Consider the following 71842-nt stretch of genomic DNA (forward strand, 5'->3'; position numbering starts at 1 on the left):
ACCCCCGGACTCTGGGTCCTGCTGTGGACCATAAACAAAAGAAATCCCCAAAACCCACAGACTTATTAAGTTAGAAATGTTGTCCCTTGTGTGAGGGAGTATTTGTTAGGTTCTGAGAACTGCCAAGGTTACAAACCCCAGACCTCCCACAGGGAGTTACGTAGACTGAGCAAGTTTTTCCTCCATCATAGTTTTACCAAGAAAGTATCAGCTGGTATTTTTAAGGAATACTGAGGATAGGAGAAACTAATCCCTTTTTATTTTTTAATTTATTTTGGGGTTATAGACTGATAAAAAAGCCATTGGATAAATTGGATGAATAACTGTATCATCTATATTTTTCCCTGTCTTCTTTAAAATGTCAATAAGAAGATGGGAGTTTTTTCCATGCCTCTTAGGAGAATATTTCACAGAGATTTTGTCCTGTTTCTTAGTTCAGACTTTCCTTTCTGTCATTTTTATCGTGCTCCCCTTAGCATTACATTTTTGTACACACAAAATAATTCTTTTCTGTCTGCCTGAACATGGTACCCATAACCCTAGTCATTACTCAGTGAAGCTGTATATATTTAGTTCATCATCTTTTCTCATAAATCAATCTTTTCAACCCCAAAATCATTTCAGCTGCTCTTTAAATTGTCTCCAGTTTGTCTGGTTTTTTTTCCTGCTAATGAGGTGGCCCAGAACTGAATGCTGTATTCAAGGCAGGCTGCCACCAAAGTAATGGGAACCAGGATGATTTCCATTATCTGCTGTTTGACACAAAACTTTATGTGAACATGTTGCAAGAAAAGGTCTGTTCTTGCAAATGTAAGAGTGCTGAAAACATACACAATCCTTATGCTGTGTGTTTAGTGCTGGGGCCTCCAAGCATCTGTATTTCCTGAATTGTGCTATTTTTCAGTCCTGTAAATTTTGCCCATAAAAAAACCTGGGGAATTTGGCTTTTTGGCTGATTCCAGATGCAGTGTCCAGGTAGCTGAGGACTGAAATATGGGACCTCAGCAAAACTGTATGCTTCTGGTGCAGTTACAGCTGCAATTTTTTTAGCAGCTTGATCCACTGTCTCCTCATTTGGAAGTATCAGGTCTACACCCTAAATGAATTGAGATGTTTTATTATTGATATGAATGAATGAATGAATGAATGAATGAATGAATGAATGAATGAAGCAAGTAAGAATAAAATCAGAGATTGATTTTCTTTAGTGTTCTCTCCAGCTCTCCTGAGCTGAGCATCACCAGGCAGATGACGCGTGGATCTCTCTATGTCTGTGCATGATTTTTGCCTAGGGATTCTTTTGTAAATTTTTTTAGAGGGATAAGAGTATCCAGGAGGGGTCCTGTGTCCCACCTCTGGGGGTACACAATCTATAGGTCTTCCTCAAAGACGATCCTCTTTTAGAATGACTCACTGAGAAAAACACCCCCTCTGCATTCAAACTTTTCCATTGTTGAGGGTCCCACCCCAGCCCTTGACCAAGTAGTACACAATTACTGACTAGTTTAGTTAAGAATGAACGTCTTCTGAGCTGGTAGGCTAAAGGCAGTAATAAGCCACAGAAGTGCATCAGGTCTTTCTTCTGGCTGTGCCTGGCCAGCAGGGAATGCACTGACCACAAATTAATCTTCTTGGTACAGCACAGTTTTCTGTAATTCAGGTTTACATAAAAGACAGGTTCCAAAGGCCCAAACCAGACGTAGTAGGGATGGATCTACCTCATGCTTTTCTCTCTACTCTGACATGGTGTTGCCACTGCTTGCAGAGCCAGGAAAGGCTGTTGGGTTGCAGTGAGGGGACAGGACTCACAGTTGCTACACTTGCCTGGAAGGATCGAGGTCTGGTTTTGCTTTTCTAGCCTGGCTTCTTCCTAGCTACACACGGGAAGATGCCATGGGGTCCTGGATCCTCCTCCTGGTACTACCCAAAGGTGCAGTTTCACATTACAGCTTCTGTAATGGTGGCTCTGGCTATGAGTGCCAGGGTCCAGTAGTTTACACCCTCTTTACTCCTTAAATCCTGCCCTGTGGCAAGTGACTGCCTCCTTGGTTGCACTGGGACATCCAGACAAGGCAGTGAGCTGGTACAGAGGAGAAGATGGGCTCCGACCAGCTCTGCTGCTGAAGGACTCGGTGTGTTGGCCTGTGCCTTAGGGATACCCTTTCAGCACCAACTGTCTTCCTGGAAACCGTAAGGTGAACTCATGCCCTGTTTTCTGCAGTGTGTTATCAGTAAGACTGAGAACAGCAGAGGACTGAAGTTGCAACATGCAAATGAAAAGCAAGCTCAAAACCACTGCGACTTTTCAAGCCTATCTTGGGCCCCTTCATGGAGGAAAAGCTGGACTGAGCCTTGCTCCTGACACCTTGCAGGTCTCAGGTTTTCTTTTGCATTATCCAGAAGCCTTGTTCCTCCTTGCCCTCCTGGAAATGCATCGTTCAGCTTCTGAAATCCTTCCTCAGCTCCAGCTCATGTCAGGTCACGGGACTCAGCTCAAGCCAAGCTCTCCGCTTGAAGCATTTACTGATCCATTTTTATGGTACAGCCGTCACATAAATACAGCACCAAGTTCTCCTTATGGCCATCTGGGGACTTGGTAGCTGGTCTAACAGCCCTGTTATTTTGATGTTAAATAGAGCAGTGAGAGTAGCACAAAAACAAAAATCAAAACCTTAACAAAACAAGGTCCCCCCACAGTTAACAGGATTTCTGGAAATTATTTCCTTCCATCCACGTGCCAGCATGACAACGGCCAGTCCCTGTTCCTTGCACCCATAATGGGAAAGAGCAAAAATCAATAGCAGGAAAGAAGGATCAATGCAAACAGAAATGGCAAGTTTTGTTTTAAAAGATTTTGGCAGAGGGGTTTTAAAAAACGATGCCATCTGTGGTATTTCTCTACATCGACAGCATGCACTGTGGATAATGCCAGTCCCACATCAATAACATCTGCTAGTGCCGCTTTCTGAGTGGTGTAATCAATCCTGCCCAGCAGGCCCCGGGGTAGAAAAGTAAGCTCACAAACGGTGCCTGCCATCTGCATCCCACCCGCCCTCACCCAAAATCTGGCAGCCCTCACCCCAAGTGCCTGACAAGGCCATTGCTCGTACTGGGCACTGAGGTGCTGGGCAGAACGAGACGGGGGGTAGGTTATCCTGCAATGATGCCAAAACTATTCCTTTATTTTTTTTGCAGCTTGTCAGTCTTGAATGTAACCAGCAGTTTCCCGAAGAGTCTTTGCACATCTGTCCCTGGTTGGGACAATGTGGGTCCTGTGCCATGGCAAACCCCACAGGCAGGGTCATCCCGGGACCCTGGCATATCACGGGGGCAGAGCTGGACTGTCACTGTGCTCTGGGAATGCACATGTGGGCTGCAGGTGCGTTATGGTTTGCCTGTGAAATATCTGAGGATGTGTTTTCAATACTCCCAGGGACAATGATGAAGGGATGCAGGGAACAGTTTAACCACTGCTCAGGGCACGCAGCCCTGTGACACCTCTTAGCTCTTATTCCAAGAAGAAAGTATGCTTGAGGTGGCTCTGGCAGAAAAGTTTTGCCTGTTCTTTCTACGTGAAGTATCTTGAAATCTGCTGAGATTCGAGGTACCACCCCAACTGTCAGCCTCACCCATTATAAAATACCCATCTTCCTGCTAGAACATGTTGTTTGCATTACCTTGGTCTGCGCTGGCTCCAGGCAGCAGGAGTGACGGCAGTGCAATGCCTGTCATGCTGAGCAGCACGCCCTACATCCCCCAACCTCCACCTAGTCTCTTCAAATACATTTGTATAACGCTGCAGTTACAGGGAGTTCCTTTGAATGCAAAGTTCATGGGGCAGTAGCAGAAAGGAGGTGGGACAGGAGCAGATGCATTTTCTCTTGGGGCTAGATGGGCTGGTAGCCTTCAGCATGCAGCCCTGAAAGCATCCATAAGGGCTCATGGAAGTGTAATAGAGAGTAGGATAAATCATGTTAAAGAAAAAGTGGTCAAAGCACACATATTTGATACAAAATCCCACTGTATGGAGGAACTGGTTTCCTACCAGTCTCATTTGATATCCATTTCTACAGAAACACTAGGCTGAGGTGCTGGGGGAGGAGGGAAGCATAAAGTCCTCACGTTGAAGGGAACATATTGGCTGGATTAAAAGGAGTGGCTTTTCCCCCCAAGTCTGAAATATGTTTGACAAATAGCATAATTTTTTTAAAAGGTTTTACTTGTTGTAGACATGATAACAGGGGTTTGACACCTATTTTTAGCCAGATTGTGAGCACTTATTGCTTTTTCTCCACATACAACAAATGCTCCCTTCAGAATTGTTTGCTTTCAATAGCACAGAGCCAAGCAGTTGTTTTAATTAGGTTTCCTATAGACAAGGACATTCATGTAATACTTTTCTTGCATCAAGACCAAACAGAATGGGAAACTTGGTGCAACAGCTGCTGAGAGTTATCCATGACAACAGGTACAGCCCAAAATAAAGCGAAACCTGGCCGGTACCTGATGCAGAGCCCAAGTGCCCAGCTGCTGCTGCTCATCAGCAGTATCATAAATGGAAACCTCTGCCCGTCCAGCAAGCAACTATGGGTTCACAATCTCACTGAGTCCCTCTGCATATCTCTTGTAGCAGAGTCACAGCAGTATTGGCAATGCGCAACCTGAACAGTCATGTTACTGCACTAGCACCAGTTTGACACTTGCAGGAATTTTGACAAAGGGAGCAAAAAAGGAGAAGGAGAATGATGTAGGGAACTTGGTTAGATAAAGTTTCACTTGTCAAAGAACCATTGAGGAAAAAGGCTGATGTATTCCAGCCTGTTATATGGTGTATTACAGAAGCAGTCTATTTTTGTTCTGCTATTATGCCATGGAGAATTCATCTCTCTGCAACCGCAGAAGCAATAAAGGAAAAAATTGGCCCTTTTCCTGTAAATTGACTCCAGTACTTTGGGGTGGGTTGTACTTGCTTTCCTTGCAGCTGAATGCAAACCTATGTATTCCCGAAGGAACCCCACAGTGAAAGCCAAGGCGCTCTTGAAGATCAAGTGCAAAACTCAATGACCCGGGACAAGAGAGCAAGTCTTGAAAATAATCAGCCTGAGCTGGCATCTGAACCTCAAAGTAAATCAAACACTTGGAGCTTTGAAAAGTTCAGAAGGCTTTAAGGAAGATAAAATCAGTTGCCACTAAACTTCTTATTTAAAGCCTTGTATTTGGTTTTGATTGTTTGGTGTTGGTTTTTTTTTTTAATAGAAAGAAATATTTCCAGGGAGCAGCTACAAACTCAGTGTCATTGGAACAAGAGAAGGCCAAACTTCACCTGAGAGGAGGACTGAATGTCTAGATCCTGGAGGACATGAAGCCTTTGATGACAGCCAAGAGGAGAGCATTTGATGCATCCCATATCAGAGGTGCTGCCATGCTCATTGAACATGTATCTCCTTGTCGTTATGCTTTATAAGAATCATCTTTATCCTGAAAGGTATGTACAGATGCACCTTCTGTTGGCCAGCAGCTGCAAGACGCATATAGAGGAATTATAGAGGAATGAAGATGGGGTAATTAACATTGATAATATACAGCTGTGGGCTTGCTTCAGGAGTGGTGGGTTGGCTGATGTGGATAAGGTGCAGCTGTGGCTGGCTCCTGCTAAGTAATTAAATAGCTCTAAGGGGTATGGAAGAGAAGGACCATATGAAGAGGAGTGCTGGATGAAGAGAGACCTGGAAGAAGCAGAGGGAGGAGAGAGTGTGCCCTGGATGTAGGAGAGATGAGGAGAGGACCCAGGAGAAGCAGGGGTCCCAGATGAGGAGAGGCTGGCTGGGAGAGGAGCCAGAGAAGGAAGAATCTAGATGCAGCAGAGGCGAGAAGCAAGTGGACTAGCCTGAAGAAGATGGAGAAACAGCACGGACAGTAGATGAACTTTTGAAACCTTGTGGGGGATCAGTGGCTGTGCTGGGGCAAGGTGTGGGAACTACTTATTGAAGTTAACCTGGTATGGGATGGTAAAAGCCTTGTTGCAGCCGGCTAGTTTGGATAGTGCTGTGACAGATACACACCCTGAACTTCAGGGAGACTTTAGGAATAGCTCCTTGCCAGGAAAAGCAAGGATGGACAGGCTGGGACTTTGCCAGGCTTGCAGATGCTGCTCTCCCTCATTGCTGGGAGCGACTCTCCCAGGGGACACCACAGGCTCAGACCTCCCAGGATAGCTTTCTGTCCTCCTTACTGCTAGCAAACAGAAAAACATTGCCTCTGCGCCAGAGGAAGAGAAGCAATAGCAGGTCAGCGTGGACTGACGGGCAGGGAAACCAAAACAAATGATAAAATAAAAAATATGGGGGGTTGGTAAGAGTGCAAAACAGCCGCATTGGCACCTCGGTTCTCAAAACATTTCAGGTTGCTGTAGGTGTGCAAGGCAGTATCTAAACAACAGAGCCCCTGCAGCCTCCAGAAGGTCAGCCAGACACCACCCCTGCACTGCCTCTGCGGCTGCGAGCAGCACGGGGGCCTTGGGGCTGGCCAGGCAAATCCCACCATGCTGGCCAGCGTGGCCCCCACTGCCTGGGAGGCAGGGATGGGCATTGCTGTGAGGATATTTGGGTTAGCCTGTGGCTTCGCAGATCACTGCAGAGCAGGGAAGCTTGTTTGAGGCAGGAGAGGTGCTTTCTCCAGCTCAGGACAGGAACCTGGCTACAGCTGGCCAAGAAATAGATGGGGAGGGTAGCCTGGGCTGCAGGGGGCTGTGCTGGGTGAGATGCTCTGGAGGCTCCAGAGGATGAGGTGCCCCTGCAAGGCTTTGGGAAGCTTTAATAGCACCCCCAAAAGACGGGGGGGGGGGGGGGGGGGGCGAGGAGAGAAAGAAATCTGAAGCAACCAGACCAAAAATAAAGGGCACAGACTATGAGAACAAAGCATGAGCTGCCTTTGTCTGTGCCCCTCTGGGAAGGAAGGGGAGTGGGGCAGCCGGAGGGCTGACGGGGGGTGAGCATGTGGGGGGAAAGTGTGGTGGGGAGGGAGCTGTGGCTGCTCGTCTTGCTGTGGGGACCTGCCACACATGTCTCCTGGGAGCTGCCCAGCTAGCAGCACACGGCAGCCTTGTTTCACTGAACGAAGAGGGGAAAGCAGCCAAATAGGGAGAAGCATGAAGGAGGGAGTGAGGCTCTAAAGCAACGAGCAGGGGTGAAGACCCACCAGTCCCTGTCTGGCTGTGGCTCTTCCCCAAGGCACCCAGAAAAGCCACACATGGGTTATGGCGATGTATCATTCAGGGAGCATTCTCTGTGGAAAAGGATGGTGCTGTTCACGTGATGTACAGCAAGCTAAGATTATTTATAATAATGAATAATGAATTCCTACACATGTTAACTGGAGCTGCAGCACAAACACGACACCCTCTAAGAGCAAAGGACTTGCTTCCACCCCATCTCCCCCTGTGTACCTTTACCCAGCATCACCCTGTCAGCACCTTTGTTCACGTTTAATATTTATGCAGCACAGGGTACCAGGAGACTGGTTGGACCAGGGCAGCAGGCTGTGCCCGGTGCACTGCAGCAGCCCATCGTGAGCCCTGCCTCCTGTGCCCCACTTATCTTGTTCTGCAAGGCATGCAAGCACCCTAGCAGCCTCCTTCCTGTAATTTTAATGATGTTTTTTATGTACTGGATGTTGTCAACTTGCTGGGTGCTGCAAAGGGGTCAAAATCAGTCTGACCCTGCTCCTCAGATGCTTGGCTGGATGGGCTGAGACAAGTGGGAGATACTTGGAAACGCCAAGCAGAGCAAACTGCCCTTTGGTCCTTCCCACAGGATGTTGAGGACCCCAGGGATGGCACAAGCTTTGAGTTCTCGCCAGCTGCCAAGGAGCATTGTGATGGTAGTGATGATGGTGATGGGCACGGCTCAGCTGCAGGTTCCACACCTTGAGTCATATAGACTGGGAGGAACTTCCCCAGGGAGCTGCAGCCCTCAGTCCCACATGAGGTGATTATTTATTGACTGTTGATAATTCAACTCTTGTGGGACCGAAGGGGAAAAACAATGAAAAAAACAAAGTGTTTGGAAGATACCCAGCTTCTCATGTTCTGGCCTTCCTGCTAACAGCCTGGGAGATGGTTTTGGTGATAGCTGGTGGAGGCTGAGGCTGTTTCTCAAATCTCAGATGTTTGTAAATATTTATCCAAGTTGACTGGGTTGCGGCATTCCAGTTTGCATTGCAGACATTTATACTTCTGCTCCATTATGTCCTTTTTTTGCTTGCAAACATTTTGTGGAACGAAAACAGGCGTTTTTGAGCAGCACTAATTTTTAATCTAATTTCAGGCAGGTTGGTAAGTTAAGGTCAGCATTCTGTCAATGACAAATTTAATGAAAATAAAGGTCCAGACACCAAATGTTATGGAACTGGATAAGGCTTTTTGACTGCTGTCATTACAATTGATAGTTCTATTCAGTCACTTGAAATTTTATTGATTTTTTTTTTCCAAGCACTCCACCTTAAACTTATTTTTCATTTCAAGAAATCAATACTATGGATCCTTTGACACAAGGCATGCAGCATTCTGCCACAATATGTATTTCATGATGGAAGAAGCTGGGTTTTTTTTTCTGCTCAACTCCTTCCATCATGAAAATAAACTGAAAATCTTGTTTACTTAAAAAAATACAAATCTGGGCAAAACTTCCTGCCCTTGATTCTCTGCACTAGATCACTTGTGTTGCTCTCTGCCGTGGAGATTTTTTCCGCCCAAAGCCTAGCTGCTGGTGGAAGGCAGAGTTATGAATGTGCGATGAGGTTCATCTAACAGCTCTGGTAAGTGGAAATTTTTTTTATTTTTCATCTGTCTGTTTTCCTCTTTTTTTTTTCCTCAATTCTGCTTTCCTGGGCACAGGTGGAAAATCTTATTTTGCAATTTCATCAATAAAACGAAAAAAACAGGTTTTGCATGGGCAGAGGCTCAGGGTTGGAGCTCTAGTTAATGTTGCTGCTGCAAAGGCAGTTGCACTCTGGGTCAGTGTACACAACGGGTAGAACACATGTGGGGTGATGAAGTACTAGCAGGGATAGGTCTCTCTGAAGCTGCCTGGTGAGATGGGTGAGACCAGGTGTGGGCGAGGGGCCTGGGCCCACTGGGGACACCAGGTTGTTGACTGTGGGGACCAGTCCACACCACTTCCCTCTCCAAACCCACACTTTCAAGCCCACATCCAGCGGCCCTGGGCTGGCTTTTCAACACGCGCCCAGCCATGCCCTACCGTGGGCATGGACAGGTTGCATCATGTGAGCTCAGGTGACTCAGCACCAAAAAATCTGTGGTTTTGGATAGTCAGCAGCAGCAGCAGGTGCTGCCCTGCATCACCAGCCTTGAGAGGCTCTGATGGTCACCTTCACTCTTCCCGTGTGATGAATGAGAGACAGGCATCCAGTTCCTAACCTTCACATCATGTCTCCATGCTATATTTTTTCCTATATTTTACTTTTTAAAACCTAATCTGTGCTTGAATAATGCCTGCTGCTTTCCTCTGCCAGGAAAGCTCGTGGGAACAGAAAGATCAAGGTCAAATCCCTTCTTAACCCAAAGGAGATGACCCTTCTGGGGTCCTTATAAACACCCTGTACTGTGGATCCAACCATCTTTCTGACTGATAAATAATTTAGTTCTGGGTGTTACGAATCCCTGGCTTTTTATGAGTATAGATATTTATTACAAGTACAGAAAGTCTCACCTTTATAAATTATTAAATTTGGTTACACACAATGGCATTAGTGAATGATCTGAAATTTCTGTGAAAAAATAGAGTATTGTCCCTCTTTTTCAGGAAAAAAAAAAAAAGAGGCAAGGGAGTGATAACAATGTAAGAGCATATAGGAGGGGTGAGTGGATTGTATCTTTTTTTTAAGTATCTCTCTAACCCAACAGATTTGTGACTACAGCTCTGTAATTTTGAGGTAAATGAATTCAATTCTGAGAGAAGCAGGAGAGGCGGAGGGAAGCCTGCTGTCAGCATTCGTATAGGCGCAACAGGTATAAAAAGACAATATTCAGCATCCATATCTTATTACATCCACCACTAAACCAGAATGCTATTAGCAGTCATGGCACAACAGAGAACGGGAGGGGAGATAAAGAAAGAAAAGAAATCAGGATTGATGTTCTCTTCCTGTATTTGTTATCTTACAGAAAACAGCAGCAGAATACAAATCAACCCACCACATGTACAAGAGGGTGTGATCCTTTGAGATTTTTGTTTTATGGATGAAATAAATTCAGTCATTGGGGGATGAAAGGCTCTATAAGTGTAAAGAAAACCTAACCTTTTGCACATTTTTTCCTCCAGTCAAGAGCTTTCAGAACAGAGAGTGGTGTGAAGGGAAATGCCAACAGTGGCTTGGCTAAGGATGGTCACAATTTTCCTCTTATCAGAAGAAATGTTCTGATAGAGTTCTTCCACTCCTTTCATGGCAAATCCTTCCTGGAGATGACAGAGAAATGCACATAAGGAATTGTTACTCATTGGGGAGGGGGAGAAAAAAAAAGAAAAAAAGCTTTTAAAAGGGAAATGAGCTAGCTAGGGAAAAGTATGTGGGCAAAAGTGGAAACAAATACGTTCTCATTCTTCAAGTTTCAGCAGAGACTGACAGTCTGCTTCTTTCCAGTTCACAGTTTTTGACCTGAAAACACAAGTTTATATGCACTACAGACTAAATCAGCATCTGTTACACTTGTGAAGGAGTCCGTATCTTCCCAAGAATGCAGAAACACAGCAAGCACCAGGCTAGTGAAGCGATCTCACCTCTGCCACCACCACCTCCTGTTCTGCACTGGTGACATTGCAAAGGTTTTTCCCACATTACAGTACACCTTGAAAAGCAAGAGAGATTTCACAGCTCTCTATATACTGGACACAGTAACAAGAGCTGAAATTGGACTGAAAAGCTACCTAAAATATTCCCTTTTTCATATCCCTTATAGATTAACATATTATGTGTATAACTTTTCAGGCTTGTACCCTTTGATAGAATATAGTGGTTTACAAGGTGGAGCCAAGAAATTGGTAGTTATGATATCACTCATAAGCATACAGCCCTTAAATTTCCAGCATAGCAAGTATCCCAGAGCATCTTGGATTCTCGGGTTTCCAAATACATTGTGCCCAGAAGGTGATTTCTCTGTGAAATCAAACTACATTCTAAACCAAAGGGCACTTTTCAGATTGGAGATGGAATTCTTAATTATGCAGCATCAACCACAGCAGTACTAGGGAGAAGCAAATTCACTTACAAATTATGCACATACATCAAAACCACCCTCTGTTTCAGAGATAAATGCCCAATCAATCCCATCTATTTTGCCATCTACAGCAGACGCTGCATCAGGCTATTTTATAACTATAAATTTTAATATGTCTTTCCTCGCTATAGTCCGTCAACTTGTGATTATCCAGACTTGGGGAGGGAGCTGAATAAAGTAAAGCACAGTCTAAAACCAGTGTAAATCAGATTGTGAGAATAAATGTTTTATTTTCTATATTAATCTTAGCAAAAACTGGAGTGATGATGTAGAGAAAGGTCAACAATGGGAATGAAAGTGTTTTATTTTTGGTATAACACGGTTAATCCGCAACTGGATAATCTGCCCATACATAATTAAAAGTTGACAGTGTCTGTATTGAGAGCTAGGTGAGAGATTCAGGGAAAAAGCAAAGTTGATTTTGTTTCAGTCTTTGCTAGGACTTTGCTGCTTTGTCCAGGTGATGGATTAAGATGGAGCTGGGATGCAATTTACAGCTCTGTCCCCTGGGCAGCCTTTCCGGAGAAAGGATAGCAGTGATGGAACAAGCGTAATCCTGATCGCTTGGCAAAATGTAACGTGCTTCCAAAACACAAGGGGCAGGGCCACAGACAAGGGTTTAAATAAAATCAGTTTGTGGAGAAAGATCTATTGCTAAGTGTAAGTTGAAGCTGCGGCCAGCGTCCAGCTGGGTAGAGAGGATGGACCAAAGGCAACGGTTTCATCAGGAGAAATGGATCGAAGCTCTTCTGGTGCTATGATGTGCACATATAGGAGAGGCAGATAATGCTTAGAAGAAATTCTCTACATTCAATAATCATCCTTTTCTGTACATTCAATAATTGTCCTTACAGACATTTGATTCCCTATTACATCTTTCTGAATCATATTAGAGGTAGCACACAGAATAAAGATTGGGCTCCCTCATTCTTTTATGCCTCTAAACCCAGCTGGAATGCTAGAAAACTAAAGCTCCTTTTCTCTCTCTTTTTTTCTTCTTTTTCCCCCTTCCCTTTACTTAAAGGAAAAGGTGTTAATAGTAGTTTTAAGATTAAGAAGGAAATGGGTATTTAAGAAAGAAACATATTCCTCTTGGGTCACTATGAAAAGCTGTTTCATTATTGCCTAGAACCAATGGAAATAAAGCCAGCATGTCATCAAACCCTTAATACAGCATTAGATTTAATTGAATCTTTTGCATCTATTTTTAATGAGCAGCTCATTTGTTTAATATGATGGCTACATAATTATGAGTTTGTTCTCTACTTGGGACATATTGGTTCTAATGCGATGATATTTAATTTCTATCTTTCAAGGAATTATAAGAAACAAGCTGCCAAGCTTGAAAATACAGTGAATGGTCCACAGGACTGAAGAGGCTGCAGCCCATTCACCTGTGTGGTGTCCCTGAGGGGACCGAGCCTTTCATCTGAGGTTCCTTCATCAGCATCTAGCGCTGGATCTCTGTACGGAAACCAGCCCGATGCTGACACATGCAGATGTATTACTGGGGGAGACTTCCCATAAAAAGAATTCAAAGCCTCATATTAAATGTGTAGTAGCTCAGTGCAGCAATAGTGAGCGATAGGAACAAGGACACAATCCAGCTGTTGAGACAGAAACAACAGCATGCATCGGGAATGCACATCTGTTTTCATAGAAGCAGCATCATCTGTTTTCCTTGCAGCCATATGACCCTATTTCTGTCTACTCCAGCACCCAGAAATGGCTTTAAGAAGCCACCAAGACGCCTGCTGGGAGCTGCCTGCCCGGTTTCTGTCCCCCAGGCCTGTGACTTAACGTGCTGTCCCTGCCACATGTCACCGCTCAGCACCCTCTCCTCTGCTCTGCTCTGGCAGCTGGGTATTGCCGAGAGAGCTGACAGGAGTGAAGGTGAGGGAATTATTGCCGGTAATAACGTCTGCAGCAAATCTAGCCTTCTTGCCACACTTTGTTTTAGCCAAACCTGCTCCGTACAAAGGGATCGATCACCTGTAAATTCTCCCCAGTGCTCAGGTTGAAGAGTGGCTCCCCAGACCTGCGTGCCTTTCTCACAGCTGCGCTTCAACCCCAGGTGCCTGTTCGCCAGTAAAATTAATAAAACCCCTTAAAGCTGCACGTAACAAACCTCTACCCTCAGTCCACCCCCACCTCATAAGGAACAGCCTATGGCCCTTGATTTGCCCTTTTTAACTACTATTGGTATTTATATTTTCAATAAAAATGGCTTTTCCAGTATTTTTGCAGAAGGGCTGTGTGCTGTGCCTTACCCTGCCAGCGAGCCCTGAGCACGAAGGGGTTACCCAGCCATAAGTGCTCCACACAGCGGGGCTGAATGCAGGTAATTTCTCAGCCAGCCAATTTGCCATTCTCTCTCTTTATGCCATTACTCTTCCCTTCGGTATAAGCCTCCCTCACACACGACCCCATCAATAACACTGAGCCAAACACAGAGCTTTGTTTAAAAAAAAAAAAAAAAAAAAAAAGGCTGTGGATCCTCACAGCTAATGCTTAGCCAGCTCTTGCTTAACCAGAACGACTGTTTGGGGGCTGGGGGCTGGAAGGGAACCCCTTCAAAAATGCATAGTTTTCTTTGATGACGTATCCTACCCACTCCATTCCTGGGCTACGGCAGTGGCACAAGTTAATTGCAGAGCCATTGGGGAATAACACCACTCCATTGACATGAATAACTGCAGAATTGCCATTATTTCCAGCAGAGCTACAGTGCAGTCCCCACAAATAACTATACAATTGACTTATATAAACCCTATTATTGTCCTTCAAATGTTTCCTAGATAACAGGAGCCGTCATTGCGATGGATTTCATAGGTATGCATTAACAAAATTAAAGATTTATAGTTTAGCCAAAGTCAGAAATCTCATTGACATTACTGAATCAGAGTTGCTGCTTTATTCATGCAAGATAAGCCCCATGTGACTTATGCAACTTTTTGCCTAAATAAGGCAAGAAGGATTTAGCCGGTGAAACACCACTGGACAGGCACAGCTTCAGCTTTCCTATGGACCGTGCATGAATAGTAACCTAAGGGACACCCAGAGCAGTAGCTTCACATCTTTGGACAGGAGAACCAGTAGATCACTCCAAGTTAGGAAAAATCTATACGGACTAAGGATTCAAATGTCTAGAGGGAAGTAGGACTGACAAAAGCCATTTTTATTGTTTTCATCTTCTCCAGCTTAGAACAACACCGCAAGGGTTGTTTTTTTGTTTGGGTGTTTTTTGTGTATTTTGGTCTTCCAAGTGCAAGAAAGGCAGACAACAGAAGGAGGAGAAAGGACAGCACAGACTGAAACGCTGGCTTGGGCAGGCAGTGAAATATCACACTCAAGTGCCTGAATAACCCACAGTGAAGAGAAGATTAGAGAAATGAACAATAAAACTGACTTTTCCATCTTGTCCTCAATGGACGGGAAAGTAATGGAAATCTCATGAAAGATAAATGGTAAAGTTAGTTTAAAATGGATTTAATGAAAGTAAAAGAGGATGAGTGCTCATTCCAGGCTGCTGATTTATATTTTCTATATTTTAGTCCTCATAACCAAGTTCTGTCTCGTTAGCAATTAGAAGTTTAATACAGAGTTACACATTCAGTCAAAACCCAAGCAGCTTTTAATACTTTGAAGGAGCACTATGCTGCATTCTGAAAGATTAGGAAGGGCGTCCTTGGCTGGATCTGTGCATATTAAAAAAGTGATCTTCAAACTCAAGTTTTTCTTGGGGGATGGGGAATAATTCAAACCATCACTTCCTTTTTTTCTTCCATTGAACTTGGTAGAATGTAAAATTATACCAAACTTATAACAAAAGGAATAAAAGTTTACAAAGAATCAGCTACAAAATGAGTGGCTCTTGTGAAGATGAAACATACTCTAAAATTAGCTGAGGGTTTGTTTTTTGGGTTTTGTTTTGGGTTTTTTTTTTTTTTAATAAAAATCTACATTCTTTGTCTTTCAGCTGCTCACAGATTCTAGAAAGAATGAGCTAATTTTTCCCACTTCTTCCTCTCAATATTTTTCCACAGTATAAATAATACATAAAAATATTGGCTTTATTTGGAAAAAGTGGAATCTGTCTTGGTATCAGAGCCAAGCCGGCGGCAGCCCCAGTGAGAATGAGGGTTATGCACCGTGATGAAACCTTCATGTTACACAGTAAGGACCATGAACCAGCAAACCCATCCTTGGCTAGATGTGCTGGAGAAACATGCACAAAGGGATGTATAGGGATGCATGACCTTTTAGGTGGGCAAAAATAAGCAAAAGTCCTTTTTAAAGCAGGAGGCACAATACAAACACAGCCCCAGGCTGCCCACACCACCTTGCCAGTGACTCAGCACCGAAACTGAGCCTCCCCTAGACCCAACCAGATAGCGCAGTCTCCTGTGACTCATCCCCAAAACAACAGCGAGGCTGCCAAAATGCGAGCAGGGTGTTGTGACAAAGATACTACGCACCAGCATTCTGGGTGAGACCAACCCACCCACTTCTTATAGGAAAGGACAGCAATTTTAGGTTGCTACTACTGACCTGGGCTGAGCACAGACCTGGGAGTGAGCTGGTCTCCATCTCTGCAGGGCATAGGCAAGATGGGGCTGCTGCAACGGCCAGCCAGGAGCTAATTAGCTAATAGTAATAGGCTAATAAGTAATAGAAATTGGCTAATTAGCTAATAAGTAATTTAGAGCATTGGAGCCCTGGTCAGCTCCCTGGCTGCAGCTGGAGGATATGGATCCAGATCTCTGTAGATTGACAGCAATGTCCTTGATCTTTTTAGCTGTATAAATAAATAAACAAATAAATTACATTTACGCATTTTCCTTCAGAAATGAATGCGAATTTTCCACACACAGTCAAGGAGCAACCCTCTACTCAAGGTTTCCTCCCGTGCATGTCCCCAGGACACCTACGTAACACAGGATCCTGCTCCAGGCTCTGCTCGCATCTCTGAATCTCTTCTGCCTGGCTCTGCTGCCATAAAGCAGCTGCTAGTGCCAAGTGACTTTCTGCACCAGTGGTCTTCTCATGAGCAACACTGATTTTTCTTTCCTTAGCAACTGAAGATGCAGGGTCTGACTTCAGTCAATTGATTTTGATGGGGATTGCATCCACTTGCACAGGGAGGAATTGGATGCACCACAAGTGTCTCAGTCCCTGACTGAACAATTGTACTAACAGCAAGGACGCAAACGCAACAGATTTCAGGCTGTCGCAGGTAGCAGTAACAGTCAATCACCTGCATGAAATGACTGTGTTATAGGAAATCCTCCTGCGCCATGAAGTGAAACCATCCTGTTCCTGGCCTCTTCGGAGTCCAAGAAGCAACTCACTTCTTGATGAAAATCAGCTGGCCTTTAGTTTCCCATGGGAACACGTTGCACAGTAACTTCATGATCAAAATGAAGGAACGCAACCTTGGCAAAGCGAGTGCTTTTAGATGTAAATTCCCCCAGTGCCTGCTCGCTGGTCTGCACTCTTACTCTGATGCATTAGTATTTATAAACTACAAACTGCTTTTGCTGGGTGTATATTTCTGTAGTGGCCTGACCTCTCAGCCAAGACCTCAGTCGCACTGCAGAGCTGCGGCAGAGAAGCTCCCAGAAAACAGCCCCACCGTAGCATCCCATGCAGTGAAGGTGACCCCTGTCCTGTGATAGTCATGCCGTGCTGTGAAGGGGTTGCCTGGGCACAGCCACATCCCAGCTGATCAACTGATGTGGAGAACTTGGCCATGAGTATCCTACTGCCATGTGATAGATTTCTGGACACTTTTAACCCTAAAAACACAGTGGGTGCAACCAGGAGGCTCTCACAAGTCACAAGCAGGGCAGCTGGTTGGGCTCCCTCTTCTCCATGCCCTACCAGCACTGCGGATTTCCCTCCCTAGTGCAGGAGGAGCAAATAGATTAACCACCACGGCAAATGCCAGACAAATAAACACAGTCGCTTTTCAGGCCGTGATGAGTAGGGCACATCTCTCCCCAGAGAATAATCTCCCAGAAATCGACACATAACATTGAAAGACAAATGAGAATGAAAAGGCCTCTCAGATTTAATAGCCTCCATGAATTACACTGCCTTTCCCCTACATGAACTGTCACTCTTTCCATTAAAGAGTCACTGTCATCAGTAATCCATTTTAAGATTTATAGACATGGAGATTTATAGACTTGCTGTTCTTATCTGCTTTTTTCCCCCCATGCATCTCCATGGGCCCCCAAAAGGTGGGATTCTATCCAAAACCTCTGCCCTGCATCTGAAAATATAAACTTGTTATGGGATGGCAGGATTTTGAATTGGATGCCAACAAAAGTAATAATGCTGATAAGGATAGCAAGGATGATAACGTGGGGGGGGGTGGGGAGAGGGGGGAAATGATGACAAGGACGAGAAAGGATAAAAGATGAGCAGGAGAAAATAAGAGGAACAATCCAGGTTTTAATTTATTTTTCACAAATTCCCACTCTATACATTCCATTATTTTTTGAATGAAAGAAAATCATTAGGTTACTTTTCCTCTTTGGTCATCTTTAACTTAAGAGAAAAAAACACACACCTTACATCCTTGAAGTGAATAGATTCAGATTCAGCTTTTGCATCCAGGAAGGCCACTTTACAATGCTCACAATAAAGAATATACTCAGGTGGGAGTATACTGACATTATGAAGTCTCTCCAAACAGCTAGAGGAATTTTTGTATAAATGAGCCTCAAGCTACTTGCTTTGCATATTTTTATCTGATTCTAGTGCAATTGCACAGTTTGTTCTGATAGTAATCAAATACCCATATGTGGATTAATACCTCCAGCACAAAAGAATTTGAGTATGTTCATGCTGCTTTAAACTAGTCTGCATGTGCAACTTGATATTGAGTAAAATTGCAAATACTTACGTGACTTAGAAATCAAAGTACTATTCAAAAGCTTCTAACTCATTCTTAGTCTAGTTTTGGGATGTGTGTGTAAGAAACAGATCCACTTATCCTCACTCCATTATTCTACATATAACACCGACAGCAGGTAGCGTTCAAGGCAACTCTAAAAAAGTAGCATTGGACAAAATTCCTTAGATAACCTTTAAAATCTCTCTTCCTGCTAAGTACTGCTTGGCGTACTTGTACTTGCGTGTCTGTAAGAACTAGGACAAATCTTTTTCTCAGTTTTGTTGCTGTGTTAAAGAAAGCTGCTGTATTTGGTGAGCCACCAGAGAAATTGCTTTGGTACAAATGGCTACAGTGTAAACCAGTGGAAGTCTGCAGGCAACACTGTCGGTGTATATTAAAAATAAGGCTCTCTTCCCAAATGCAAATTTGCTTAAAGAACTGTGGGGACTGAATGTGTAATGCATTCTAATTACCTTCCTCTTAATCATAGCTGTTACCACAGGCTATCGTCATATTGGAAGCTGTCTGTGCTGATCCTTTGCAACATGCACATGTGACAGCTGTCAAAGTAATTATCAGCACAAATTTCACTTTCTATTTGTATTTTGTAGCTCCAGACAGAGACAAACTTTAGTGATGGATTAATTTTGCTGTGCTCTTGAGGAAAGGCAGAGCACTGCTAAGACTCATTTTGAATCGATCCTACTCAAGCTCTTCAGCAGATAGGGTTATGACCCAAGAATTCAAGAATGGCTTCCTGCACTCTTATGTGTTACACAGGAAGGAAACCATGAAGTCAAAGCTATTAGAGTCTCCACACTAAACAAACAGGTTCCTAAATAAATGCCCTGGGCTCATTGCCTTTAATAATCCCCTGGTTGAATGTCATTAATATGCGTATATTTTTCTCCTGACAGCGTTGTTCTCTTGCAAAACAGTTTCTACACTGGGTCTTCTTATGCCCGCCACCTTTCGTATGGCACAACGACTATTTGAGAAATAAAATTCAACAGGGCAGAACTGTAAATGATGGGAGTTCAGTGTGCTTACACTGCTCTTGTCCCATCTTTAAGGTGACACTGAACAGAGGTCATTTCATGGAGCGACAGCATGGCAGAGACCTTGCGAAGAAGCGGGATGCTCAGCTGCAGCCAAATTCTTCCCCTCTGGGAAATGCGTAACTGTATTTTGAGCACCAAGGGGATGTTTGTGTTGTTCTGTGGGCTAAGAGAATGGGAAAATGGCATAGAGCTTGCTTACCCTTCCAACACTCCCCTGGCATCAGAAGGGGGGCTGTCTGCAGTGGCCTCATCTTCCTCCTCTTTCTCCTCCTCTACCTGAAGACAGCTGTTTAAAAGTGCATGAACTGGCAGTTAGGGCATCTTCCCAAACCCATGGATCTTGCAGATCCAGAAGGAAAGGAGACATTGTACCTGAAAGCACAGAAGCTCTCTGCAGCTGCTCCAAAGGCTCTTTCCAGGTCAACTAGCTCCTGCACAGCCTGCTGCAACATGAGGAGCTCCTCGCAGGCCACCCTGTTGTGTCAGTACAGTGGTCAGACGCTGTTGGTGTTCACCGCTGAACAGTTCCCACTTGGATCTGCAGCAGCAGAAGAGGCTGGAGCAGCAGTTTGGCAAATGGCCTCTCTCCTTCCCCATCTTCCTTGCTCCAAAATGCCCCAAATCTCTTGGCATGGCCAGTTGTGCTGGAGACCTGGCAGAGAGGGAGGCACACAGGAGGCAGCAGCCCCCATGACCATGTGACAGCTTGCAGAAAAAGCACATGTGATCGGATATTAAATACATCTGCAAACAAAGCAGATGATTGAAAATGCCATTTCACAGCCTCCTGGCAGCCGTCGCCGTGCTGACGGGGAGCAACATGGCATCAGACAGTGGCAGAGCCCAAAGCTCGTTTTTTACACACACATCCCCCCTACTTTAGGTAGTGATTTAGAGATCAGAGGAAGAATTTGACAGGTTAATATTTAAACAATTTGTTCATGTTTAGACCATCATGTTAATGATCTGTGTGTCACAACAATAATCAAGTGGGGTGGAAACTCACTTGCAATTAGCCACTTCTCCTGTCACAGCCTACAGCGCATCAGGCCCATGGCTTCTAATTTTAGCCAGATGCTTGCTTTAAAATCTAATTTACATTCTGTTTTCCCCCAAAAGTCCACAAATACTTGTGTCCCCACGGGTCTGTATATAAAGTCTCCTGACTGACTGGAGATAAGTCTGTGACAGCCCCTGCTGCAGAGATGGTCCCTTCCCTCCCCCCAGCCATTCAACCTTTTGGCTCTTTGTTCCCTGCTGTGATCCTCAGATGACTGCAGTCCTCTCTCTGCTGTCCTAAGAGAAAAACATTTCATTTCTGGGTGCCACGCTGGGGAAGACACTTGCCGTACCCCTCATGGCTTCTGTCTGTGCACCATAAAGTATCCTACAAATGTTAAAGGAGGACACTTTTATTCCAAAAATGTGGGCACTTATCAGAAAAAACAGAGGAAAAGCCATAAAATTAGATATCCAGACTGTGTTCGAACTATTCAAGTGGTGAGAAACTAGACTGACTGGTCCTCCTGCTGCTCCACAACCCTTACGCAAAACCAGACTTAAGCCTTTTGCACTAAAATACCCTCCTCTTGCCTCCCTCCCTCTTTAATAATCTGCATTTGTGCTGGTACTAATCCCAGCCAGAGGCCTGTTGTGCTGGAGACTTACAAAACCAAGACCAGTGCCTTCAAGAGCTTTAAACCTCACTTTAATTTTGGTGCAAATTATGTAAAACAAAGTGTTTGCGGCACTGTTCAGCAAGCTGGGGAATTTCTTCAGGAATTTGTATTATGTTGGAAAGCGGCGTTGGACTCTTTTTCTTTCTTTAAATAAAAGCAAAACAATAACCTCACTGCCAGCAACAGCTTTTGCCATCAGTAACCTGCATCATTTTTACAACAGCAGAGAGTTTTTGACTGATTGTCCTGTGCATACCAAATCTCAGCTCTGCTGTGGTGGAGACCTGAGCAACAATATCCACAGCAATGTACTGCCTGCACCTCTTCAACATCTTTATTAATGATGTACAGCCGAGCCCCTGCTGCTTGCTGGCGCTTACCATCAGATTTATGGCTAACTTCCAGGGTCTTTCCCACTACTCTTAATTTATTATAACAGCAGTGTTCATACATGAGCGTTTCGTGTCAGGGAGACAGCAGCACACCCAGTAGCATTACAGCAGATGAATTCTATTAAAGTCCTACAAGTTTAGGCAGCCAAAGTCGTGGGGAAGCAAGTCCCTCCCAGCTAACAAGCTGCAAAGTTGCTTTTTTAGCCCTTGTAAAGTGGAAGTGGCTTTTTTAGCCTTTGCGAAGTGTTTATCATGGTTGTAAAGGAGTAGTTTGCATCTGGCCGCTGACTCTCAGAAGCTGTCCCCAGCGGGGGAAGCTGCAAAACTGCTGAAGTCTGAGCTAAGCCCTTTCATCTCCAACCAAGTCATTGCAATTCAGCTCGCAGAGGGTAATCTCTTTTTCCCTTTTTCCAGTGCGATTTGATTGTATCTAAACCTCCCCAAATTCCCACCTCAGCTCCTGCTTCCTGTTATATTTACCTCCTTTCTCTTGATATATTTTTTACACTTGCCCGAAACTGTATTAAAAAGCTGGTGAGCTCCAAGGGTGATGTTCCCAGGGGGCCACAGACCTTCCCCACACCAGAAATTATGTAAATGGTGATGTGAGGCTTGGAGGTCTTGGGCGTAATGATCACGGAACGATAGACTTTGGGATTCTTGGAGACGTAAGGAGGGTGTCAGCAGAACAGCTGCCCCGGAGCCCCTGAGGGCCGGCTTAGGGCCGTTGAGGAGCCGGGTGGGCAGAGCCCCGGGGGAGGCAGCCCTGGGGCCGGGGGCTCCGGGCAGGCTGGGCGCTCTTCGGGAAGGGAACGTGAAAGGCGCCGGAGCAGGCTGGCCCCACGTGCCGAAAGGTGGTGGGGAAGACCACCGGCCTGGCTGAGCAGAAAGCTTTGGCTGGAACTCGGGGGGAAAAGGAGAGTTTACATCCTTTGAGAGAATGGCAGCCTGACCTGGTGCCGGGGGAGGCCGTGGAGCAGGTCACCCCGAGCGCCATCACCCAGCACGTGCGGGACAGCCGGGGATCGGGCCCAGCCAGCGCGGGGTTATGGAAAGCAGGTCCTGCCTGATGGGCCTGACCTCCTCTGTGACGGGGTGACCCGCTGGGGGCTGAGGGAAAGGCTGTGGAGGAATTACAGAGGAATGATGGCAGGTTAATTAACATTGATAATATACAGCTGTGGGCTTACTTCAGGGGCAGTGGGTTGGCTGATGTGGATAGCGCACAGCTGTGGCTGTTTCCTGCTAAGTAGTTAAATAGCTCTAAGGGGTATGGAAGAGAGCAACTGTATGAAGAGGAGCTCTGGCTGAAGAGAGATCTGGAAGAAGTAGAAGGAGGAGAGAGAGTGAGCCCTGGATATAGGAGATATGAGGAGAGGCTCTGCGAGAAGCTGAGGGAAGTAGGAGGCCTGGATGAGGAGAGGCTGACTGGAAGGGGAGCCCAGAGGGAAAAAAAGACAGCAGAGGTAAGAAGCAGCTGGACTGGCCTGAAGAGAATGGAGAAACAGCATGGACAGTAGATGAACTTTTGAAACCTTGTGGGGGATCAGTGGCTGTGCTGGGGCAAGGTGTGGGAACTACTTATTGAAGTTAACCTGGTATGGGATGGTAAAAGCCTTGTTGCAGCCGGCTAGTTTGGATAGTGCTGTCACTGGGGATGTCTGCCTGGGCCTCGGCAAAGCCTCCGGCAGCGTCTCCCACAGCCTCTCCCGGAGAGCCCGGCTGCTCCTGGCTGGGCCGGGGGCTCTGCCCGGGGTAAAACGCTGCTGGGCCCAGGGAGCGGCGGGATGGGGTCACATCCCGCTGGTGCCAGGCACAGGCCATGTCCCCCACATATCGCGGCTGGGCTGGCTCTGTTCAGTATCTCCGCTGGCAACCTGGCCGAGGGAATGGAGCGCACCCCCAGCACGCTGCAGATGCTCCCGAGCTGGGGCAGTGCTGCCCTGCTGGGGGGCAGGGGGCTCTGCAGAGAGGCCGGGCAGCCGGGCCCAGGGGCCGGTTGTGTGAGGTTCAGCTGGGCCCAGGGGCCATGGGTCACACCAGCCCCACACAGCGCTGCAGCCTGGTGGGCAAGGGCCTGGGGGGTGGTGTTGGCTGATCATACTACAGGCTTTAAAGAGATAAAATGGAGTAGTTTCCTTTTTTCCTGCCATCTGTGCCTGATGTGCCACCTTGGACAGAGCTGCGTGAGTTTCAGGGGCCATCCAGAGAAGGGATTCCCACTGCTCCCTGTGAGGGCTGGAGGCCGCGAGCTGCCCTCCAGGGCCAGCCCTGGGTAAGCTGAGCCCTGGCAGCTGGTAGGGGCTGGCAGCAACCTTCGCTGTCTGCACACATGGCGTGCAGGTTTGCAACTAGCTAGCGTGACTTGAAGGTAATTTCCTCGGTCAGATGCAACTTCTGCACAGATTACCTCTACCAGCATGGTCAGAGATTGTGCCTGCCTCCCCTACCCCTGTTACACCCCATGTTATCTTACTCCAGCCAAAGTATATACATGAGACCACCTCAACCCTGCCTTGTCCCGCCTGCATCAGCCTCAGGCAGTCCCTAGCTCCACTCTGACTTGCCCCAGGCATGCAGGACGGCAGTGACAGAAAGCCAGCTAGGGGAGCTCACACATGGGCAAAGCAACAACAGTCAAGGCCCTGCACAGTTTATCTGTAATCACATTTTCCAGCTGTATCCAGAATGAAAAAGCCTATGGTCTAATAACAATCAGCCTAAGAATCTTAGCTATTTAATAGTAAATGATCCTTTCCAGTAATTTTTTTTGCCATTCTAATAGAATTGCTTTATTAGTAATTTTTTATTAAATTTGACAAGGTGATAACAAAAGGCTATAGAAAAGTATTCAGCTTTATTATAGCCTATAGTACTCTTCCATGAAGGTTAATATGAACTCGCCACTCCTAGTAATTAAATGGCAACACTTCTGCTGAGAATATTCAAGCCTTATAGTTCTAACATTTCAAGAACAATCCTTCATTTTTACATTCATTTTCTATTCCACTCTTCTTCTGTGGTTTTCCCCATCAATAAGCTACATTTGCAGAAATTTAGGGATATCGTCTTTTTCTTCCCCAAGTACTTCTAGACATGCTATAGTAAAATACAAAATAAAATCTACTGATCAAGACAATTCTAAAGTTGTCAACATATTTTATTCCCTAACTATATATCCAAATCACCTCAAAAGTATTGTAGTCTTCTCTTGGAGTTGATAAGCCATTTAATGCATTATTCTGGTGACAGACAAGCTGGCATTTGCTACAAGCATTTTTATGATTCAGTAGTTTTCAGAGAGACTAGAAAGCTGAGCAGCAGATTTACACTATAACAAAATAAAAGCAGAGATCTCATCTGCCTGATGAATGACTAAAGCAGCTTTCATCTGTGGATTTTCAGCTAGTTTGCCTGAAGGTAGAGAACTTATTGTTTAGGACGTGGTAACCCATACCCTCAGGCTATAATCAAAAGGCATGTGTTGAAGACTGTACACATGCAGGGGGTAGAGAGACTGTTAACTCTGGGACAGTTTCCATCTAAACAAAACATGTAAGTCCAATAAATTTGAAAAAAAGACACAAACAATAGAGAAATGCTATATTCCTGTATACGGGCTAAGAAGTGTGCATACACCAGCAGCCATGCCTGGCTGGCTCCTCTGCTCAGCCAGTTGGCTCCTTGGTAAGGGTGCCACAGCAGATGTGGGTTTTTTCAGAAAGAAATGAATGCAAGGACAACCGTCACTGAAAGGCCATTTCATGCATAAAATTTGGCATCAACAGGCAGGCAGATATAGTATTACTGGCTGCCTTATTCCTTAGCAAACATATTAGATAATGCCTCCCTCTTGGCCAAGCAATGAGTCAGTGGTCAAAATGAAGGGAAAGCTCTGACCTCTTGACTTCTGTTCTCCATATCTGACCAGAGATCATTCTAGTTGTCTTCCAGCAAAGGCCAGCAACACCAGGGACCACCTTTGGTAGCAAATGTTTCACGTGGGAGGGCAAGCAAGGCAGGTTCCACCCATGCATTTCAAAAGATGAGAGCCACTTATAGTATGGTGACTGTCTCACAGAACCAAGGGCTACATTCAGCCCATCTTCCACTGAGGGTTAACCAGGCTGTTTTGAGCTACAAATGCCACAGGTGGTGTGAGAGCAATGGAAAATTCATACCATCCCAGCATTCTCTTATTCTGCCTCTCCATGACCTCTAACTTTTCATCTCCCCTTGCTAGGACTTCATCCGTACCCTATCAGTTCCTTCCCCTACAAAGCAAATGGCCATGAGGACATGAGGCACTGTCAGATCTGGACTACATACAAAGTCTTCTGAGGCCAGTGGGAATATTGGACAAAAGCAGTGATTGCATTTTCTATGCATGGACATTTTGGTGCTTTCCGTATGATTTTTAAAGCATGAGTAATGCCAGGTTCCAAAGATTTGTCCTATATTTGAACCTTGCTCAGTCTTCCACTTGCTTAGCCATGAAAATTATTTTAACAAAGCCATTTCAACCTCTTAGTTAATTTGCTTCTGAGGCCTTTCTCTTTCAGAGTGTGTAATTAAACTAAAAGAGCCTGGAAAAGCCCCTTACAGTAAATAATTTACAAGTTCCTCCCTGGGGACATTTTTTAATTATAACTCCACTGGTCAGATCTTACCAAATACTCTGAGATAGCATTCCCTGCTGAGATCCTGAAATATAATTAACTTATTCCTTTGGTATTTTTCCTTAGTCTATCCATTTCTTATGCAGGGCAGGCAGATTTGTTTATAAACAAAGTAGAGATTGATAGACGCTTTGTCATGAGAATAGCAATAATGGCATTCACTGCCACAGATAGGGGCATGTCCATTTGAGAAAAGATGATACTGTTTTGAAGCAATTTTTATAAATCCTACCCTGACAATCCAGCATGGAGAGATAGATACAAGAGAGCAACCAGACAGCCCCGATTCCTCTCTTTCTTGGCAGCCTGCCTTGCTCCCCAGTGCCATTTTATGCATAGCAAACGTAAATAATTCTGACGCACCTACCAACTTCCTAACCTTTGTGCTTCGGAAACACTGCTATATGCTATCAAACTGACAGTGATTTCATGTTATGTGGCAAAAAGAAAAACCCTGAGCGACAGCAGCAAGGTTGGGGATGTCAAATGAAAGCTGTCGCATTTATTTAGCTCCGTGATTCTCAAGACAATATACATAAATTTTGTTTTACTATCCCCACCAGCCAAATGTTAAGAGCTATCTGCATCAGCCAGGGTCCTGCAGCTCCCCCAGTCTGGCCAGTGAGCCTATGATGATCTCCTCCTGACTCGGGAGAGGCTAGAAAGAAACAAAGTGCCATCTCCTCTTGTTCCAAATGATACAGTACATTAAATAGTTTCCTCATCCCTTCCCGCTGCAGCTATAGCCAAAAGGGCAGTTTGGAGTGAAGGCAGGAGAGAATGGCTCCATGATGTATTGAAATGTGATCTGCAAGATAAGAAGTCTGGGGACACTCATTGCCTCAAGTCCTGAAAGCCTTCAAAGATCACTTGCTTTTCCTATTTCAATTAGTTCCAGCAACTCCAGCGAGCCCACAGAGGACAAAGCTTGGTGCCTACCTGTGGTTGTGCTGGATGGGAGCCTGTATTTTGCATTCAAACTCCTACTTTATACTTCCCCCCCCCCCCCCCCCCCCGCCCCATTTTGAACTCCTACACAACAAAACATATGACTAAGTCAAGCTCTTTGTACAAGTGTTAGTGCTGGCTCTGAAGTGTCTTCATCATATGCTGGCCTTTCTGTTCACAGTTGTTCACCTGGTATCACCTGCAGTGAAATACACACGAGTCAAGCTAGCCCTTATTCTAGTGAATAAATCAAAGCTCAGACAGCAAGATCAAAAACTAATTCAAAGGGCTGTAAAGTGTTGTGACTAAACTCATATCTAATGGAGCAAATAATAATAACAATAAACCCCCCCTCATATAAAGAATGCCTCAGAAAAGCAAAGCCACAAGGTGCAGAGGTTTTGGATAAAAACTGATTTCACGGCAGCCATTTGATTTATATGGAAAAGGCATCCTAATGAAACACAGTTAAAAAAAAATAGGATTCAGCTTTAAAACCAAACATCATGGCTTCTCCTCAGCTTGAGTGCAGCAGCGAGAGGTCGTTAGCCTCTGATTGTGTCCTGTTGTGCTGACATGGCCTCTTTGTTTTGTGCCTAAGTAAACTGGAGCAGCGTTCATGCAGTTAACACCTAGTGTCGCACTAAACAAAACCATGTAAACGTGTCTCAGGATCCCAGATAAACTTCCATGGTTAAACCTTGAGGCAGGACACCCCTAAAACCACCCACTGGTTTTGCTGGGGTGGAAGCAGGTAGCTTGCTGAATGGGACTGTACTTAATATATGTATTTAAAATATCTATCAGATTTGGGATCGAGGTTTTGGCTGTAAAAAATACTGGCTTCAGTGCAGCTTTGTTGATGTCCATGGCAGGCTGTGCCATATGGCACAGTGCTGAGCCTAATGTGATAGGTGAGCTCAAACAGCCTTGCAGTCAAACCTAGGTCTGCCACACGCAAAGCCTGTCCCATCTTTTTTGTTGTTGGTGATGCTTTCCATATGCTAACAGAAGTTCAGAAATGAAGAAGGGATTAAAATACCACCAGGATAGATATTGTGGGGAAAAAAAGAAAAAAAAGGGTCCAATTTTCTCAAATTTATTCCCCAAAGGTCTTGAATCGTAAGATTCTGCCTCCCTCCTGCAAGGCAGTACAGCTGGCAGCACTGCAGAGCTGAGAGGAGCTAGAGGACGCTCGGCCACATGCACCTGCACCGATACTGCCACCCTAACTTCTGCTTGCACAACCTTTTGTGAACACATGGACACATCTTGCTCTGCATCTTTCATTTGGTAGAGTAAAATAGCTTGATGAAGAGCTGAGGCCAAGTCCGATCACCATCATTTTACTAAACAGCCCATACTGCAAACTGCTACCAGCTGTCTTGTTCAGGTTGCAGCTTTTCTGTACACCCTGGTGGGAAGCCCAGAAGTCCAATACTGAAGGTATTTTCACTCTAGCCAGATGGACCTTTGTTAATGCGGGATGGAGAAGCACCAGGGAGCACAGGCCAGAGAGACCTAACTTGCTAAGCTTATGTTCACCCCAAAGCAAGAGGGTTTAATTAGTTCCTATATTTGAGAAATGGAAATAAAACTGAATACAAGCATTCTGAGATGAAAAGGTTCATATGTACTGTAGGCATGGCTTTGTTAAAAAAACCAGTAGTTGTTGAGGAAGTCTTAATGTCATTCCGCTCCACAGATGGTCCTTGAGAAAAGAGAACTTAATCCATAAAATCCGTTCTCTGCAATTCTTAGCACCTTTTTATCCTTTAACATAGCACCCATACTTCACACAATATTTTGGGACATTATGAATGGCCCATGTACAAAATTACAGAACTTGAAGTAATTTTGAATTGTACTTTACAAAAAGCTGGTTTTCTTCAGATGGAGAACTCACTGACCACGTTTTAACTATATTATAATCCTGCATTCATATAAAGGAAAGAACCATATACCAAAGGTATGGACAGGAATCTGTTTCTATTAAGAGATACTCCCTTTATTTTAAAACAATTTTACGAGCCAAGTAAACAGTCAAAACTATTGTATACACTAAAATCAATTAAGGCTTTTTTCCAATCACCATTTTTTGCCCAGCTTACTATAGGACTTAACTGGCAGTTTCTTGTTTTGCTCATGGATGCAAATAATATTTAAGTACTAAGAACTTTTACCACAACAAGTGTCTAATTCCAGAATGCCATTAGTTGACAGTTTACTTTTAAACTGGAGTAATAAAACTGTTAAGTATCAAGTAGCTTGTTCCTCAAACACATGATGACAAGAAATGGTCCTTACTGTAATAAACAGTCACACATTCTTGTTTCTATTGATTCTAGAATAAGAATTCACACCAGATATTTGCTAATTAGAAGCAAATCAATGCAATCATCACTACTATTACCACATTTACACTGTTGTGGGGTTTTTTTGGTTCAAATACAAATAGTGTATCTTATTGCTCCCAAAGTCACATATGACTCTTAAATCATGTTTGATGTATATGACATCTTTGGTTGGTCAGTCTGAAGGTGGGTTGGTATCAAGATGCTTTCAGCAGTCTTCATAAAGGATTTCATCTACTTGGACATCATTTTCTGCAACAGGCACCGATTCACAAATCTGTTCCCTAAAAGCCAACGCAATCATGTAAGGCTTTCCACTGGGATGTTTCATACATCTTTCAAGATAGGTATCATAATATCCTTTCCCTCTTCCCAATCTGTTGCCTTTTTTGTCAAACCCAAGGCCTGGCATGAAGATAAGGTCAAGACCTCCTGTAGAAAAATGAAATAAACATTAGTGGATGCACTGTGGATTTCCTGATGGCTTGACAACATCTACATAACTTCAGACATTTGCAAAAACACAAGCTTTGTGTTTTGCAAATGCTTCCCTCTCTTTGATCAGATGAAAAACAATTTGAATACTGAACCTGTACATTTACATTTTCATCTTATCAGTTTCATACTAGATCAGCCTCAAAATAATTAGACCTTGAAAAGCTAGAAGGAAAGAAACCTACATTATAACAAATTTATTTTATCATTTTAACCTCACACTTCCAAATACTAATGTTTATGACTAAAACCAGGCAGAGACTGAACTTGGGGAAATTAAATGCAAGAGGGATCAGAAGATCAAATTAATTTCAACCTCAGACACAAAAATAGAAAAGGAAAAAAGAATGAAAAGAAGATGCATAAGAGAGAGGGCATCTTCCTGATGCAACTGTAAGATTTCACGAATCTTTACTCACCCTCCCAAAACCAAAGAGCCTTGAATACAATATATTCTGAAAGTGGGTATTTGCCCTCTTGTGTCAAGATCTGAATACTTTTCTCTTCGTGATGTCAGGTTCCTCTTCTCCCAAAAGGACTTTCTTGCTAAACCTCCAGCAATTTTCACAGTTGCTCCAGCAGCACACACAGGCATTCTGCTTGCCTGCCCTAAATATCCCTCCTTCTGGAGGGACGTATGGGCTCCCCAACTCTTCTAAGATTGCACTTGATTGGAACTCAAAATCAGTTAAAAACCAAACATGCTGCATAAGCTGCTAATCATCTGGACAAACAGACTTAACCAGTTGGTTAAACCCTGACAAAAGATCCCACCAACCAGCTCCAGATAAAAAGGCAAGATCAGCTAAGCTCTTTTTTCCTCGCTTTGTTCATACTCTGTGAACGGATGCGCATCAGCATCATGCCAGGTAGCCAGCTATAATTTACACCCGGCTGCCCACTTGTTTCAGGAGTTGATTCTCATCACTGCCAGGCAGGCAAAAGAAACTGGCTGCCACTCTGAGCGACCACCAGGCACGGAGGCAGCCAGTGTGCGGATTCCCATTACTTATGCAAGGCTTGTTCGTTTAGTGTGACAAGTCCTGCAAGGACATCCTCTAAACAAATGAGCTTGTCTGGCCTGGTGCTGACCGCTGAACCCAGGAACATCCTGCTTACTAGTTTCACAACACAAAGAAAGTCTTTCATTACTTGCTGCTGTAGCAGACACTTAAGGAGAGAAGGGCAGGAACAGTAATGGAAAGCCAGCGCAGACTAAAACACAGCTGACACAAGTCTGGAAAGAAAGCAAATATTGCATCTCAGTCCACTGCTGCTTCCTTCTTACAGGAACCATACTTAGCCTTGCACAGCTTTTCTGTAACTAGCTTCTGCTCCTTCACCAGGGCTAGGATGCGTCAGATATTTTTTCACTTTCCCCATGTCCAAACCCACCTTCTCATCCCATTTTGGATTGAGCTGCTCTCACTACATTTAGCTGAGGAATGATGTCCAGCATTCAAGGAGATGTGTGGGAGCATGTACTGGAAGAGCCAGAGCCAAGCAGTTTCCCAGTTTCCAGGGAATCCCATCAGAGATCACACATAAACTCTGAACTCAGCTGGAAAAGTATGCCAAAAGTTCACAGAAAACCATCTCATTTGCACACAACTTCCCAAGCTCCTGGAGACTTCCTTCCACTGTTCATCATTCAGAGAAAAGTCAATGATGTGAATACTCATCCATCATGACCTGATGACTTAATCAGAACATTGATACAAAATATGCAAGGCAACACAGTGTGAAATGCTTAGAGGAGATCAATCTTGCCAATCTGGCATCATACAGTTAAGAAGCAAGGCTTTTTTAAAGAGGTCAGGGGTGTAAGAATGAGCCAAAGGGCAGACCACAGAATATGACTGGTTGAAATAAAAGGAGTCTGCGTGTTCTACCATGCCACAGTCAACTTTTGACTCATAGGACAGACAAATGGCAAACAAAGAGGAAAAGAGGCACAAGGGCAGAAGTATGGCCTCACCTGAAAGAGATGCCATTTCTATGGCATCACCATGTATGTCAAGTTGGATGTAGCATGTTACATCTCCGTTTGCAACTAAAAATACATATTGGCCAACTGTCAGTACTATGGACTAGGACCTACAAACCAGCTGAGCATCTCTCTGTTAGCATGGTTAGTAATAGATTCTGCAGGTCAACACCCCCCCCCCCCACTCCCCCCTGAATTACTCCTGGGCTCACTAGTTATCCTCTCCATAATTTGTCTCACATTGGTTTTGTGTAGGTATTCAGGTGGCTCAGAAGCCAGTATGTACCAAACACGAACAATGCACAGAAAGAAACACACTCTGCCCTACACTTTCTTTAGCTGTTTTCACTCCCTGTGACTCTCACGGCAAAAAGCAGGAAATAAGTGCAGTTACTACTGCTGGGCAGGTAGGAATACACACAAAAGGCAAACCTGCAGAGTAAAAAGGTGCCATTTCTCCTTACATTTGTATTACAGACAGGAAGAAGACAAGTCAGGGGAAGCACTAAGGAAACAGGGAATTGGCAGGAACTGTGAAGTGAAGAAAGAGCACCGGGCACACTTGAGTAGATTTAAATGTATTAAAGCACTGTGTTTTCTTCTGGGTCCTCTGGAGAAACAGAGACTGTTTTAATGACTCAGCTCTTCTATAATCATGGATTTTTCATGCCGAATAACTCAAACAAGCTTGTTCAAATCTCAATATGAAAAATTACGCTGTAAATACTGTAATAGTTACTCTTACATTTTTCTTCTACTGGAGCACTGTGATACTGACTTTGCTCTGACTAATAACACGTCTGATATCCATGCAACTCACACCGCACAAGATTTAAGTAAAATGCCAAATGACTTTCAGTAGCTACCCTGCAAGGAGCTCAAAGGCAGTTCAAGCAGCATTAGTCCCAAATCCTACCCCAGGATCTAGAATGAATGGCAGAGATCTGCATGGATAAAATGCTTCCCTGCCACGTAACTTGGGGAGCAACAAAATCTCTTGTGGTGCCTGCGGCAGCACGGGGAAAGAGCCATCTCAGGATGAGAGGTGACACACAGATGAGACCAAGATTGCAGACACAGATGAGACCAAGATTGCAGACACGTAAGATTACTATCAGCAATGAGAGTACATCAACAGGATGATAGCTCAGGGTAAGAACAACCTCTTGGCACAGGGTCTTCATGCTCCCAGGCCCTTCCAGCCCTACAGGACCACTGGTTGCCACTCAAGATGCCCTGCAGGCTCATTCTGTTCTCACATCCCACTCCCCTTGCTCCCACAGACCACTGTGTGAAATGGCATCCTTCTCCCTGAGAAGACAAAGTAGGTGTTTGGGCATCAAACACTACATCAGCTTTTAGTGCCTTGTAGAATATGCTAAGGGAGGTCTCACATTCACCACCTACTTCTGTCCCTCTCTTTGTAAAGTTTGCTGTCCCCTGTGTGTCCGTAGTTGTTAACTGGTGGTTCTTGGATCCCGGAGGGTCCTGTGAGTACATGCCAGGAGCCCAGGAAAGCACACTCACAGTGAAGAGGCTAACAGGTGCTGTAGGTAATGCTACAGATAATCTGTGCTTCTCCTGGAATACTTGCTTGTGGTCTGCAGATTGCTAAAGGCTGAAAATATTGTCTCAAGCAACAATATATTGCTCCAGCTTCTACATAGGAAATATCAATACTCCTCACACACTTTAATTAAGCTACTGGCTATCCCAGTAAGGTTAGCAATTATGATGACGGTCACCTAATCCTTGCTGTATCTATGACATGAGCTCTTGTGGCCAACGCTCCTTCAACTGTGTAGCACCATGCGTGAAATAAAATACCCTGACTTCTCTGTCAACGTGGGCATACAGCCATGCTGACACGGCCACACAGGTTTCATTTCTAGCGCTAAATACAGCAGAGCCAGAAAACAAATTGATTTACAGGATCACAGGTGGTCAATACTGTTTAATTATCAGCACACTGTCTGGCATTGCCAGTCCAAGTGACACCCACGCCTGCTCCAGGGGACAAGATTCTCATGGGCAGTAAAGACAGAAGAGTACAGGTCTGGCTCCTTCCACCCTGGGCAGTCCTCCTACACCAAGAAAACTGGTTTTGCTCCTCCAGACACAGGTTTTACTGTCACATGCTAGAATATGCAACACAAATCCTCAGACTGATACTATGAAAATATTGCTGTGATAGTCTCCCATAAGGCCTCATATTTTTAAAGATACTATGAAATGGTGAAAAGACAAAAAAAACCCCCACCCAGTATTGCCTTAGGGCCACAGAGGCATCACAGAGAGACCAAAAAAGAAGAGACAGGCCAAGTTCTGTGCAGTGTAGACAGGACTAGCCTGTGCCACTTAGCCCTGTGTTATTTAGCAGTGTAGATACAGCCATAGCTCCAGAACCTGCCATGTGGGTGTACAGGCACACTCTGCACCGACTTGTACACATCTATTTAGACATTCCTTATGCCACAGAGAAGTGAAATGACTTGCCCAAGGACCCAGGAAATTTGTGGCAAAACTACACACAAGAGGCAGGTGTGCAAGCTGTGCGTGCCCTGACTTTACCAGCAGACCGAAACATTAGCATCCCGTCTCCGGTGTTTTAAATAGGAATACATGGTTTCGCTTCCTCTAGGCAGCTGCTGTGAACCTCCTCAGTTCGGCAGTGCATTTCTCATTACCTTTCATGATGATATCAGGTTTGATTTGTTCCCGAGGGAAGGATTTTCTCTTTGCACCTCATTACCTCTCTTCTCCTTAATCTGATGTTCCTGTTTCAAATGCCAGCCGGCATTTTCAGAAGTGTTCTTGACAATGGTTAATTATAGAAGAGTCCATCAAACTACACAGATGCAGGTCATGTAAAGACTGCTGGGGACTTTTCCTGCCCTCAGAAGGAGCAGCCAGCATGGCTGCTCTCCTCCCAGGTTTGTGGAGGCTCGAGCAGCCCACCGCCACCTCCTGTGTGGGGTCATTCATCTCCCCCTGCACAGCTAGATGGTCCTAATGGAAGATGAAACTGAAATACTCTGTCATCCCACCTTCTCATCCCTTGCTGCCACTTACTTTGTGGACACCTCAAAGTGGGAACTAGGAATCTTTTGATCCTAGCCCCCAAAGCTCTTACAAGAGGATAAGGCAGAGGCCAAGCTGCAGCAAGTCCTGTGTCCCTGTAAAGAACGGCAACGTGCTCATAAAAATCACGCTTGCACAGACGCCTTCTGAGGTCAAGCCTACAAGAGGTTGACAGCGATCAGCTCTGTATGCCACTGCTGCTGCTCCTCACAGCAGCAGCTGTGCAGCGTGAGCTTCTCCCTGAAGCACAGAAGTTTGTGCATCGTTTACTCCATCACAAGGATGGTTTGATTCTCCCAGCCTGTTACCTTGGGCAAGAATGAGTTTTCCAGCAGTTGGGTTCCCTCCACGCACATCTCGCTCTGCGGTGGTGGCTGGGGACTCCCCCTGCTTTGTTCAATGTAAATGATCACATAAGGTGCAGGACCAGAAGAACCAGGACGAGAACAACTCTCTGTTTAAAGGAAAGGAGTGTTCATGGTGTTACGCACACCAAAAACAATGTCAGATCGGTCTATGCACAAACTCTGTGGAGCTAACAAATATCTGAAAGTTGTTCATATACAAGGAATGAAGGCTTACTCTAGTCCTTTTCTGATCTAGCAAGGACCACAATGGAGAAAAAACCAAACCCTTTTGCAGGAAATCCTTACTACCTGCTGCTTCTGTATCTGCTACCCTGGCACAGAGGAAAAAAATAATTCAATAACTTGATCGTATGTATCAGTCTTGGTGACATGCAGGGTATGAGTCAATGTGTTGGAATAACGCAGAAAATTCTAATGACAGAGTTGCTACTGTAACTTTAATTACTGTCAGCATCAGCCTCTTGTTAGTTAGGCCTCTTGGGTAGGTGTTAGCTTCTCAACATATACTCTATAGGGCACAGATCATCATCTTGTTCTGTATTTACATAGCGCCTAACACTGTGGTCTGGGTTAATCACCAGACCTTGGGGAAAACAACTCCACAGAAGTAAATATTTCAATTATGCTGCAGCAACACAAATCCCCTTTACGGCTAGTGCAAAGCCTTCTCCACAGAATGCCCAGGTGCCCCTCGCACCACTACCAAGGTTGCTAACAGTTTGGTATTTCCTTCCAGATAAAAGTTTTCTGCCCTTTGGAAAAAAACTGCCCTTGGTTTCAGTCGCAGCCTCTCTACCATTATAAACTTGCCTTGGTATAAGGTCAAAAAGGGAAATGCCAGATCTGTTCACTACAGGCCTGATCCAGACCCTACCGAGGTGCATGGTTCCTGGAAGGGCTGGGATTGCTTCCAGAGGAAACCAGCTCCTTATCCCGACTAAGCCCTGGAGAAGCCAGATACTGTTACATTCCCAATCAAATGAGCAAGGAGACAAAAATGTTACCCTTTGCTGCTATAGATAAGCTTTTGAAAAAAAGTAGTTCATCCAAAACCAATGCTGCTGACTTCTTTCGGTAACACAGGGGATCCCAGGCATGAACAGTTAACATTGCTTAACTTTACCCCAGCCACTCTGCTAAAATGCAAATAAAATCCCTTAAACGGAAAGGAAACTCTTGATTTCTATATGCTCATATGATACAGTCTTGAAAATCAGTATCAGAAGCTCAGCATGAATTCTCACCTCCTTGGAAACCTAAGTTACAGCACTTGGTATCAGATCCTCAGTTACTGTAAATCAGCATTGCCCCACTGACTACCCTCTGCACCAGCCTTGGGAACTACATGATAAACAACCCGAGTTGCTGACAGGAGTTGAGAAATATCAGTTCTTTTCTCTTGTAGATATTTGTTGTTAGTTGTTCATAAACAAACATTTTCTAGTGCTCACTCTGTAGTGTCCTTATGATCCAGTCAGTCACCTAACAGAACTAAAAGTTGTGTCCTATTAGACTGAAAAAACAGCTCATTTTAAACCACAGTCAGTAGCTTTTCCTCCAGGTGTTTCCCGTGTGAACACCTTTAATTGAGCAGTACCAAGCCACTTCAGCAGGACTTTGTGTTTTCTAACTACTCATACACATCTGTTGCTTTAGGAGGAGAGCCAGAGTGATGCTCACTTTTTACTCAGCACATACTAGCCGGGCAGAGCAATCACAAATCAAAGTACCAGTTCCAAATCTCACAGGCTCCATTCATGGTCTCCTGCTACGACGCACACTGTAAGTGTGCCTCAAGGCTAATGCTCACCTCATCCAGGCAGAAATGCTTTTAACACCAGGGCCAATCACTTCATTTTCATTCCTATTTGTGTATGGGAATTGCAGGCACCAGGAAGGTTTTGTGTCTTTTTGTCTTCTAAAAAACTTCTTACACACATCCATGCACACCCATAACTCACAGATCTACCTTTTACGTACACATAGATGCCAAGCAGACCATCTCCTCTGCAATCCATGCACCCCAGGTAATTGGTCCACTAGCATGACCGAGACAGCTTCTGTTATTACTTCAATAAAATATTTTGTGGAAAATAGAACCATCAGCAGAATCTACAAACAAGCACTGAGCAACTCAGCGTTTATCTGTCTACTCATCCATGTCAATGCTTTGTGTCAGCATGAAACATTGGTCTCCACAGTTCACATTTGCCCTTCTGAACTACAGCATAATAAAATATTTATACTTCTCCCTGAGAAGCTACATGATAGCCATCAGTCATACAGGTTTAAAACAACCGAGTGGCAGCCACCGTTCCATTATTAAACCTCCAAAACACGCTAATGAAGCTGTTTGATCAGCTCCTGTGCTACCTAGCTGCAATCAAGCAAACACCCTCTTACTCTGAATTCATTTAAAACAAAATCTTATACATTTGGTGCCAATGCATTTGGAAGGCTAAGTGGACTGCACAGTGTCAGCTGTAGTACATCAGCCCTGCACAAATGAAGCTATCCTGCTCCACAAATACATATCCTTTCATGTGTCATCAGGGAAGCTAATGTGTAAGGCTGAGACTTGGGTTCAAATCTAGCTGCTTTCACAATGTGGGAAGACTGTGCGAGACTGCAACCATCATACTCACTTCCCCTGAGGTTTAACTTACAGTCAGCTGAGGTCTAGTGTCTCATTTTCAGAATATGCCAAATGTCTACCTAAAAGAAAATTTGAACAAGTGCTTTTCTATTTCACTATTATTCATCAAGTCTGCATAAGACCCATAAATAAACCATAATCACTTCATGCCACCTACAAAAATGTCTGGTTTTGAAAATACAGAGTAGAGGAAATAATTGTTTAGAAATGCTTTAGTTATCAGTCTGTGAAAAATTACTTATCTGCTCCTGATATTCAGATATGTGAACAGAGAACAGTCTGATGGGGAAAACATGGGCAATGAAAAGTGTTTGGTTCAAAGGCTTGTACCTGGGTTCTCCTGTGATTTTAAACCACCAAAATACTCTGAAACAAGATGTACCATGAGCAATCCCAAAGAGAGGACAAATGGCATTAGAGCCACTTTACAGCACATCAACACGTCTTGTTAAATCAGCAAATGAGGACTGCAAATCTGCCTCTTTAGAGAAACAAGTCATTGGTGCTTGAATTGTTTGTCAGGATTGTCATAACATACTTTAGCCTAAAATACAAGGATCTTTGTGTATCTTTATGTGTTTTTACATTAAATTCTTTAAGATCTTATCAGCTACACTTCCCATAGTGTTTATTTGAGCATTTATTTAAATACTTCCACTCAAAACACGTGCAAGTGTGCTACTTCATTTCTTTACTCTTGGTCCTCTTTTGCATGCTGCTGTCTGGATATTTTTAAATCAAAATATGACAGAAGTGAATCATTTGGGGATTTTTTCAATATGTCATGCAGCACTAGCAATATTTCCAATGCCCTTTGACTCACTCAGCAGATAACCTACTGTAAAATATGCAGAATTGCTTGTGAAATATAAACGGTTAAGACATCTTCTTTGTCAGTGTATAAACCTGACTCCTGCAAGCAGTGACACCACCTGATGAGAACATTAGGCATGTTTACAGGCAGGGTTTATTGAACATGTAGAGTCAGCTGGTTTGGAGGCGATGGCACCTTCACTGTTAGTGTCAAACATGTTAACATGAAAACAGTTGAGAAATCCTGCTTCTTCCATCACAAGATTTTTTTTTTATCCTTTTAAGCTTGCACAGCTTAAAAAACCTGACTCTCCTTGGTAATCCTTCACCACCCTCACTCCAACTCCTGCTCTTCTGGAGACATCAGGCTGGACCACTTGTTCGTCTCCCTGTGTGTGTACAATGCTTGGGTAAGATTTTAATTCTAGGGAAACAGCCTAATGACACCAGTTCTCCCTGGTAACAGTATGGAATACTGACACCTGCCGGCAAAGCGCTTCACGTCACTCCCGGGCAGGAATTCGCCCTCCATCAACACCCCAGAGGCTGATTCCCATCTCCATACACAGCAGCCAGAAAAAGCAGGAACTGAGTCCAGTTATGATGCCAAACGTGAAGACCAAGGGCTATCCTTACACTGTAAAACAGCAGCAGGAGTATCCTGCTCCCTGAAAGCCAGTGGCTCTCAGCCAAGTCCAAGGAATTTCCCACCGTTCAGGAAAGATGACAGTGTATTTTGAATCAGCAAAGACAGTGGGGATTAACTGTGCCAGGAAGAAAAATCTTTTGTAGCTGGAAAAGTGCTGACCTGATTTAATAGCCCACTAAGCTGGCAGAAAACCAATCCTAGGAAAAAGAAAGAAAAATAAAGTAGCCATTTTCTGCCAGATTCATGAGCTGAATTTTCTGCCACATTCATGAGCTGAATCTGCTCAGCAGTGAATACCAGAGATGGCACCCGGGTTGGGTGGACAAGAGGAGCACAGAGAAAGCATACAAGAAAAAGGCAGCAGGATTGCCCCTTCTGGCACCAGCAGCCAGCTGCTAGCAGGGCTCAGCTGCCTCACCAAACTGCATCTTCAGTGTGCGTTACCCTGCACAGGTGGGCAGCAGCAAAAAGCTTCCACTCCTCCAGACTGTCCAGATTATGTGCACAAAGGCACTGAGATGATCTTGGTACTGGCTTTTCCTTTCCAAAAAGGAAAAAAAAAAAAAGGAGACAAAAATGTCTGGATTAATTACCACAGTCAGATACTTGCATGTTTGCATTTCCCCTGTATTCCTCATGCCACACTCCAGCAAAGAACCTAACCTCTTACTTGCTTTTGAGAGACTCTTGTCTCTAGGAAACAATACAAAGAAAATGACAATGCTACTGTTCGCATTCACTGTAGCAAAATTATCCCTCTTTGAAACAAAACACTTCAGAGGCACTTGCAGTGAATTCAGACCCCTTGCCTATATATGTTACTTTCACTTCTCTTTAAACTTTAATTGATTACAGCAGAAGTAATCTTTTTAGTTGTTTTGCTGAGTGCAAGGAGAATATTTTCTGCAAGAAGGCAAACATGGATGTGACACTTAAGATGATTAAGGAAAAGCACTCTTTTAAAGCCTTAATGAACTTTATGAAAGTAAAAAGCTGTAGAGTTCCAGAGTTCTCAGCCCTCCAGGTTCACTGCAGGACACACTGGCACAGGCAGTATTAAAATTAAACCACACAGTGTTCACGGTTTAGTCTGCACAAAGGAAATGCAGGACATAAGGATACCAAGGGACATTACAAAGTGAGGCCACACAAACACATCAACTTTTGCATTTCAGAGCACTTTTGAAAAAGTGTTTTGAAGAAAGAGATTCTTTGTAATCCTGCTGTACCTGTTTCTGAACAGAAGCACCAGGAGAAGCTCAGATACAAGTGTCTTGCATTCGCCTAGTAAATCGCATGCAGATTGTTATTAAGCTGTTTCAGAGAGTTATGGAAGCTGATGCAGACCTCAAGGGGAAGGGCAGACACCGGCTTGCAGGGGAAAGCAATCCCAGTGCTGGCGACAGTCCCACATCTTTCAGCTGAAGGCTGGGATGCAGAAAAACCCTGCCAGAAACAGTTGCTATCACATCTGGGTCCAACACCTGAAATATTTTACTTCCAAGCAAGCATTTTCCTAGCTCTACCTGTTACGGAACCTGTTGGACAGAATAAAGTAAAATTATGTTATGGATCTCTAATACTGGAACAGGCATTTTTGTAATGATGTGTCGTTGTGGAATACCTGTGTGGAAACCAGTAAAAAAGATCTGCCCAGTGAGCTGATTTGAAAAGCAGTGTTATGGTATAAACAGAAAGAATTAATGTCTACAGTGCTACTACATATGTTTCACAGCATTTCGTTACCTGGGCATACAATTTTCTCTCAGGCATCTTTTCTTCAAAATAACATCAGAGAGACTGCAGAAGTTGAAAGAGCAATGACTGGAACTCTTAGAGATCTAGACAAGCTTCTATACGAGAATAAGATAATAGGTAAAGTTTGATTAAAAGAAATACTATAGATATAATACAGGTTTAACTAAACAATGAATAATAAAAAGAAAGTAGGTAATACATCCTTATTTACTTCTCATCTCATAGAAGAATGAGGTATCACTTAAACTGAAAGCAGCAAATTTAAAATGAATACAAGCAACATAATATTTCACACATTGTAGGAACATAATATAATATTAACATAATAAGGAACATAATATTTCACATTATAACTAACTAACCAGTACAACCCACAGCTGTCAGAAGGCAGCGGAGCCAAGAGCTTAATACAAATAAAATTAGATGCTTAGAGGAACGCTCTGAATGCCCACAGGTAAGAGAAAACAGAACCTGTTTGTAAGGGGATAAGCCAGGGATGCAGCTGCTGAGGTAGGAAGAAATTTTCAGTTACCGCTACATAGCTAAAAATTGTGAGATTTTCTGGCTCTTGTAAAATACATGATGCTGGACTGTATGTCCAGTGCTCTGATCCAGCACTGTGTGAGGGGAAGCGTCCTCTCTCCACAAGAAGACTCATCACCAGAATGTTAATGCTCACTTGCACTGAATTTTTTCTCCTTATGCATATCAAAATACTATGGCTCATTGTCTCCAAGCAGAAGTTCATTCCAAACTTTAAATCATTTCATTAAAAAATAAATTACATTAAGAGCTAAGCCTCAATTTTCAATTTTGTTTCGTGCCATGCTCTCAGGTTTTCTTTTTTATGACCACTGTAAAAAGATTTTAAATTATAATCTATCCCTTGACATATTTCATACTTTAAGTTTTAATCAGGTCTCCCAGAGGAAAAGAAAATCTAATAGTATCTTCAATCACTTTACAATCTTGTTTAGGGTATTTTTTTGTTTTTTCCTAAATAGTAATATTTAACATCTCTGCTTTTCACATACCCATATTTCATTTATTCCAGATACATTCCAATCTGCATATATCTCATTTAAGTAGTCACAGTTACCCCTGAGCCTTATTTACTACACATCTTTTTTCAGAATGATTAGCATCGTTTTGGATGGCCCCGTGATGCCTTCATGTACAGCTATACAACATCTAATGCAGCTGAAGTAGCATATGAGACCTTCCCTGTTCTTCAAGACATAGCATTTTCTCCTCACACTTCTTTTATTTCTGAACTCTGATATATCAAAACCCTCCTATTTCTGGTGCATCTTTTTTTTTGGGGGGGTGGGTGTGTGTGCAACCCATTATGATTTTTTTACATCCCATTTTATTTTCCATCTGTCAATTAAACCTAGTCCTCTTAAGACTGTATTGCCACCACTTCAGTCACACTTCTAAAGAACTGTGCTAAGATTTGGAATAACTAAGAATACTGATGGCATCACAAGGCCATCAGTCCTGGCAGGAAATGCAGCCTCTTTGAATGTATGATTAAATAGCAGGAGTTTAAGGACAGGTGAAAAAGAGCTGCTGTGGACTAAAATGTTTCTGCAGGGCAAATCCCAATGGCCAAGTTTAAAATAGGGCTAATGTGCACTCAGGAACAACCTCAAACTACTTGAGGTTGCTTGGAACTGTAGCCTAGGGGTAGCCGGCATTTTCCTTGCAAGAGGTTCACACTTCTCCGCATTAACAGTCCTTATGAAGCAAACAGAATCCACGCAGGTAAGCTGTCCCTGCCTGTTTCTGCTGCCAGCATGTTGTAATTTATGCTACAGCAAGTCTCAAAGTGGTCTAAAACCAGTAAGGACAGAAAGATATAATGACCCTAACCTTACAAGCCAACACTCAATAGGTTATGTGAAAATGAAGCTGCAAAAGTTGCTGCTAGACATATGTTAGTGCTTCCTCACTTCATTTGAAATCTGGATCTTCCATTATTATTAATTATAAATAGACTGTTACTTAAAGCACAGAATATCTAGTTAATTTTTCACTAATTATCCTGAAGATACAACACAAATATAGTGATCGGTAGACCACCAAATTTTCCAGTACTGAAAATGATGGAAGCCTCCAAGCTAAACTACAAAATACAAGTCCAATTCTTAATACATTCATTTATGGGAGCAAAAATACATTATGCTTTAGCAGAGTAGTAGCAGATTATTCAGCAATCCCCATTACACATAAGACGCTTTATTTTCAAGTGCTGACATTTTTCAGCTTGGGTAATTATCCCAACCTATCCCAAACTGAGGGAGGAGGGGTTACGTTTTTCAGACAAAATGGTTCACTGGTTTCTAAGAAAAAGCTTGCAAAAAATGATGGAGAAAGCTCTGTTGCTCCATGCTTTGTGGCAAGAACTTGTAATCCTGCTCGTAGTACCCTCTGTGTCAACAGTGCGGCTTCAGCCCCATTCAAATTCATTTGAGTTGGGTTTATGCAATGCTGCAAATGTTTGAAAATCTGCCATTTGCACAGGCTTAAGAAAGATGTGTCTGGGAGAGTACTGGGCCTCGCTGAAGATGCCAACCTCTCCATCCCACTGCTGGAGTCACAGTGGCATGGGTGGCCCCGTGACTATCAGCCACTGCCAGTTTCCAGGGGATGTTCCCTCCATCCTGGCTACTCATTCCTACCCCAAACACACGGCACTGCTACAGCCGCACGGTAAACTGGATCCAATAATCTGGGTTAAAAAACCCAAAACAGCCAAAACAGGGTGGAGGAGAGGAGGAAAATACCCTTCATCCAGAGTTGCAAGGTGATCCAGTTTACCACGGAGAGGCAGGAATATGCTGAAAACATGAGGAGGGAAAACTCCTTACACCAGTATTGCTGCAAAGGCAGAGCACATGGAGCTTCAGGCTCAGCTCCTCCTGCCACCCCCACTCCCAACTGCGAGGACTCCAAAGGACTTTCATTTCAGTGCCTGCTCCTAATCCCGCTGACTGGGGCAAGACTGGGAACCGAAACATGGAAGGAAATGAGGGCTGAAGTTTCACTAAGATTTTTTTTGGCATGCCACCCGTTTACGCAACCTCTCATCAGCTTCCTACCAGCCCTTCAGCTGCATCAGCCCAAGTCTGGGTGGTGGCCCAGTTTGAGAGAAGAAGACCCTTTTATTGGTACTGGGTTACTTCTAACCAAGACTGGTTTCCCAGTATAGCTCCCAATGTGGCTGCAGGAACATCTGTGCGGGCACAGGAGGGGTGGGGACCAAGAGGAGGAGAGAGGGCAGCGGCTTATTTAATCAGGCACTGCCCAAAAGAAACAATTACAAAACTATGTATTTTATACTGTTTAGTACAAAAAGTAGTCTTTAACAGAGAAGAGTTTTTCTAAGCCAATGAAAAAGGGAAAGAAGCCAGCACAGTGGGGAAGGCAATGAGTAAATCGGGGTGGGGAGTCTTGTATGTCTGGAAGCAGACAAGTGAAAGAAGACACAGCACATGATCTCCTCCTTTTTGGCAGGGGCAAGCTATTTCTGTTGGCCCAGCTGCCCCTGAAATGACATGCTAGGTCTGAGGGCAGGAGGAAATGGGGAATATGGTGAGAAGGGCCAGAGAAGGACACGTGGAGATTCAGATAGGCTGGGCAAAGAGCAGAAGGATGGAAAGGGGCATTATGGTGGCAGAGAAATTAAAGCTTGCAAAACAGGGTCTAGCCCAAGGACAAGACAACTCTGGGAAATGATCAGTTTGGACGGAACAGAGAAGAAGCCATAATGTTTGGAAAAACAAGCAGAAGAGCCTGTGTTCACTGGGGGCAGCTCCTCTGCACAACTCAGGCTGGAACCAGGATCATGAGCCTCTGCTGCTTCTCCATCAGCAAATACCAGTTAACACCATTAAGTCACTGAACAATGTAGTGATGCAGAGGCCATACAGACCTCCATCTCCATACAAAGGTTTGAATAGCGCACAGTAAAAAAGGCCTGCGGCTCCAACTTGAACAGAAGGAAAGCAAGCACTGAGCACACGCTTGTTAGCAGCACTCATTAATAGCAAGCAGAGTTCACCTTCTCCATCCTTGAAAGAGCCCGGATCGTTGCATCTGGGTTCATCTTTGAATGAGCCTAGATCTGATGGGCAAGGACTATGTAATAATGTACTTAAAGACCACAGCAGAATTTACACAGATAAAAAGGCTGAATAAAGCTTGTACACACAACACTTCCTGGCATTTCTTAGGAGAGCCCCTCATAATCCATTAGAGTAAGCAGATTTAGAGCCACAATTTCTAATAACTCTTCATTTTTTCAGCCAAAGAAAAACATCTAGGGCAACCCACCACCACCACTCCCCCCCAGGTGAATGTTTTAAAACTTCTCCAGAAGTTATTGTAAATCTTCAAGTACTAGTTAGTAGTTCAGTTCAGTTATGAACATTTAAGCATAGTATTTGCTCAGGTTAGAGACTTCCAGATCCCTTAGTTCAAAACTGGTCACCTGCTTCCCTTCAAAGAAGCCACCTCCAAGATTTTTACCATATGGAGATGCTCAACCCAGGGTTTTTTGTTAGGGTTTCTTTTGTTTGGTTTTGGTTGTTTTTTGGGTGTTGGTTTTGGGTTTTTTTGAGTCCCAGTAAGAATAATTATTTTTTCAGAGGAATAACTTAGCTTTTCACCCATAGTTCTCAGACCAGGTTTAAGTAATAATAAATAACACTACAAGTGAAGAAACCCCATGTCCAGCCAGCTGAATCACACCACCTCCCTAAACCACATTAAAATTAGAGCTGCTGGGAAATGTCCTTTAAATTTATGTAGGAGTCGTGCTAAAAAGCAAACAGGGAGCACAGTTTTATCTGATTTACTCCTTCCAAAGTTGTGCAAAGTATCTATGCTCCTGTAAACAATTACTGCAACCTGCCTGAACTTTCATCAGAAGTATTACCTTGGGCAAAACCTGATACCAGTGCACATTTATACTTCCAATGTACAAGCATACAAATGGGAATTGGTACTTATTAAGAAAACGTACCACCGCCTTGCTCCAGAAGTTGCCTAAATCTTTCAGAAGATACAGCTGGAAATGAGCCAAACCATGCACCTATGTGTACCCCTACTCCAAACAAAATATCTGGACTTCTTCCACCTTTGTTCTTCCTGCTACTGTGTCCATTTAGCCTAAAGAAAGCAACCTTTCATATGTCAACCACTGTTACCCATGCACAGTAGAGAAGATGACAGGCTTTCTACTACTGAAAATGCAGTGATCTTTGTTTGCACCAACAAGGTGCAATGAGGTGTACTGCCAAGATGAAAATGCGTACCCCTGACCCTACACAAAAAGGACCATCTCCAAAAGGCAGGGTTCCAAAAGGCAGGGTTCATGTCTACTCAGTGCTGCCTATGAGTGCCACCAGGACCAGGAAACTCCATGCAACAATTACACCTACCCTTACATTTGAGCTATTCTTCAAAGGAACCATGCCTGAAGTTTTAAGGACAGTGTGAATTTAAGCTTTTTGTCATGCAAAATGAATACACTCTGAAATGACATGACTTATTCATGTACCTGCAGGGTATTTCTTGGAAATTACATAGCAACTTATGCCAGCAATGGGAACATTACTAGTGGAACACCATGTTATCTCCTTGTAACAATGTAAATGCCTCAGATCACCACAGTATTTGATAACATCACAGAGATAAATGTTTCATCCATGTATAAATCTAGCAATGGAGGACTGATATAGTAGCAAGGGAATCTGCATTCCTGCAAATGTACCAAAGTTCAAAAAATACAACAACTGACTCAAAAAATACAGCAAAAGGAATTTAAAGACACATTGAGATGCAGTGTGTGTTTCTGTGGGGACAAACTGGGGTGGGGTAGTGAGGGTGAGTCTGATTATGGTAAATGGTAAATAAAAACTATTTAAATTATTCTCTCTAACCTACCAAAACTGTCCAAGGATAAAGGACCAAGGTCTGACTTCCAAGTCAAACCGAATTATTTCTAAGTTACTAAAATCAAACTTCAGGCAGATCAAGTCTGACACAGACATACACCAGTTACAACTGCTGTCCTGGCATCTCTCTGTAGACTGCGGCAGGTCTTTTGGTATTGCTCTCTGCCCCTAACCACACCCTGGTGCACAGATAGACACACAGCTCTGGAACTAGCCAGGTACCAAAGCTTGCTCCTGCCTCCCCCCAGCTTCACTGCCTGGCACCTGGGCCATCCCCAACAGGTACATCCCCGTGCACTCTACACCAGGTAGTCCTTGCTCCCATCATACCCAAACCAGTCGCATGTTTACTTTGTGATTGTTCAATTAACAGCAGCTCATCAGTAGTACAAAAGCATGTCCCAAGTGCCTGAACTAAGCTTGGTCAACAAAACCCTGGACATTTTAACGGTTACCTTCAAAAGCCCCTAACCCCCACCAATATACACAAATCTTTGACAAAAATTAGGAAAACAAGTTAACAGTGCTAAATATTAAATGTAAAGAAGATGGTTGTATGAAGCAGTGAAATCCCTTGCTAGCTAAAATGTGGACACGGAAAGGGTTCTGAATTAGGACAGAGGTAGAGGTAGAGATCAAATATAAAAGGGAAACAAACACAGTGAAGTGTTCTGGGAAATTACATTGGCATCCCAAAGCAAATACAAACCCAAGTTCAACCAAACAGAGTCATACACGTGTTATGTTCCTTTATCAACCATTACAAAACGGGTAAGTAAGTCCATGAGGTATGGAAGCTGTCTGCATGGTGAACTTCCACCTAAAGAAAACTCTGCCAAACCGAGGTTTCAAGCATGAGTTCAACATCAGTTTTCCATTAACAACATTAAACATTTCTGCAGATATTTCAGAAGATATTGTGTTTACAAGAAGATTGCAAATAATGAATGCAGACACCAAAAAAAAGTAAGTTTGTTTACATGTTTGTAGAAGTCGGGGAATTTTAGGTTAAGAAAAAGAGAGGTTATTTTGGGACCAAAACACACACGGCACCTGCTAGATCTAAATGAACTTTTAACTGTTCAGCCCTATGAAGAATCCAGTGTCTGAGATGGTATTATAAGATCAAAATAAAAGTGTGAGAGAACAATGATGGAAAAGACTTTGCAATATCCAACCAGGCCTACAAGGAAGTCCTTTTATTTTCATTCTCAAGTCTCAGTCCAGAGAGCTGTTCCGCATGGGCAGGCTCCATATCACCCCTGCGATTCACCCATGCCACAGCATTTGCAGGATCAAAGATTTCAGAAAATTCTCACGTCAGCTTACAGGCTTGACCTGAGGAGTTCCCTACCTTTCACGCAGCACAAACTGAAGTTCTCAGGTTGCATGCTGAAACTGGGAATCCCCACGACTTCCAACAGCAGCCTGAGCTACTCCCGGCAAGCCCCTGTCTCCTTCACGAGCCTCTATGTTACGCTTGCTGAGACTGCACTGAGGATGTCCATGAATCAGACCAAGCAGCTGATTTATCTGGAGGGTTGAGTTTCCTTCAGCTGGATCAGCTGTGCAGCCCTGTTCCTGCCCCGCTGGTGTATCGGAGGGGTGGCACAGGGTAGAGGAAAACGGGCAAGACGCAGAGGCATCTGCTTACGTTGACTTAAGCACCTCTAGAACACATAAAACCGAAGTGGAACATTTAATTCCACTCTTGCTGTCAGATTATTTCCTGCTGGCCTCCAGGCTACTCCTGCACAACAACCCCACAATGTGGGAAGAAAATACTCACCACTAGCAAGAGCTTCCTCTCTTGCACTGTCATCGTCACTAGGCTGAAGAATATTCCAGGATGTCAAAGTAAGTGAAGAAATGTCTTCAGGTGATGATAACTTCAGCATGTCCATGTGATTGCTGTGAGGCTTGTAACGTGGGATGAAACACTCTTTGCCTTGCTTAAAAATGTCCTTAATGATTTCTTCTGTCTGGATTTCATCTGGCATGCTCAGGAAGATTGCAATTCTTTTGGATTCTTGGTACTTGGGATGGCCAATCACCTACGCGGGAAATTGATGCAATCAGTTTATGAAAAGTTTACGAAAAGATTGACTTACATTATTTTAATTGAACACACAACTGGAGCAAAATAGCCATTTTAAAGGGTAGAGATACAAACTATCATGCATCATAAAGAGAATAAACTGACTTTGTTTCCTACTCCAGTATTTCTACCCTCAACAAAAATAAAATAGGTGAATTTTTTTCACCTAGTGAACAAAACATTGTAACATGGGTTTGGGCCAGCAAAAAACAATTTTGGAGACAGTTTCCTGATCCTTTAAATATTTGCGCCACATAGTGCAGACATCCTCAAATGCCCAGCATCACTGTAGAGAGATATAGCAGGTCAGAACTGCCAGCTTATGCAACACATGAGGATTTTGCTTTCCTTTTCTACCACCCTTTTTACATGCTGCATCTCTCATCTGGGCCTAGGTAGAATGAAAAGCACATAAATTATAATAACTCAAAAGAAAATTAGCATCAGAGCAGACAACTGCAGAGCACAAAGTCTTCCAAGACCAGGTCCTTCTTCCTTTTTTTAACCTGAAATGCCTTCCTTACAGCGTTTAAATATATGACTTCAAACATCACCTGCTTCTAATTGGTGATCTTATTACTGTACATTTTTCAGAGCTTGAAGGAAAGATGGCCTTGCCATTTTTTTGATTTTCATGAGGTTCTCTGTGCTGGGCTTATAAAAGACTGACTATAGGAAGGAAAATTAAAAAAAAAAAAGCTTATATGGTGAAAAAGTGTTAGCAGATTCATATCTCACCATGTCTCTGTCCCATTCCAAATTGAATTCCACTTGTAAGATTTGAGAGGGGGTTTTTAAAAGCTTGTCTTCTCGTTGTCTAGCACGTTACCTATTTTGTTACTTACACCTGGACAAAACAAAGACAAATGTGTCCCTTCCCACTTAAAAGTGATTTATTCTTATTCTACGCACTTGCAGAAATCTGTCAAAAGTACCAGGCAATTGAGAAACTGAGCTTATCTACGGAACAGAGAGCACCAAATCCTCTGATCTGTGTTTGCATAACTTGCTCTTCTGAGCTTTAGCCTTTGCCCTGGCCCTGTTTGGACAGATAAATGTCCCTATCTAAGTTGAGATATGGTTTCCACTCTTTTTTTTTTTTCTTTTTTTCCAGTACAGCAGCTAAAAGCCCAGGTGAAATATTCAGAAGATGGATATATTTTTGTAAGAAGAAGAAAAAAAAGAAACACACTGGACCAAATTATGGTAATGTGTAATGTGTTGCCTGGCCACAGAGACCGTATTCACAATTCAAAACCACATCTTACTTCCTTTTGTAATTTGCCCAACCTTACACATGGATTTTTTCCCCATTAAGTGATTCAGCTTTTAAACAACAGATTTTCCATGGAAGCTTTTGTTTGAAAGAATGGACAATTTGGCCAAATTGCAGACTTCAGACAACGCCTGTGATTCATGTTATTGAGGGCCTCCAGAGCCAAATCATCTCATCGGTTTGGAGAAGAGAGAGACCAAGACACAGAACTCTCCTCTTTCAAAGTGGTACTGCGTGCTGTGGGCACCACACAAGTCCGATCTGCTCCAATAGGTCCAATAAAACATTGATTATGCTGTACAGAAAAACATGAGGCTGAAAGATGTAAAACCACACGCAAGCAGGAAGACAGAATTTCAGATGTTTTCAGAACTGTGAAGATGAAGCACTTTCTGAGAAGAGCGAAAAAATTTCCACACCTAACAAGTATTATCTGCCCTCTTCACCTGCTGATCGCTATTTTTGCAGAATCAGAGCATGCAAACAGCATGACTTTAATCATGAACATAAACATTAAAAAAGAATAATCATCCAGAAGCTAATTAAATGCTAGTGGCTAGGTCAGCCTGTGAAGCTATTTCACTTTGAATTTAAAGACCATTTTGAGATGAGATTTTATGACTAAAAATATTGTTCAGGTGTTATAAAATAACCTACTCTTTTATTAGCTGCAAGCACTGATGTATGTTATAAAGCTACGTTCTCGGCTTTATATTGTTCCAAAAATTTTCTCAGCATTTTCAAAAATTTCTTCATGTCTGCTGTATTACCCTCCTGTAAGGAAGCTGACTCTACTTTCTGCCACTTGCGCAATGCCTCTGTCTCAAACAAGCTCAGGATTTTCAGTTTGTGTCAGATTATTAAAAAGGCAAGATAACATCGATTTATATGTCATATTGCCTGATGCCTTCTTTTAAGCAAAACAAAAGCTGTATCTTTTAGTGTGCTCTCACTAGCAGAAAGGAGCGCTCTGTTGCCACGTTGGTCAGCAGCAGTCAGACAAAGGCTGAGGGCTCCTAAAAATTCGGTACTGTGCAGGTTGGGTGCTTATAAAGTTGGCAGAGGTCTCTGCATTTTTGAAGAGGATGCATGCCAGTATTTTCTAAAAACTGAGATATTTAAGTCTGGGATGTGTGATTACTATAATGCATTACCATGACAGTAGGACGTGACATGTATTACTATTTTTTAAAAGCATTCCCAGTGAGAAAAAGGTTATGTGAGGTCCAGTTAAACTCCTTGTGACCTGAAGTTTCTGTGCCACCAGGTCCCACTGGTGAAGTGGCTACACATTAGCATTAAGTGAGGTCTGGAAAATGATTTGAGATCCTCTGGCAGGAAGCTACCAATATAAATGTAGATCATCCAGGAGTACCTGCTGGTGCTGCAAAAAAACCGAGGACTGTGCTCTATTACACGCAGTGACTGCAAAATAAAATTTTATTGTGTTTATTAAAATGATGAAATACATCTATATAGAAACTTTGTAATCCAAACGCAAACAGGACATTTCAGAAGTGCACGCCATTATCATGCTGTGTGAGCGTAGCAGTTAGCTAAACCCTGCCCGATTTCTTTTTAGAGTACAAAAATTACATTAGAAATGGGATTGCATGGAAGAAACAGCACGGAAAGACGCGGAAGGGAAGCGACAGGCAGTTAGACAAGAGGCTCAGTCGACAGAGTCGCGATACTGCCACAGGCGTTCCCGGGAGCCGGCCATAGGCGAGCCCGGCTGGCAGCGCCGAGCCGCGCCCGGGGCCCTGCGCCCCCCGCCCGGGGCTCCCGCGCCGCCACCCCCCGCGGCCTCGGTGAGGGGCGCTGAGGGCGGCGGCGGGGCTCACCCCCGCGGGGCCCGTGGCTGCGGCCCAGGAGCCGGCGGGTCCCCTGAGTCACCGCCTCGACCCCCCCCGCGGCCTGGGAAGTCCCCGGCGGGCTTCCCCGCGCCGGGCCGCTCCGCCGCCCCCGGGCCGCGCTTCCTGGAAGCGGCCGTGCGGCGGCCGGGCCCGCTCCGCACCCACCTTGCGACTGAGCAGGCGGGACTGCCGCCGCTTCTCCGCCGCGCCCAGCGCCTGCAGCCGCTGCCGCAGCTCCCCGCGCAGCGCCCGCTTGGCCGCCCGCAGCGCCGCCATCTCGCCGCCCTCCCCCGGCCGCTCCATGCGCCCAGCCAGCCGGGCCGCGCCGCCGGTCTCGCCCGGGCGGGCCCCGGGGGCGGCGGCGGCGCTGGCGAGCAGGGCTCCCGGGGCGGCCCGGCGCCAGGCCGCGCTCGCCGGGGGACGGCCGGCCGGCCGCGTGGTCGCTGCCGCCGGGCCCGGGTGGCCGCCGGGCCCGGGTGGCGGCCGGAGGTGCCGGAGGGGCAGCCCGGTCCCAGCCGCCCCCACGGCAAGGCCCAGCCGTGGCGGTATTTTTGTCCGGCGTGGATGACAAGGAATTTCCCCTTTCCTAATTTTGCTGTAGAAAGGGAAATTACATTTCGGCGGGATATTTCACCACCGTCTACTGAAGGGTTTCACATCCCTGCGGCCTCAGCCGTGGGCCTGGGCCGTGAGGGAGCTGCTGTGAGCGCAAGGCCTGTGGCAGGGCATAGCCACGTTCGAAGGGAGACACTGAGGCTCCTTTTCGACACATTTAATGATCCAACCCACCTTTAAGTGCAGAAAGGGACGTTTCTGTAGAAGAGTTTCATAAATCTCTTCTACATGGCATTTGATGACATCTCAATTTAGCTACTGTGTGCACTGATGAAGCCGTCAGCTGTCCCCTCCGCAGCTCTTTGACCTCATATTTTGCTCTAGAAGCAGATTATGCTGTCCTGTGTATCACCTTACAGCTGTAAGGACCCCTTAAACAGCTGTGTCCTGCGACCTGGGATGCCACTCAGTGTCATGTACAGATAACTCCGTGACAGGCAACAAAGCATATCTATACTACTTTATGAGACTTAGCTAATAGTCCTGTTGTTTTCGGGTATTTTATTATGTTTAGAACTGGGGTGATACATCTCATCACTGCTTTTCTTGCTCATAGATGCAGAGCAAATGGAGGTTTTGTCCTGGGGAAGATAAACTGGAGCCCACTGGACATTTACTAATCAAGGCTTCTTTTGTTTAAACCCAGGCTTTACCATGAAAGCAAGTTCCAAAGTTATTGCGTCACCTAGAATTTCAAAAGGCTAGGTTAGCCTTTTATATTTAATTTAAAAATTGTTCTCCCCAGTGTAAAATAGGTTACTAGCTTAGTGTAAAAGGAAGTTAATGTGGTATTAATAGACTGGTGTTAGCCACTACAATATGTGCAGACAGTAGTGCACAAAAAGGAACCGAGAATTACCGTTCTTATAGTGAAGACTTTGCAAATAAATAAATATATGTCAAAATATGTTTTGCAATGTATTTCTGACACTTCCATAGATGTTCTGGAGGTGGGCATTTTCCTTTAGCTGCTCCTTGCCCTCAGGATGCTGCCATGTCTTCCTCAACAGCAACAAAGTTTATCTCAAAAGTCCTGCTATACATGCTAAATAATCTTTCTTGTTTTTGTTGCGGGCGGGGGGGGGGGGGGGGGGGCTGTGCAGAGAGGGGGAGAAGGTGCACTGCAGGTTCTAGCAAATGTTAACATCTGTGTTCTGTAGTTAAACCCACCAAATTAGACCATAGAATCACAGAACAGACCTGATTGGAAGGGATCTCGAAAGATCATCTGGTGCAGCCTTTCATGGGAAAGGGAGCCTAGAAACTCTCCAGCATTCTGTTTAATCACATCTTGAAAACCTCCAGTGACAGGGGCTCTACTGCAGTCCCTGTGGAGGTTGTTCCAGTAAATGATTGTTCTTACTGTAAAAAATCTCTTATGTCAAAATGAAAGACTGAGAACCCATTACTAGAAGGATGAAAGATGGAGAACCCATTACCAGAAGGAGGCAGCTTCATTCTGCTGGTATCATAAAGCCTTGATTGTCTGGAGGATTTGTCTCGGAGAATAATGCTGTTGTGTGCCACAGGCAATGGCTGCCTCAGTTTGGTTCACCTCCCAGCACGTCTACAAAAGAAGAATGGTTAGACCCAGCCTTAGTTCCTTAATGTAGGAGAGTCACTACAGCTAAAGAAAACCCTTCCAGAATGAATTCTCAAAGAAGTACTGTTTAACCTTTGAAAGCAAATGGAATTTGAGTCAAAACAGTAGTTTCCCAGTCTATGAAATCCTGGAAGTCTGCTAGGTCCTACTCGTGAATTTGCTGTTTTGCAGTGTATCCCAAAACGCTAATTACTGTCATCAGATCTGATCCAGTTAATTTATTTTGTTAGAAGCTGTCTGTTTCTTATACAAACTACCAGGTAATACTTAAGATGTACAACGGGAAATTAAAGTCTTGACATCCATGGACTTCAGGTCAAGCCTGTATACTGCTTGGATTCTGCAGTAGCACTGTGATAGCTTTTCTAAAAGTTGTCTTACTCCGGTAGACCTTTTCCCATCTTCCAATTTTTCTGAAAGAAATGAGACCAATCATAACACTTCAAAATACATATTTTAATGTATTTTTCAAAAATATTAGTGTATTTACACAAATTTCTCATTTAAAAATATTTTGTGCTTGCCTATTTTAAAACATCTAGTTTAAAAGAAGTTCAGCCAAATGACTACATGACACATCTGAAAGAACATTCACTGTAGATATGAGCAATTAAAAAAATACAACAAAGAAACACGTACCATTGCATTAACAGTAAGTGAGTGCACATTATTAAGTTGCTAGCTTCCACAAATTGTTCTTCCCATAAAAACTGATTAGTCTGTGTCAGTAACTTGTGCCCACTTTTATGTTGGAATTTGCTTTTCCTTTTTCTTTGCAGAAATCCCCACCCCCATCACCCCTTGCTTATACAAAGATTGCAATAACATGCATTACAGTAGTATTTCATTTACAAAACAAATGACATTAAAACTTGTTTCTTAACCCATTGGATTGTATTTCAGTAAAACAACATCCTTTCATGGAGGTGCAACAGAGATTCCAAGAGCTGTCTGGGTGTGGAGAAAGATCTCTCTCCTGAAGCAGTCCGTCCTGGAAAGGTTGACTTGAATTGCTGCATGATGCTGTGTTGATTCCTCTTTGGAGGGACCTTACCTTCAGGTTTGGCAGTTTGGATAGCATGTTAAACATGGTATTTAGTAAAAATAAATACAAATAAATTAAAAACAAATTATGGAGGAAAAATACTTTCTCAGCAATATTGCTTGGAGGAAAGCTTAGCAATGAAGCTTGTGGCAGTATCTAGATACTACATGAATGGCAGGTCCATTTATTTTAGTAGTACTCTCTGAACAAGCTAAAAACAGCTATGAACATGGCTGTAATTTTGGAGAAAGATAGTAGTGATCTTCTTTCAAACTTCGTTAGGAAGCCATTTTCCTATGGAAAAGAACATACAGTTAGGAACGGCTTAAAAAATAGCATGTTTAGGAAAAATGCACCACTCTGCTAGTATCAGACAAACAGTGCTGCATCACTGTGCATAGAGGGACAGGTTTTCAGAGCTCTACCTCCAAGAGATGAATAGGGCTTTAAAAACAGTAGCTGAGCATAGCTGCACCTTGCTGAATGTTTTATCTCCACGTCAAGACTGTGCCCTCCCTGTGTAAACAGAAAATGAACTGTATCATCTGAGCCCCCATCTTCAAGGAAGATACAAGTACTATGTTTCTGATGCATAACATAGAAATACCTTCCTTCAAGCCTCCTTATTCTACTATGATGAGCCAGGTATTATGACAGGATGTTGCCAGGAGTTGATACTTCTCTTAAATAAAATTGACTCTTTGAAAGAGATGAAGAGAGAAGCCTTTACAGTAAATCTGATGCATCGAGGGTCCATGACTTCACCATCACGTTTTTTTACTGCTACTAGACAGAGAAGGATCAACACAAGCAAAAAAAAAAAAGGAAGAGCAAGACACTAGGAAACAAATGAGGGAAAAAAAGTAATAGCAAATAGGAAATATAAGAGAAGTGGGATGAGAGGGGGAGTGGAAAAAGAAAGTAACATTTACATATAGGTAAAGGAAAAAAGTACCAGGGAAATAACTGACACCAATGTCATTGATTCTCAGCTTCCCCTAACTACAAAATAAAAACATACTTGTGTGATGAAACTCCGCAAAGCAAAAGAGACCTCCCCTCCCACTGGCAGAAGGGGATTTTGACAGCTTGGGAAAATAATCCACATATTGACAAATGCTTTTCTGAGCATTGACCATTGATAGATCGAAGCTCTAGGACTGTCTCAGTCCAAACAAAAGATTTAACCTCAATTGCATTTACTTGTAAATTTGTTCAGGTAAAACTGGTTTGGGGGATTAAATAAAGGCTTTGCTGAAATCCACAGCAAAATTACTGACTTCAGCTGTGAGGATCACAGCTGTGTATTCTTCCCTTACCTTGAACTTCAGTATTTTTGGACCAGCTCCTCTATGGAAGCAAAACTGCTGCACTAACCTTAGGGCGTCACTTAGTTTTAGATTTAATAATGGGAAATGTCATGGCATGCACAGTTTAACGTACTTTGAGCAGGAGGCTGGACCAGATGATTTCCTGAGGTCTTTCTTAACCTGAATTATTTTATGATCTTATCATTCCAAACTAACTCTAGGGTTTTGTCTGTTACAGGTACAGAAAGTGCCTTTTTAAAAAGAAAGTTGTTTTTTAGCATTGTTCTATTTAAAGCAGAAGCACAGCTTTCACTGTAAGTCTCAAGGAGACATTCCAGATGTCAAATATTAATCCACCAAATAAAACCCCAAATAAAATGTTTTTGACAGTGTCTGTAACAATAGTTTCCTTTAAACAAAATCTCCTAATCTAGACTTTGGTGGAAAATGAGAAACTTACCCAGCCACCGTTCGCATCTATCCATTCAGCTTTGTTGTTTATTATGTACTCTGTGATGAAATAAGAAATCTCCTCCTTCTCCTCTCCAGTGAGCTGAACTCCATGCTCTTGAAGCTTCTTAGTGAGAAGACCTCCAAACGTAAATATGGTCATAATTCGTCCCCAGTTAGTATTTCCATCAGCAAATTTTTCTTCCATGACACCATTGAAAATTCTCTTGGCAACAGCTACAGAGGTAATATCAATCTTGTCTAAGAATGGTTTGAGAGCCTCCTCGGTTTGATCTTGCAGCGAAGATGCAATATTTCGCAAGACATGAGCAACCCTGGTTTGGGCTGGTCCAAGATGTGATTCTTGAAGCACATACTGCAGATAATCTTGAGCTAAGTAATAAACGTAATAGAACTCCGCAGTTCCCATTTAGAACAAAATGCGGAGAGCAGTCAGTGCACTGCTCTTAATCGGGGTCAGTAATGAGCAGCCACAGGACATGCACGCAGCTTTGTATCATCTGCTTTTGATGGAATTTTTTTGCTTTTACCACAGAAGTTCCTGTAAAAACCTAGTAACTTAATGATTGTGTGGGCTGTGGAATATGTCACAGCGGAAATGAAAGAAAAAGTGTCTGCTCAAGGGGAGGAAACATGACTTCTTGAGTGATTTATTATTTCTCTGAATAGTATGGTTCCACAAGTAAAATCTACCAGCTTTCACCACATTCTTTACCAGTATAAATTGGCATTTCCTAGGGACTTTTGCTATGTAACAGTAGCAAAGGTTTGGTATTTGGCTTGCAAAATGCTGCAGATGGTGTATGCTAGCAAAGGTTAGGCGTTTGGCTTAAAAAAAGTGCCCAAAAAGTGTATGCTATAGGAGCGTGCAGCCCCCCGCCCCCCGCCAGTCTCTTCATTGCCAGGGACTAATCTGTGTTGCAGGTTAATGGGTTATTTCTGGTACACAACTCTTTGAAGAAACTGGTAGACATTTCCAATGGGATGGAAGAATGGATAAACTTTCTTCAGCACGCAGGGAGCTTTGCACAACTGCAAAAAGTGGGAACACAGTGGTACAAATACGGATGGAAAAGGGGGAAACCCAGCTTTGTAGCATTATCCCTATTCCAGACTTTCCCACACTCTCTCGGTGAGTGCTCCTCAAGGCCCTTCTTTGAAGATTTGAATGGGTAGCTTCAAAGATTTCTTTCCCCCACAGGGACTTCTATGGTAAAAAGACATTATTAGTATAAAAGACAATGCTAATGCAGTCAGCATGTCAGAACATGGGATGGAAATACAGGGCCAAGCTAGTGATGTGTGATACCATCTGACTCTTTCATGACAGGTAACGAAGTATCATGATACCTACCACAACTGCTCTTAGATTCAAATTTTCAGTCAAGCATTTATTTTTTTTGCAGAAGGGGCAGGTGTGTCCAGCCCAGTCTTCCCTTATAAAGCTCTTCTCCTGAGGCAACCTAATCTTGCTAAAGGGTCAGGATGTGTCAGAGCAGCAAGTTATGTGATGTTTGGAGATCCCTTTCTTTCGCCATCCTGCTTTCTTCATCCCTGTGCTTCTTAGCCACCTCTGATTCAGACCTTTTCCTTCTCTGAAAGCAAAAGCCATCCCCAGCGCCACACACCAACAGCTCTTCTTTGCTCCAGGGATGGCAGCGAGCCTGTTTCCAGTCCCGGGTGCTGCCTGATGCTCAGATCTACGGAAGACGAGCAAAGCTTCATGCACAGGGCTTGAGTCTGAAATGTCAGGATAGCACTGACACCTAATTGTACTGGAGCAAAACATATGTAGAGTGTGATACAGCTCGGGTGTCAGCATATTGCTAATCCTAGCTACACACCCACCCCCTCCCCGCCCCCCCCCCCCCCCCCCCCCCCCATGTGTATGCTGCTGCTCTGACATCACAGTTTTGCAGAAACCCTTTGAGTAGCTCGGGGTAGTTTCCATTTCCTTCTCAGTTTTTTTCCTCTGTATGTGGTAAGTACTGGTCCGTGCACAGCAGAGTTTGAAACCTCAAGCTATCACCAGCGCAGCACAGACTTCAGTCATTTCAGTGATTCAGGGAACTATTTCCCTCACTTTCTCTTGGAAGCAAAGAAAGAGGTGGCTTGGTGCTGTGTTCACCTTCGGGAGAGAATGGGTTTAGGAGGGCAGTGCTGAGCTGGGAAAAGCTCTCATGTTAGAGGTTACCTCCAGGGAGGGATGCGGTGCTAGAACTGGAAATGGGCTGAGGGTGGGACGCTAGCTCTCCCCTCCTCCACACACATAAACATTCTCACCAAAGCTCATTTTGAAAGTTCAGAGGTGTCCTCTATCCAATACCTGCAGCTGCTGCTCTGGCAGAGCTGTTAGGCTGGCTTTGCCTTTGTTATGTTCAGTGATTTCAGCAAACTGCCAACATTTTATGAGGAATGCAAACAAACAAACAAACAAAAAGCATGTGACAGTCCTTAACTCTTCCCAACTCAGCTAAATCTGGGCAGAAATTTCTGGGGCAGAGGGAAGGCATTGCTCTATCGAGACCACTTCCCTCCTGTCAGATGCTTGCTACAAACAGGGCTAAGAGAGGTACTCGAGGAAAATCACAAGAATCCTTTTACCATATAGCACAGTCTGCGAAGTTACAGATCACTCGACTCCCTTAATCACTGATAAATGACGAGCTTGTTGTGGTCTTTGTGAATGTAAGTAATAGTTGAATGTGAGAGCAGTGAACAATACCTAAGGAGACAAGTTTTGTTTTCTTCACCATCTACAGTGGCAGAGCACAGGCAGAAGCAGGTATTTCTTCATTAGTGGAGCGTTTAGGTTTCTGAGGAGAGTGATGAAATAAGGCTGTGAATATGTCACCGTTATTGAAAGCAATCAATGTTAATGCCATGGCAATTTTGGTGCAAATGCTGCCACTTACAGTCTCTTGATCTCTTAGAGGGCTGCAAGGTGAAGCACAGTGCTCGGCTCCCAGAAGAGCGTGGCAGCTCTGAGTAGACATCTCAGCAAGGCGTGACACGGGTGACCACAGCTCAGGATATAGCTCTTGGAGCTGCCCCAGCTCTATCTACTTCAATGTTAGACACATTTGCTTTTCAATGGCATGCGTCGGGGGGTGCGGTTCCAAGTGTTGGATGTCTAGTAGCAACGACAGTTTGTTGGTCTATAGAGACACGTAAAGGGTCAGCCCAGAGTGCACAGCCCGGTCTTCCCAAGCTTGAATGGTCAACTCTGAGCGCTGTAAGAAATCAGCTTTGGGATCTCTTGCCTGTGTCGTGCCACTCTAACACTCTGATTCTCATTCCCTACATTAGGCAGCACCTTCCTTTCTCTTACCAGACTTTATTCACATTTTGTTGTTGTAAATGAATACTTACAACTTAATGAATCTCTGCTTTTCTTCCTACTTGCTCTATCTCCTCAGTGCTGCATAGACTGCATTCTCATACACTGCACTGCTTCTTCCTTATTTTCCTCTTTGCTGTATATACTTTGTCTTTGATAAATTGTAAGTGTTAATAAAAGGCTTGAAACAGAAACAGGCTACCTGGCAATAGCAAGGGGCTTCAAATACTTTAATTTAAATCTTTACTCTGTGGATTTGACTCCACATCCTACCCTAACATGAAAAGGCTTATTTTCCAGAGCAGATGGGAACTGAGTTGACAGATCCTCATAAAATTGACTTGTGAGAGACGATGTTATCTCACCGTGTTTGAGACAAAACTAAGCCAAAATGACAAAAGCTTTGTTGAGCTATTCATGCTGCATCTGCCTTGCCAGAGCTGTTCCAGTTCCAGGTGAATGTGGGAACGGTGAGCTTTGTCTGGAGGAACAGTCTGAGGCCTTGAGAAAATTATTGCATGTTTTTTTTCTGGTTTTCTTCCTGTTTTGATGTCCAAACCAGGGTTATTTTTGCGTGGTATTGGTCTTCATTGCAAAAGAATGGCTCGGTACACTTGTAACTTTCCATCTGTCCTGCACAGCCCTGATATAAGACTTCAGGAGGTTTTGGTGACTTTTATTTACCCTCTGCTTTCCTATAAATTGGAATATGCAAGCTGGCTTTCCGGAGCCGAGGCGGTGGGCTGGCCGCGCGGCAGAGGCTCGGTTTGCCCAGTGGAGTGCTGCCACCTAGTCGCAGCCGGCCGCGCTGCAGCACGGAGGGCGCGCTAAAATACAACAGGGTTTAGGACCCAGCCCCGGCAATGAGCTAAATCAATCATGATATTGTGTTTCCCGAAGAATTCCACCAGCACCAAGTCTCCTGTCCAAAGCCTGGAAAGGCCATCTCCATAAGAAGTTTTGGGAGCAGTTCGTTCTGAAACGCTTCAGCCCAGCTCCTGATGTTTCTAGGATGGAGACAAAACAGCAGGATCCTGGGTCTGAAAATCTGCGGCGATTGAAAGAGAGGCTTAGAGCCATATTCTCTATATTCAGACGTATATTCTGGGTGTCTCAGAGACACATAAGACAATCTCCAGGAAGGACAGGAAGGTGTCGCTCTTTTTGCATCTTCTGTGCCAGCTGAGGTATTCTGGGCCGGTTGGAGAGCTAAAGTGATCCCCAGCATAAACTAAAGCGAGTAGCTACTCCAGCTTACTGTTGAGCAGTGCTGCAGTCCAGAATGACCAGGGGCTGAGCAATATGGCATAAGCTCTCTCCTGCTCCCAAAATACCACACAGCAAAGGCTGGGAGGATGGATCATATGAAGATGTACACCGTGGCTGTCCATGGCCCAAGCATGAGAAGAATTCTCTGAAAGGCCATTCTGCTCACCTTGTGACTGCTTTATAGCACTCCAGTGACATAAGGGGACTATAGGAAGGGCCAGGTTACTGTGTTACTCAGGGTTCAGCTGCTGCCCTGTCATTTCCTCTGGTAACTCATCTCAACGTGGCTTCTTATGGATCCCAGCTCCTCTCATCATCATGAGCCAAGAGGGCAGCCAAACACACTGCTCCACTATGCATGTGCCATGTGTCATCATATACATGTGTGTAGACACATGTTCTACATTCTCATAAGCCTTTCCAAGTGTTTATCTAGGATTAGGAGAATTTGAACAAGTAGTCATAGTTGTCAGCAGCGAGCCATAGACACGTGTGGCTCCCTAAGCTTCCCTGACAATGCAGCATGAACAAGTAGTCTTGGTAGAAGCTTTGCAAGATTTTGCAGATGCCAGCAGAAACGCTGTCTGCTGGAGCCAGCTTCGTTGCTGAAAATACTTGCTCGAGAAGGTTAAAAAAAAAAAAGTCTTTGTGAGTGTTCATGAAATAAGAAGTCAGGAGCTCCTGCCTCAATATGATAACCTAAACTGTGTGTCCCTCACACCCACTGGTCAAGGGTGGTCTTGACTGTGGGCTCATTCTGCTGTGGCAGGTGCAACGTGGACATGTGCAAAGCCCATCTGTATACTGATGTACAGCTTTGGTTCAGATCTGTGTCTTCAGAAGACATAATGCCATCAGGAGAGACAGGCATTCAACATCAGCTGCACCATTTCTTTAAAGCTACTTTAAGTGGTGGTGATACTCAAAATCTGCAAAACAGCATTTCATATTTAGCATACAGAGTCCCACTGGGTGAGAGTTTCAAAATATGAACAGGATTTAGGTGAAGATTTCCCACTGAGCATGAATAGGATATAGGTGCCTAGTTCCTTTAGGTACCTTAAAAAAAAAAATTGCAGCTATTCAATAGGGCAGTTTAAAGTCAGGCATGCTTTTATATTCTTCATTATTTGATTTTCCAAGGGAAGCTTACGTATCTCATGTTTTTAAAATAAATTGCTTCAAGATGCAAGCTCACTTCACCAGGTGTGATTTACCTGGATGCCTTAGAGGTTTGCAGTCCTCAGCACCAGCCCTCCCAGCAGCATGCTTCCTTCTGTGCTTCTCCCTCATTTAATCCGGCCCTGCATCTGCTACTGTTACTACTGGAAACCCTTGCGCTGGGTCAAGTGGTAGTGATTCATAGATTAAATAACTTTCTCATAGAATATAATGTATTCTTTTAATAAATCATTTTACCCCCCCCCCCCTTTTACAATATCCCCTCTGTTGATGACCCTATAAAAGAGGGTTGTAGCAACACTAGTATTTCTAATATAAATCACTCTTCATAACTCATATGAAGGTTCATAACTCATCTTTATTTTGTTTTATATGCAGGGTTCCAGTCTGGGGGCACATTTGTTTTTATTCCCCTTTCAAATTGCTTTGAATTATTTTAAGTTATAAAAATGAACAAAAATGCATATGTATAGTGTAGAGATGGTTTCCTCTGTTATAATCAATCCAGATCTTTGAATAGAAAATATGTTTAAGGAAATTAATTTGTAATGTGATCTCAGTAATTTTCATATGCTGGAAATAAATATTTATATTAAAACACATTTCTGAACCCTAATTCAGTAAAATTACAATTTTATTACCTTCTCAAATGTGTATTTGCATGAAATACACAGTGCTAGTGTCTACTATTTATAGCTTTTTTAAAAAAAAAAAAAAAAAGCCCTTTATCTAATATATGAGGAAGACACAGACTACATTGCTGTTTGGTAGGACTTTTCTGAAGTCAAAAAGCAGTTGGTATGAAACTCGTTCATTCTGCCTATAGCCTAAGAAACTGAACTGCATGTGGTGGAATAAAATCTCCTGCATAAGCCAACTGCAAGGAAGGACTTGGGAGCCTAATATCCCAAACCACCCTTCTGGAGGGTTTTATAAACCAAACTGCATTTCTTATTCTGATTTGCACCATTTCAGCAGACACTCTGCTGTTGGCACTGTGCAGAATTTTCAAACCCACAATGATTATGTGCAAATTGCTGCAAATTATAGCAAGAAATTAGCTGTAGCTCCCATGGTATGTTTTTATCCTTGTGTTTATTATGATATTCTGATCCTCCAAAAAAGCATGCTGAGATGGCATTTCTGTGCTCCTAGGAGAAGGCTGTGAGCAGAAATAGCTAACTAATCTGTCTCCCCAGGTATTTATACCACGTTTGTCGCTGTGCTGTCTGAGCATGTCATACTATCCCCTCAATCTTTTTAAGTGAAATGATGTCCTATTAAGTAAGTGTGAAGGGAGCTGATGCTACCATACTAGTTATCCAAACCTACTGCCATTCTTTAACCTAAGCAGAAAGAAATTTGCTTTTGAGCTCCTTTTTTAATCATGTAATTTTACAGTGCTCTGTGCTTTGAATTACATTTGCCCATCACTTCATTGCAATGGCTGTGTATAGAGCCCCCGGTTCATCTAGGGAATTAAGCCTGTAAGCGTGTTAGTAATGATGCTAAGACGGGTGCGTGCTCAGGCACTAAAATGCTGTGCCTTTCAGAAAGCTGAATTCTTTTAGACCCTTTCAAATAATCTCAATGCAGAGAGCATTTAGTTATTTGTGCTGACTGGTATAGGTAATAAAACAACACCTAAATGCCCCAGTCAGGAGTAGGGAGCGTGTTGTGCTGGGTGCTTCACCCATTAAAGCCAGGAGGTTTCCTGCCCCAGCTCATTGAGCGTGGGGAGAAGTGCTGAGCCGACACAAAGCCCAGTGGCTTCACAAAACAGCAGGACTGGGACAGTGATGGTCTTTCATTGGGCAACAGTGAGGATGATTGCATTTAATCTGTGAGGCATTTTAATGGCTATCAGTAGCAACAGCAAGCAAACTCCGTACCAGCAGTTGGGTGTATGTAATTCTGAGTTTTCACAATAAAACCCCAGAATACCCATTCATCCTTAGCAGACTTGCCTTTGTATCAATTTGGGACTAGATTCTTGGCATGCCAGGGAATTATGCATCATAATGACTTAATCAAGGGCTTTCAGAGTGTATTCTAGAGCTGAGAAACCTTTTTGAACCCAAATGCAGATGGAAGCTTGGACCCAGCAGCGAGTGCTTTGCTCATGAAGTCAGAGGAGCTCTGCACAGACTGACCCCCAGTGCCTCAGTGAAGCTCTATTGATTTTAGTAACTTCATCTGTGCAGGGATGTGAATCTATCTACAGGGAGCTAAATGAAGCCTAAAGTTATTGATTTTCAAGAGAAAAGAACTTTAGTTAAACATCTCATATGTTTTCTTCATTATTCCTGATTTTGAAACATGACATCACAGCAGACTAACAATATTAAGGAGTAACAGTAAATAAAACAGCTGGTTTCACATAATTTAATGCAGGAAGACCAGAGAGAATGGGATTCACTGAGTTAGACAAGGTTTATATTTGCTCTTTGTGCTGGCTAACTGTTAATCACTCAATGAGAAACACACTTCCAATGGCCAGTGCTCAAGCAACGTAAATAATAGCAACATCCTTGTTTCTCCTTTGCCCTTAATCTCCTTTTGGAGGCTTGACAATAAACAGCTATTCCCAATCTATTTTGCAACTCAGAACTCGGATCCCAAAAGCCCCCACCAAACGTAATTAGTTTGCTTTACATCCCTCCCTTATACTCCCGAGCTAATAAATAGCCACTGCAGTTCCAGAGGGAGTTCATTTTTCTGGCTGCCTGCAGGGGATTGAGAGATGCTGTCTCACTTGAGTACAGCTGAGTCCTTTAGCTGGATGCATGGCAGGGACCAGTGCCCTCTACAAAAGGTGGCAAGCCACAACATCTAGAGCCATAGAGCTCAGCATCAAACGTGGTAGTCCTATGGCTTGGCAGACCCCTTCGAGTCTCTGAGTTTTGGTTTCCCCATCTGTTGGGTGGGTTTCCCCGAAAGATTTGCTGATTCAGCAAACACAACTTCATTTTCTACTTATACCACAGCTTTCCTATATGACCTTGAGAAAACTCCTGGTCTCTCTCTGACTCAGTTCCCCACTTGTAAAATAGAGGAAATTACATTCAGGTGTGTGTGTGTTTTGCCTGTATTTAGCCCTACGTTATAGGGAGTTTACATGTGTGCCTCAGCTGGCCCAGGTTGTACTGGGATGTCTTAGCCCAGGCTACTGATGATGACAAGTCTGTGGCCACAAGCCAAATGGAGCTGAAGCAGGTAAGAGCTGACTCAAAGGCGCATCGCTCCAGTCATTTGCCATCTGTGTGTGAGTCAGAGCCCTAATATTTGTTTTCTTCTATCCTTTGTTGGAAGTCCGTGGAGCTGTTTATTTGTGCAGCAGCTAGCATGCTGTGACCTTGATCTCAGCCAGGCCTGGGTGCCAGTTTTAACACATAGTCTAATGTAGCATGTTATAGAGTGAGGTACTGGGTTTGGCATTTGATGTATCTCTCTGTGTGTATACCTCTTGAATTCCCTTTTTCTCCCACATGACACTGTACCTAACATAGATCTGCCTTAGAGGTGCCAAAGATGTAGAGCTCATAATTCTTTGGGCATATGTTTTGGTTAAGTCATCAAAGATTTAGTGTTTGTGAGGCAATCTGAAAGACAGTTTTATCAAGTTGATCTTATCAAATCACTTTTCTTTCCCAGTATGGCTTGCTAGCTCTAAAATTATTCTATTAAACTGTGTTACCACAGTCTGAGGCAATTTGTTTTCCTGTGCATTGATCTTTGATCCAAGGTACTTGCTCCTGAAAACATTTTTTCTGCTTAACCACTTAGATAGAAGCTAATTTTGTATAATTGAGAAACTGGTGTAGAACAACATTTCTTTTGTAGTCTGTTTTTTGTTATTTGCCAATCACTTTTTCCGGATAGTCAATTTGTGACTAGATCCCTATTCAGCCATGGTCAGATATTTTAGTGTTCAGTGTACTGAATTCATTTGTTGTGTAGCTATCCAAAATATTTTAAAATTATAGCTTTCATAAAAGGGTAAAAATCTCATGTTTAAAATAAGAAATAGTTTTGTCGGTATTTAATACTTTAGAAATGGAAAATTTGAAATAATTGTAATAATGACAAACTACATGTATAGTTAATTAACTTGTAATCTAATGGAAACTAATCTCCCTTAAAAGGTAAAAGCACAATAGGCATGATTTAGTCAGGTTTTCTGTTTGTGGTGTCCAACTGGATATCCAACAAAGAAAATAACTGGGGATTTATTGTAGTAATTTGTTGCCAGACAATGCTCTCTACATTAACCATGGCCTCTTGTGAAATCTGGAGGCATTTCAGGTGCATTGGGGGTCTCTGGTTATTGTATCTCTTTGAGACATTGTTTTCATCTTAAGGCATCCATGTGATCCAATCCTTTTTCTTCGTTTCTGCAGGTTTAAAGCCCTGTCCTTCAGCCTCACATGCACATGTGTAAGTTCCATCCTCCTGGGTGGACAGAGGTAGCATGCAGCTGCAGGATCCAACCTGTAAAGCTGCCATCTCAATTCTAAAGAGTTATGAACACTTCTGTCACCTTCTGAGGAAGCGGGGCTGGATAACAGAGTGTCGTCCAGAAGCTCATGCTCTGGAATAGGGTTCAGTTTTAGCAAACATAGTCCCTGATTCCTGGTGATATTAACAAGATAAGAGTGCCGAGACAAACATTTACAACCCCAATAATACACCAAAAGTGGTGTTCTGCTATGAAAAGTGACTCAGTAAAAATATCACTTCCAAGCCACAGGATTATTGGCTCTCACTGAGTCCAGACCAAATGTGCTCAGTTTACAAGCAAAAATACAATATTTATTTCTCAGCCACCAGCCATAAAAAGGGGTTGTGCTCTAGGTCAGTTGCCCTGTAGCCCATGTAGTCATTTCTCCAGGTAGGTGCTGCAGCCATGACCTGGTAGTGTTTTACCTCTGCTTTATATTTACACTAGCCAGGTTGCAATGGGATGTGAATAAGGTCAAAACAGGTTCCTTCCCTCTGGTAAATGTATGGCTATTTGAATCGGATCATCTAGTCTGCCCTCTTTGATAACACAAACCACAGAATTTCAATTAGCCCTTTCTGGTGTGTAACTCGTAACTCTGAGCTAAGAGAGGCTCTCCTAGCCAGACAAATCCCCCACAGCTTTGTCCTTTCATTTCTTTTAATAGTTTTGCAGGGATCCAACAATCCCAAGTGAGTGCTTTGATTCACACGTGCTGGTGACTTACCTTGCAACATCTGTTGGGTTCCTTCTCCCAGAAGTCATTCCCTCCCCCTGTTCTGCTCCTCCTGCAAAGACGGCTCGACTATTCATCAAGCAGAATCTGATCCGCTGCATCCTGGTGCTCAGCAGATCAAGGTGGACAAACACCAGTTTCAGCGGTCCTTGATACCCTGGGTCTCAGTTTGGAGTGCTGCAGTAGCTGTGATGTAAGAGCCGAGCCACCCCTATAGCAGAGGCAAATCTCTCTTGCTGCCTTACTGTAAATCAGTCCCCCTTGTCCATCAGAGCCTTCAGCAGATGATTCTTGCATATGAATCTGGAGCTATTGGAATGGTGCTGCACTAATGTTGTAAACTGTCTTTCTACCCTGAGGTACCTGTTTGACATTCAGTGAAAGTTTGTTCTGCATCACTGGTATGTCTTGCAGCAAGTTCAGTGGTTAAACAACCAAAATCATAGGTAAAAAGTTCACTGTTACAGCTAAACACCTCCACTGGTGGTGTATTTCTGACCATGAGTTAGGATATGGTGACAAGACATTCTGTCATCTTTAACACTACACAAACTAATGTTGATGTCTCTAGTCCCCATACCCCCTTCATTAAAGTCTGAGATTTTGGTACCTGCTGGCATATTGAAATTAAGAAGAATGCTGAGTCAGCCCAGGCTATCCCTTGTTATCATGGGTAAATGATTGCATCAGTCAGTGTTGACTCCTAAAGAATCTGTAGAAATTTATTTCCAGACAGTAGTTGAGTTATCAGCCTGCAAAGGACTGATCGATAGCAATTGGTTTCAGCTATTACAGTGCTTTTAATTTGGCACATTGTCCTTTTGCCATGCAACATCACAGGGTTTCTTCTGTCTTGAGGAATCTGAAGAAAGGGAATATTGACTTTTGAGCGATTAAAGTCTGGGAAGCTCTACCTTCAGTTTGTCTATAGCATCTCCATATAGACAGAACAAACTATTTAAGTTAAAAAGATTATTAAGGCAATTCTGTGCAAGGAAATTTTATTGCAGAGATTTAGCCATGTATGTCTGGTTGTATTAATGGGAATCCTACTGCTAAATCCCTGTGCACCCTGCTAAATAACTTGCTGTATGATTTTGGTTAAGCACAGAAAACAAGCACCATCTGAAACTGTTTGACATACTATGCTTGATGCATGGGAGCCAGCAAGAAAACAAAGCGCTGCAATGCAAATTCGTCTGTTCCCAGTACTGTGAGGGGAGGAGACTGGTATTAAGATAAAGATGTCCTGGGACATCAGTGCTTGCTGTAAGGCATCACTGTCACAAGTCTGTACCACGAAACCAGCTTTTATCCTGCTACTGGGAATGCACCTTTCTTGCCCTAGGTCTCAGGAGTCCAGCTGGGCAACTCTTGACTGAGTTGGGCTCCTGGCTTCAAAAATGACACTCAGCTGTAGGGTCTAGGTAATCTTTAATTTGCAATGAATTTGGCGTTGGACCCAATTTGGACACAAACCACTACTTCTATACTGAATTTTTCCTCTACCTTCAGCGTAAGCAAGATTTCAGCTTCAGTGTATGCTGGTTTGGTACTTCCCATCTGCCTTTGGCAGCAGTTTTTGAAGGGAAGGTCTGATCAGTTGTCTTCCCTTGTGGTGCAGTCCTATTCGTATAATGATAGGTTATACAAACAATGTGATATGGATAATCTGTCAGGAGCTGTATCTCCTATTTCAGATAATAAGAAAGTCCTTTCATAACTACATATAGCAACACAAAAAAATTTAAATATTACATAACAGAAGAATTTCTCACCTTCCCTGAATTCAACTCTGATCTTCTTGTCCTCCAAGTATATGTGGCAGAACCAGCCCCAAAGCAGAAGTGAGAGCAGACTGTGGGAATGCACTAATGATCCATCTCTCCAAGTCCAGTAGAATGCTGCATATCCTCCTACCACGTTTAGGAAAGACTCACTGTCTGCTAGATCGTATGGTATTATCTGCATTACAACTCAGACATCAGCAAAGTGCCTACGCATCCCTGGCAGAAGGCTGCCTGTCATGCACCTTCCTACGTGTATCATGTGTTTGGGCTACAGTGAGTAAAGCTGCGTACGCTTGGGTTCTAAGCCAAAGGGAGCTGGGCTTCACAAGTCACTGGACTGCTTAGGAAACATTTGAGAGAAACTCGTGTGCTGCTAAAAATGAAGCTTTCACTGCCCAAGTCACAGTCTTGTCCCTGAGCCCAGCTGGAAATACTGTGCCAAGCGTGATGACAGGGAACCTAATGCTGGTAGAAGTACCATCACTCACAAGTGATGAAACAACCCAAAAATACTTTGGGGCATATTTTTACGAGCAGCAGCATATCAGCTTTTATGTCCTTATCAAATTCCAAATCAAGTAATTAGCCTGCAATTTCAAGTGGCAATATTACTGTTTGCTTCGTTGCCTACTGCACTCGCTAATGCTGTTTGTGCAGGACGGTCACTATTTCTCCAGCATAGCAGCAGTTAACATTTTAGCAATGAGCAAAAAAAGCCGTTATCAGCTTCCGTAGCACCTTGGTTCTCTTCAGGATGAATGGTGCAACATAAATGTAGAGGATTATTTAAAAACCCATTGCAAACACTTCTAGCATATTAGCCATAATAATAGTCTGACTGTTTTATTTGGCAATAATCCAGTTCCTTCATCAAGATACAGAACCTGGTACATGTACTTGCAGACCAACCAACTGGCTCATAAAATAGCAGGATGGCAAAATTATTGAGAAAAACAATGATGTGTTTTTATGTTGCTGTAAGTTATGGATGCGCAATAAAAGTGGGACATGAAGTTCTTCAGCGAGTAAGCATAAAGGTGAGGGTTTTATGGCAGCTGTAAGTTCTGAAGTGTGCGTTTAATACTGGATAATCTTTAGCTGCCCAGCCTGACTTTTGTGTACCAGACTAATAACAGTAATTGTGAACTGGATAATTTAGGAATTGGAAAGTGTAGCAAGACAATGTTTTCTTTGAGATCCCTGAGCAAAGACAATGCGAAACATTTCAAATCAAAAGTAAGAACGTAAGGGCCTCTGTAAGAGCATAAATTAGGCATCACCCTGAATTCACGCCACATGTAGTTTATTTGAAATTCGAGGAGGTATCAAGGGAAAAGTTCACTTCTATTTAAACAACATAGCCACGATAATACAATTATAACAAATGTAGTTTCTATGAGATTTAGTTTTGAATCTAGGTCTTATTAACAGATCCGCAGCCATTTTACAAAGGATTGCCTCCAAGGGGGAATGGAGGCATGACACAGTGTCAGCTGGCATTGACAAAAGCAGATATATCACCTCTAAAATGCTGATGATACTCAATAACCAAATAATTTCCTGAACAAATGATGTCTGGGGATCTGTGCAACTGGTTAAACTCTAAAACTTTATTTTTCAATCAAACATTTGTTTAACATGTAAAACTCCCTGGAAGGCTTTACTGAATC

The 71842-nt window shown here is 43.6% G+C and overlaps 2 protein-coding genes across 3 annotated transcripts; both read right to left on the reverse strand.

Moving 5' to 3' along the window:
* Window positions 1-28926: 28926 nt before the first annotated feature.
* MTHFS (methenyltetrahydrofolate synthetase) lies at window positions 28927-52817 on the reverse strand. 2 transcript variants are annotated; one of them, XM_055716543.1, is made up of 3 exons: window positions 52476-52817; window positions 48870-49134; window positions 28927-29742 (listed from the first exon to the last, which is right to left on the reverse strand). In XM_055716543.1, exons 1-3 carry the CDS (start codon window positions 52611-52613, stop codon window positions 29519-29521), a joined length of 627 nt encoding a protein of 208 aa, XP_055572518.1. In that variant the 5' UTR covers window positions 52614-52817; the 3' UTR covers window positions 28927-29518. The 2 variants fall into 2 exon arrangements, with proteins under 2 accessions (XP_055572518.1, XP_005436665.2); XM_005436608.4 differs by lacking the exon at window positions 52476-52817 and adding an exon at window positions 49917-50098.
* A 2146-nt stretch (window positions 52818-54963) lies between these two features.
* Window positions 54964-57932, reverse strand: BCL2A1 (BCL2 related protein A1). Its single transcript, XM_005436607.3, has 2 exons — window positions 57344-57932; window positions 54964-55867 (listed from the first exon to the last, which is right to left on the reverse strand). Exons 1-2 carry the CDS (start codon window positions 57761-57763, stop codon window positions 55763-55765), a joined length of 525 nt encoding a protein of 174 aa, XP_005436664.2. The 5' UTR covers window positions 57764-57932; the 3' UTR covers window positions 54964-55762.
* Window positions 57933-71842: the final 13910 nt, after the last annotated feature.

The sequence above is a fragment of the Falco cherrug genome, chromosome 7 (assembly GCF_023634085.1).
Source record: "Falco cherrug isolate bFalChe1 chromosome 7, bFalChe1.pri, whole genome shotgun sequence".
NCBI lineage: Eukaryota > Metazoa > Chordata > Aves > Falconiformes > Falconidae > Falco > Falco cherrug.

What these genes read in the sequence shown, in the direction of transcription:
- MTHFS (XM_055716543.1), bottom strand. Translation starts at nt 52,613, where the DNA reads ATGGAGCGGCCGGGGGAGGGCGGCGAGATGGCGGCGCTGCGGGCGGCC. An exon ending in CCCGCCTGCTCAGTCGCAAG is followed by an intron (nt 49,135 to 52,475) that starts GTGGGTGCGGAG and finishes TTTCCCGCGTAG; the next exon opens with GTGATTGGCCATCCCAAGTA. An exon ending in AGAGGAAGCTCTTGCTAGTG is followed by an intron (nt 29,743 to 48,869) that starts GTGAGTATTTTC and finishes ATTTTTCTACAG; the next exon opens with GAGGTCTTGACCTTATCTTC.
- BCL2A1 (XM_005436607.3), bottom strand. Translation starts at nt 57,763, where the DNA reads ATGGGAACTGCGGAGTTCTATTACGTTTATTACTTAGCTCAAGATTAT. An exon ending in TAGATGCGAACGGTGGCTGG is followed by an intron (nt 55,868 to 57,343) that starts GTAAGTTTCTCA and finishes TCTTTTCCATAG; the next exon opens with GAAAATGGCTTCCTAACGAA.